The following is a 63,356-nucleotide window of genomic DNA, read 5'->3' on the forward strand; positions in this document are numbered from 1 at the left end:
ATTGAGAAGCCGATAATAATGGAATTAGGGGCTGTTTCACCATCCATTGATTAGTGCTAACTGACGGTTAAATGAGATGCCGTCTCCGTCTATCCGAACAAAACAAATAGAGACGGCATCAGATTTAACCGTCACTTAACACTAATCAATGGATGGTGAAACAGACCCTTAGTCTAATAATTACACTTTAGTTGTAAATGGTGTTAGTTTATCCAGCACTCCTGAGCTTGTGATACAGTGCATAGTTCTATTAGTACCTAGTCCCTTAGCCAGACCAATTGTAGAGTCATCATCATACTTTACTAAACTAACAACCGTTTTAATTGTTCTATACAGTTAAGTACATCTTCTATGTATGTCGGTCAACACTCGATCGCAACGTGTTGTCTCTTAGATAATTAGGTGTGCCTAACTGATAACCTATATGTATGTTTAAGAATTATCAGTATGTTTAGTAAACAAAGAACGGAACTGGACTTCGGATTTTTTTAATTTTTTATAAGATAATCCATACCATAAAAGGTTGTACATATGAGTAGTGAAACGAATGAAATAAATGGCTTGGTCTTGTATGAGATATTTAGAGAGGAGCAATCGGATCGCACGGCTCTAGCTAGGCTTTATTCATTACTTTCTTACTACTATGTATTGCCTTGCTATGAAGTTGTAGTACAGCAATGTATGTAGAGACGCGCCTGTTTCATTCCATAGTCTTTATGAGCGGCCACAGCAATAAAAAGTTATCAGTTTTGTTCGCAACGTATCAAAGACTGCACTGCCCTGTGTGAGAAATAATAAGGATTATATATGTTTTGTGGTGACTAAAAATCATGGCAAAATCCAAAGAGATTAAATCTAAAGTGCAAATGGAGGGTGAATTCATCCCCCCCGACGGTGGCTGGGGGTGGATGATAATTATTGCGGCGGGGTTTTCAAATGTAAGTAAACTTCATATTATGTATTTTGGAAGTTAATGAAATAATACTCATATCGACGCCGTACTATTTAACGATTATTAAACCAAATCGATAATTTATGAATAATGCGAGTTATTTTTAATTTCCGTGTCAATTCCATAAGCACTTTTTTATTTATTCTAACTACATTAATATTATTGTGTGAATAGTACTTATATGAAAAACAAGCCTTGTTTGTTACACCATACGAGTATTTCAAAACTTCTAGCTAAATTCTAATAAGAGACCTATACGATACATTCGTGTTAGGTAAAGTAACCGCACAACATGTTTTAAAGTGATTCATTCCGAATTTGTTTCGCATTTGACGGTGCGAAACTTAATCGCAATTATCGTGTCGTATTTTGTAATTTTCTTAAATTAATTCTTTAATTTCATTGAATAAGGTGTAGAGCTCTTAGTTCCTTCGAGGCAATTTTCATTTGTATTAATTTCTAAAACTACTAAGTATTTTTCCATACTACCAATATCGAAATAGAATTCAGATCTGGCGAAAACATCCGTTCATCTGCCGGGCAACCGTAGTTTCTAAATTAATCGATCTGTAGTGTGTATGTATGTAAGTAGGTACGTAAACCCTTAATTTTATAAAATAAAATAAAAACTAATTTGACAACCGTTGAGATACCTACATGTATGTACAAAACTGAACTTATTCCTTTTTTGGGTATCTGCCAATCAACCATTGAGTGAGTCAGAGGAGCATAATAATAATATGTTTGTTTGTACTCTTTATTGTACTACTATATGTAGGTAGAGCATTGAATTTTATACTTGCCTACTCGTATTTAAAGTCCAGAGGGTCTATTGCGTAACGTTTCTGATATGACACTCGCGATCACAATGCTAAAACTGTCATTTGAATATGATATTATAAGACCAAATTAAATTTTCACCTCAGCAGCTCAAACAGGCAGGTTTTGCTATGAAAAATCAGTGAGCAAAATCGCATTTGTAGCTCACTAGCTGTTGCTCACTGATTTTTCATAGCAAAACCTGCCTGTTTGAGCTGCTGAGGTGAAAATTTAATTTGGTCTTATAATATGATGCATGCAAAATTTAACGGCAATTTTACGACCTCAAAGCGAAATATAAACTCACTTTCCTATTTATAATAATAGTAGGGACAGAAGGATATATATTTTTAATTTCATTTGTTTTGTTTGGGACTTGTGTTCTTGGCAAGATGCAAAGCCTCATTTAACTGAGGTATTTACAGAATTATTATTTTATTTTATCATATTAATTTGTAATTGTAACTCAGCGATTGATCCATTTTCTAAATAACTACATTAAATAGAAAATGGAAAATTACCTACTCAAATTATCAACTTTAAAACTATTTACAATTTGTTTATCACTTTATTGCTTCATAATAATGAACATTACTTAAAAAAGTAAACAGATTATTTTTAACGAATCACCATACCTATTATTATTTAGTACGACGAAGAATTGTGCTCGTTTTGCCGCTCTCGTTCTTTAATATCTACCTCTTGGCGACAATTGAATAAAGTCTATCGAAAAGGGATAAGTACTCGTACCTACCTTCCTAAATTTAAAGTCAGTCTACCGCACAAATTATAATATTTAATCCCAAAAAAGTTATTATTTTGTACAAAACTTGGAATTACTTTACTTATCGCAGTTCGGCACTATATTTATTAAATAGTTTCATTTTATATGTATAAAGAAATGAAATGTCATCAAAAACATAAAAGGTTGCCGAGACTTGGCAACTTCATCTTTCATTGATTTTTATTTCGCGGCTCTAAGAAGTTAAATGATCGGTCTTCAATGCTGTGTCTACTATCCTATACCTAAAAGTTCTGTGAAATAGCAAAGGCATAATTTTTGACCAAAATGTAGTTACGTCCACTTCCAGGCTTTTTAATCTAGATTTAAGTGGTCTTAAGTCCTGTCAGATCCATACAGTAACTGTCAGTTTAAGCCTTAAATCGAGATTGAAATAAAACGTAAACCACCAAATAAGATATATCCCACCAAAAACATTCTGTAACAAGAGCGCGTCCGACACGCCCAAAATAGGGTTCCGTAGCCATTACGAAAAAATACTAATAATTCTCAAGCAAACTTAGCCGTTATAGTTTTGCTTGTAAGTTTGATATACCCACCGGTTTAGATTTTAGAGGGGGGGGACGCCCTATTTTAATGAAAATTTGCACTTTAAAGTTGAATATTTCGCAAACAAATCACTGAATCGAAAAATCATTGTAGCAACCCCCTAATGGTTTTAAATGACCTACCCAACGATACCCCACACTATAGGGTTGGATGAGAAAAAAAAATCAACCCCACTTTACGTCTATGGGAGGTACCCTAAAAAAAATGTTTTTTGATTTTATTAATGTACTATTTTGTCGGCTTAGTTTATATACATATATATTCGTGCAAAATTACAGCTTTTTAGCATTGATAGTCCCTGAGCAAAGCCGCGGAGGGATAGACAGACAGACAGACATGGCGAAACTATAAGGGTTCCATTTTTGCCATTTTGGCTCCGGAACCCTAAAAAGGCTATACACGACGTCCTTACAGGTTTAGAATTGAGCCAGGTTGTTGGTTTATCGCAAGATCATCTGGGCGAACGATTTTACATTAATTGTTTTTGATGAACATTTACAATTCTAAGTTCCACAGTAATATTATTAAATAACTGACACGTGACATGACGGAAATATACAATAATGCGCCTAAGAGATAAGAAAACAAAATGAGAGATTAAGGTAAATAATTATGCGATCGATAAAACGGGTATATACGAGTAAAATGCAAATTGTAATTGCATTTTCAAAAGTAAACTAACATTTTTAAGGCTATTGAGTAGGCCACGCACGGCCACTGTAATGTTGCCGAAACGTCGAGGTAAATATTACTCGTGTGTGTTAGCGTGATAAGTCCTGTGCGTGGTATTTTGACTATGAGTGAAAATCACGAAAGTTTAAGACATTATATTCTTAGTGTGTATGTATGTTACTCTTTCATGCTCCAACGGCTGAATAGATTTGAAGGAAATTTAGCAGATAGGTAGGCAGTTTACAATCTGAATGAATTCTTATCCCGGATATAGTAAAGTATCATGTTTTAGATTGATGATACTTTTTATCCCGGAAAATTGCATAATTTCCGCTACTGTTTACATAAAATAACAGGAGTAGTATACATAATATGCACGGATGTACATACAATAAATATGTTAGCTTCAGAATAATTCACTAACGAGTCTCTAAGATCTTAGCCTACACTAAACTTTTTGTATTGTTATCGTAAAATACTTAAGATAGATAAATAAACAAAGATTTAGCTATGAGGAAATATACAAGCAAATTAGCGACTTATTATTGGTTATATTTACTAAAATTATACCTACAGCTAACGGATATAATTGTCCATCAATTGCTTTGGAAAACTCCAGCCTTCTTATCTACCTATTCTATTTTTATCTATGGTTTGTCCTGACTGATTCATCATCGCCCAGCCGAAACTACTGGAGCCAGAAACTTGAAATTTGGCAGACATATTTCTTGATTTAATAAGAAGGGTTTTTTTTTAAATTTGACCTCTAAAGTGGTTTAACAGGGGTCCAAAGTTTGTATGTAAGTCCGTCATTTTTGAAGATAGAACTTTGAAACTTCTTTTAAACTTTAAAATTTAAAGGGTTTAAATTAGAAATAAAATCTATCTATCTATCCCAGCCTATATACGTCCCACTGCTGGGCACAGGCCTCCTCTCAGAACAAGAGGGCTTGGGCTATAGTTCCCACGCGGAGAAATAAAATAAATACATATAATTCAGTGATTTTAGAAATTCTACCCTTAAAAGGATCAAAAGGGGTTGAAAGTTTGTATGGAACTTTGATCGCTTAAAGCTTAAGACATAAAAATAGTAAATTCGCCTTTTTTTATTCCAACTTTAAAGGGAGAAATAGGGTGAAAGTAAAGTAGGTATCACCCAGCCGAAACTACTGGAGTCAGAAACATGAAATTTTTCACACATATTTCTTGAGGGTCATATAGATCCATTAAAAAGGAATTTTTCGAAATTCGACCTCTAAAGGGGTTTAATAGGGGTTCAAAGTTTGTATGTAAGTCCCTAATTTTTGAAGCTAGAACTTGAAACTTTTTTTTAAGAATCCTACTAATATTATGAATGTGAAAGTTTAGACGTTAGTTACTCAATCACGTCAAAACCGCTGAACCGATTTGGATGAAATTCGGTATACAGATAGTTTGAGTTCTAGGGAAGGACATAGAATAGTTTTTATCCCGGAAAATTGCATAGTCCCCCGGGATATCGATTAACAAATACTACGCGGACGGAGTCGCGGGCGACGATTCCTTACTTTATTCATCCGTACTTTATTGTATTTCATTACATTTTTAATTGCATTATGTACTTTAGTGTATTTTCTGGTAGTCCAAAGATTTCGTAAATTATAATAAATTGTATCTCCTTTGACATTATTAATAATATTTATGAGAAGTGTAAAGATGTTTAATGACTTATAATAATAAAATTAGAATAGAATTGTGTTTTGTGTTTTGTTTTTATTGTGATTCTCTGAATTGAACTAAATTGTATTGCATGGAATTCTTTAAAGCAATAAATGACTGAAACGGCTAGGTATAAATAAAATAAAGACGTAATTCAACGATTTAAGAAATTCTACCCTTCAAAGGGTCAAGAAGGGGTTGAACGTTTGTATGGAACTTTGATCGTTTATGAAGTTGGTGCGTTTCAAAAACATAGGTATTTAAGCTAATTTTAAGAAATATACATCAATCGCTATCCCACGGGAACTATGACATTTTCCGGGATAAAAACTATCCTATATCCTTCCATTCAAACTATCTGTGTGCCGAATTTCATCTAAATTGATTTTGCAGTTTAGACGTGAAAAGGTACTGAACAAACAAAAACAGACTAACAAACTTTCGCATTAATAATATTAGTGGAACGTATTCCATGGCAGCCAAAGAAGTGCACTAAGAAGAGACTTTTCTAAATTCTCACAGAATAAGGAATGGAAGGTAGGTATATAAATATATGCCTGATATATTTAGTGAGAGTCGGCGGCAGATTTTTTCGAAATAAAAATATTTCATTTTTTTGTCTATTTGATCGTTTGTTTTCACGGGTAAAGCTGCATTTCCACCAAGGCGTGTGAAGATACGTTGCAAGGGACGCGTTTGTCGTGAACCCATAGAAACGTTTCATTTACCTACCTAGCCGAGCTGCTTCCACTATAATGTGTAATAATAAGACTGCTTTTATGAAATAAATAGTTTTATTTTGAACCCCAGTATGAATACGGCTTTAGTCTGCAGTTCCACTGATGAGTCACTATTTTCTTAACGTGAATAGACTATAAAGACGAGCTGACGAGCGAGGATAGATAAATGAAGTGTTTTTATTGGTTCGTGACAAACACATTCATCGCAACTCATCTTCGTACATCTCTGGTGGAAACGCAACCTAATCTGCTTGGCTGATTTCGATAAAAAGGAGATACGCTACTTTTATGCTGAAATTATTATTTTATTATTGAGTTTCACGCGAAAATTTAATTCAACGCGGACGAAGTCGCGGGCGGAAAGCTAGTGGTACATAATAAAACTATTTATGCTATAACTAGCACAATATAAAGTAGGTTTTCTTCATAATCATATCTTTCTAAGGGCAGACTGAGAAAATAATTTGGTGGACAGGAAATACCTAAATAAATTGAGGTAGTACGAGTATTAGGAACATAAATAGGTTCTATAACTAAAATAATAGAGTTCAAGAAACTAAAAACATACTTTAATGGTAAACTTGCGTGAGTGCTCCATCATGAGAACCTGGATTTTATTGTTGGTACACCCTCAAGCCCAAACACTTACGCTTACTTAGTCTGTCTTGGAGTTCACTGGAACTCCACACTGCACTGCACTGCGCACTGACACGACTTCCAGCTCCATCACCAGATTAGCTCGATCATACCGTATTTTTGTATTGTCATCATAACTACGCATAAATTCCAATACCACAATATGAAGTGAGTAAAAACCAAGTCAAAGATTTCGTTACATTCATATTTACATACTCGTATTTACAGGTGAAGCTAATAGAAACGTGTCAAAAACATCGCAACCAACTGTTAGCTTAATTATTACAGTAGCCTAAGATAAACGGACCATTTTCAACTGCTATTTCTATCTATAACCACAATAAAAGCAACCTAGAACCGCTGTTCGTTGCACGCATGCACAAGGAAGGCTACTATCAGAGACGAGTGACCACGGATTTTGCGGGATACTTGAAATGAGAACCAGCTGCCTTCTTGCCTAACGCACTTGGAATAAACAATCATTTTCACTGCTTCTTTCTGTCACAGCAGTCACAAGGTATTGGATGAGGATATAAAGAGATAGTGAATGCAATTGTGAGCGCCTGTACGTTAGACAATACGGCCCCAGGACGATCTGACAAAAGTTAAATGAAAAAGAAGAGACTTAGCAACGTGTATAAAAACTAAGATTTCCTCTTCCAGCTGTCCGCCCTGCCGATGCTACAGCAGTTCGGGCTCCTCTTCCGGGACCGGTTCGCCAGCCTCGGCATCACCAGCTCGGAAACTACCACCATCATCAACATGAACTCGGCGCTGACGTCTTGCGTCGGTGCGTGAAGCGCTTCGCATGGTCCCGACCATACTGGCACATTGAGTATTCCATTTTTTTAACTTGCAATTTTTAAGCTGGAACCGCACTTGTGTTAGGTTTCCAGAAGCACTCACTTGGCAGTTAATGTGGCTGGAGATGATGTAAACAAGGAACTAGCCAGATTGTAAAGACTTTACTAGTCTGGTTTCAGCTTTAAGGGGTTCCTACGCGGTTGGGACGACTTCAGAGGTGATCTTAGTTGTAGTTAAGTTAAATTCAAACCATCATGTTCACATCCTGTTAACGTATTTTATAACCAGCCCTAAAATTTTCCTACTTTTTTGGTTATCCGAAGTACCTCTAAAAATAATAATAAAAACATTATGATTCCATCCAATCAAAGGTGACCTGCATGATAGAGTCTACTCCGACTGTATCGAAACCTCTTTAGTTTATAGCTGTGTATGGTCGAAATTTTGACTAAGTATATTTTTAGAGTGAGTAGGTAGGTACATATAAAAAATGTAAACTCTACCTCTTCCTCTAAATTGTAGCTAAGCACGGCTCGAACTAAGTTCGACCTTAGAAACAACCGTTTCATAGATTGGTAGGAAAGAATGAGGTTGGAAACGAAAAGTAAGTATAAATTTGCCGCGCTGGGATGCTACTGGAAGAAAAGCAAAATGCTGGGTCTCTTTAGCCATGGGTGTATATTTTTCCTTAAGTTATTTATTAAAGTGAATTGTGAAATAAGACGAGATACCTACATCCTAATATTTTTAAATCAGTTGTTGTACCTACTCGTAATAAAATCAAAGTTATGTCCTAAAGAGTATATGCTGTCATCACTTTAATACTAAATGTATTGAGGTATATGCGTTGTTCTTGTGGCAAGCCAAGCTATATGTACATACGCACGTGTAGCGAAACACCTTATGGACATAATTTGCGGTTCCAGTAAAGTGTCTACTATTAATCGAATGTTTGAATGAGTAATCAAGAACTAGACACTAGTGCTTGCGCTATGTGAGTGACCTTGAGTCTAGTCTATTATGTATGTGAATTATCACGCAATGTTTTAATTAGGCAATCAACTGAGTAGTGTACGCGTAGGCATAGTGAATAAGTAATAATTGTATTTTTTTATATTTCAGGATTAGCTAACGGTCCAGTGTTTAAAACATTCACCTATCGCCAAGTGTCACTTACCGGAGCGATAGTGGTGTTTATTTCGTTGATGTTTTGTACATTTTCGTACAACTTCGTTACCTACCTCGTGTCGTTTTCGATTCTTTATGGTGAGTTATATAAAATATTTTAAAATATTTGCTTATCAAACATTGTTTTTATAGTCGCTGATAATCATACCTTTATTTATCCTTCTTAAATTAAAAATGCGAAAGTTTGCGTGTGTGTGTGTGTGTGTGTGCTTCACGCTAAAGCGGCTGGACGGATTTGGATGAGATTTGGTATGTATATAGCTGGATATCTGGAACAACATATAGGCTACTTTTTATCCCGATATTCCCACGGGATAGGGTTAAAATCTTGAAATAACAACCGTTGGGCTTAGAGTCACGAAATTTGGCATAGTGGCTTTTCATGCAATGTCAATGAAAACCCACAATGTAATTTTCGGGAATTCCCACGGAAATTTTGTAAAATCCCGGAATTGAAATTTAACTGCTGTATCTAATGATTAACGCGGGCGAAGCCGCGGTTAAACGTAGTCTGTGATATCTGAGAGTTCGAGGGTTAACGATGTTCACGTTTTCCGACAGCTTAATTGATACGTCAAGACACATCTACAAATACAAAAATGTGTATAGGCTAATAAAACACGATACAATATTGAAGTCGTGCGGTCCCTCTGACACTTATACTATTTAATACGAGAGCGAGAGGGACGGTACGATACGAACTTCGAGTTTCAAGTTTCGTAGTAGCACTGCTGACACTACCGTTTAATTAATAGCATTTCGGCCGATCGTCACTACTGCTAATAAAACCAATAAGGCTCTTTCGTCTCGTCTATGCTTGTTTATATGTACGACCGCACCTTATTGTATCATACGTAGGTCGTTACGAACTTATCTGGTCATTTTCTTAATCTATATTCGCGATTAATGAATTAAAAGTAAAGTACCTACTTACACGATATCACTTTGTCACCTACTTAACACTTTAGCTAATTACGTGATACTGGTATATGATTGTCGATTGTTTATGTTTCAGGTGCGGGCTATGGCATTAGTAGTTCTGCTAACGCACTAGCTTTAAATACGTACTGGAAGGACAGAAGGCGTTTAGCAACAAGTTTGTCATGGACAACTACTGGCCTCGGGCCCATGCTGTGGCCACACATCATCACAGGCTTGATATATTTCTTTGGCGAAGATGGATGTATCCTTGTCATAAGTGGATTTTCATTACACGCTATAGCTTGTGCATTACTTCTGCAGCCGGTAGAATGGCATTGTAAGTCTGCCAAGCAAAAAGAGGGTGACGAAAAAAATTTATTGATTTCTGATCAAAATGACAAAAAAGATAAGGAAAGCGGCTATTTCAGTCAATTATCCAAATTTAAGAATCTCAGCGCTTTCTCCAGTCAGTACATTTACAATGAAGATGACGCAGTCAATACAGGTTATGAAATAACCGATCCAGGTGTGCCCATGATGCTTCGCGCCAATGACGGTTACTTCAGCCAGTCTCGGCAGTCCAGAAGCCGACTGTCATCAAGGGATGGATCAGCCAAAAATTCTCGCCTAAATTCCAAAAAACCTTCTATGTCAAATTTGACAGAGAATCGATCTCGAAAATCGTCAACATTATACCTTAACGAATCCAAAAAGAACTCCACCGCGAATCTAGGAGCTCTTGTTCAAGAGCGTGATAATTATAAACCTAAACGAAAAACGTCTATTACTCTCAAAGCACAGATTCCGGAATCTGAAATTGAAGATTGTCCAACGTTGAAAGCTCCTCAAGACTTAAAAGCAGATGAAAAAGTTGTTGTTGAAAATATAGACCCAGTGAAGGCTAAATCAATTGCTGATAAAGCTGAAAAACATTTAGCAAGTGAAAAAAATTTGGCCAGTAAAAGTGTAAAATCCTTTAAAATGGAGGGTCAGTATGGAGCTGCGTATAATAAAAATAATCATAGTAATATATCCCTTAAGAACCTAGATGATAATGACGAAAGAAAATATTTAAAAGATAACGTCAGCAATCAGTCTTATCGTACAAGACATAGAAGAAAATCTAATAATTTTAACTATGAAAGTGAAGTATTAAAACAAGCGTCTTTGAAATTGGAGCAGTACTTAAAAGAAAATGAAGTTAATGATCAAACTGATAAATTTAAACTTTTGATAAATGGTCCTTTAGATGATGATGTATTTGATGAGAAAAAAGAAAATGAATTAGTTGAAGAAGTCGAGGAGCAATTAACGTTTTGCCAGAAAGTTGCCATATTTTTTGATTTAGATTTATTGAAAGATTTTACCTTCATTAATTTGATGTTGGGTATCACACTGGCAAATTTCAACGAGCTAAATTTTTCGATATTGACACCATTTATTCTTGGTGACTACGGAATGAGCAAATCTGAAGTAGCTCTTTTTATGTCGCTATTAGCAGGAGTAGACATTTGTGTGAGATTTTGCATCCCCTTCGTTGCTGGCAAGATAGGATGGGATAACAATTCCTTCTTCTTATTTGGAGTCATGTCCATGGCCATGGGAAGAGTTGGTAAGTCTACAACAGCATAAACAGAAAATATATAGAGGTACCTACTATAAACCACCAATATTTTCAGACATCCATAAATATATTTTCCGAGTTGTTTTCTTTTACTAATGTTGATGTTTTGAAAAATAATTTTATATTGATATTATTGACAATAGACATGATATTTTGACAATTATCGGATGCAGTGGTCCAAGATTACTTTTAATAAGTTCCTGACATTCCGTATTCTGTATACATTCCGTAGCAAATATGTTTAATGTAATTAACCGTGAATCATATAAAATATATTTTCCAAGTAGCTTATCGCTTTAATGAATTCGTGCAACCATTTGTTTACCCAACAGAGATTTCCAGACATAATTCTCTTAGGACAAGTACTTGGTTATCTATGGCTATGTTCCCTGAACCAAACATGATAAACAAGACATTTTCTGAGTAGTTAATTTGAGTCATGCGTACTTATTCGAGATCCAAAATAAACTTAAGACTTGATTGAAAACTTGATTTGACTTGAGACCTGATTGTTTAATTGAAAGCAAGTAGCTCTACATTTTGAAATGATTAATATTGTTTCCATTTGTTATCTAGCTTGTTATTCAGTTCCTGACGATTCTAACGAAATTGATTCTAAACAAGTGGTATTTACAGTCACCAGCACCAATATCTGACACAACAAGGCGTGCATAAATATCTAAGTATTGTTTTTATTGTGTTGACAAATGTCTAGAGCCGGTAGGACGTGCCAGATTGTACCACATGTCTAAAATTATAATTAAATTCTCTGGAAAAAAATGATTTTTATTTAAAATGATGATGTATTACACGTAGTATTTCTTTGCAACTTAAACACACTAAATAAACTGAATTTACTGGACTAATAAGTGCTAAAAAAGTCGTCGAAAATGACAAAAAATAAAAAAATTGTTTTAACTAAACATCCATTAACCAATATTATGACGCACGCAAGATACGCCCAAAATAATTAAATTTTTGACGCCACAAATTGTGGCGTCTCGTGGCCCACAATAGGGAGATCTCTCTTCAGCCAGATGTATGCACATTTATAAACATGCAGATAATAGAAACATTTGTTTCAGTCCTAGCGTACTGCCAGACGTACTCTGTGGTACTTCTAGTCGCTGTTATGATAGGCTTCGGCAAGGGGTTACGGACGGTCTTCATGGCACTGGTGATACCGACACATGTGCCTCTCCGCAAGCTGCCAGGAGCAACGGGGATACAGCTGCTCACTGCTGGCGTCGCTTACCTGACCCTTGGGCCTTTTGTTGGTAAATATTATTACGTAAACTTTTATACGCGGCAACTTTTTACATAGGTACCTCGTGCCCTAGACGGCTAGGACCACGACCACTGGCTGCTATGACATGACCATGAAGCGAAACGGCAAATGCGCGACGTTGATATGGTATTTAGTTAATCAGAGGCCGTATTGTCTAACGTTTCTTTTCGCATACAAAAACTGTCATTTGATTGTGATCGCGAGTATCAGGAACATTAGGCAATACGGCCTCTGGGCATTGTGGCTACAGGTCGTTGTCATTGCCTTCTAGTGCGCGAGGTGCCATAGTTCAATATAATATCGAAATGATGAGGGTAGCTGTAAAATATTCCGAAGTTAATAAAACTTTTACAGCTTGTTTGGGAGTATCCTAAATTTCGACCTCGAGGGCTCTGTGCTAATTCTAGTGTAGTAATTGTAAATAATTATAAGCCGATCAAAGTTAAGAGTTCATACATTTTCTAGTGATATCATATTGTGTGTGCAACGTTAGGGTTTTTGGTGTGAGAAGGTAGAGTTCTTTACAATGTAAACTTTAAACTTAGTCCAACATTAGACTAGGCATATCTCCGTTATAATACTGGCCCTGAAAATTTGGTACACCAATTTGGACGTGTCCTAACCAAAATTATAAAGGCGAAAATAACTATCTATCAGTTTTTCTGTCAGTTTCTGTCTGTCTTCTTCATGCTTAATCCGCTGAATCGATAAGATGAAATTTAATTGCTATAGAGAGAGGCACTAGGAAGAACAAAATTATTTCGTAAAATTGCATAGTTTTCGCCGTATAAAGATAAATGAATAATTTACAGACGGAATCGCGAGCAACTGCTATTATAAAATAAAGAAAAGATTGACACCTATTCGCAGATGTTCGCAAAAAAGCGCAGATGTTCGCAGATGTTTTGATGAAAATAAAAAACCGCATTCAAATCGGTGCAACCCGTTTAAGAGCTATGAGTACGGTGCCAAAGACAGACACACACAGATACACATACCGGTCAAACTTATAACACCCCTCTTTTTGCGTCGGGGGTTAAAAATGGCAGTAAACTCGATAAATTATGTCTAGAATTAAATCAAAGATGATCTACTCGTAACTTTTAACTTTTCTTCGTTTGCTAGACAACAAAGGTTGCAGACGTTCACCCCAAAAGTTCTTCTTATTTTTATTTATATATGATTGTAGATATATACCCGTAATACTTATTGCTGCAATATGTTCAGCCACCGCGTCTCGGTTCCGTATAAAGTTTCAACCCTAACCCTACCAATGACAATCCTTAATATATATTATTATTGTTGGGCCTCCAATATGTAAACTGGAATCCATTATGAAGTTTACTGTGAGAACATTCTACAGTGGGTCAGGAATCGAATCTTTCGATAATACATCGATGTATGACGCAGACGTAACATGTTAATATACTTGTTTACTAATTATTCATTTGCTTTCAGGCTGGATTAAAGACAATGCGTCAACTGCCGTGACATTACACTGTTTGAACATATTCACGTGGCTCACAGCTCTGTCTTGGGGCCTCGAGAAGTACATAAGGGCAAAACAACAGACACAAACCGTAGACGATATTATTCAAGCCTGAATTGGTAATACTTACACCACAAAGGACTATTTTACTTAATTATTTTATTTTATTATTGTTTTTGTAATTCTTTATTTAATAAAGTGTTTAAATGCCAACGTTTAAGTATTCATTTAAAGTCAAAATAAGTAAACTTTGTGTATGAATAAACTAGGTACATCATTGTCAGTTACGAATAACTAAGGACTAATAAGGAGGTTATGCTTGGATTTCAAAAATTGGAAATTTACACGGGTGACGCGGTAATTCCAAATACTACCAAATAAGCCAGTAATTTCATAATTACGAACGGCTGTTTGTAGGTACCGTTGTCTATTGGCCGCGGCCAGCTAATTACGTATAGCAAAACATATTTAAGAGAATATCAAGCAACTACGAGAATAGAAGAGAAATGCGCGTTATATCAAGCTATAGGCAATATTAAATTATTCGTGGCAACTAAACCCCTTCTGAATGCATGTTAAGTAGGATATTCACCTTTGGACAATAACTATAATCAAATTTTGAACTACGATCGCTAACAATTGAGTCAATAAACAATTTTATTGAGTTGGATAACTCACACACAATACCAGAAAGAATTTAAACAGTTTCAGAAAATTATTAATAAATTATGAAATGATGGAGATATCTTACTAATAAATTTATTATTCAATGCAAGAAATAAATATATCGTAACAAGATGACATAATGTTATAATAAGTAGATACATTTGTAGGCCAATGGACGCCGGTTCGCACTGATTCTAGTGGGAAACTTGGAGAGTAAAAAACAGCCATGAGGTGAGCAGTAAAGGAAGTGTATATTGAGTGAAAAGAACGACCGGAAAAAGACCGGAATTTACATACGTAGTACCAACACAATAGCAGTACTCACTTGGTGTTGCCAACAACATTAAGCATAAGTTGCACTAAATTATAATAATAATAATTATAATATTTTTTTATTATTATCTCATAGTTACAATAACAGTTTACATTGCATTATACCTACACGGTGTAACATTAGAACAAAATGAGTGCTAAGATTTTCAAAATTCTTTTTTTAATTCGAAAGGATACAAGAAAAAAGGTTTACCCCCACTTTACGTCTGTGGGAGGTACCCTAAAAAGTGTTTTTTTTTTTCAATATTTTATTTTACCACTTTGTTGGCATAGTAGCGAAATATATCCATGCAAAATTACAGCTTTCTAAAATAAATAGTCTTCATTTTAGTTTTTAATATTTTGTACCAACATTTTAACGTATGTTATTTACTATATAGCAGTCATGACATAGTTTTTGAAATCCTTATGATAAGTTCTTGACTTTGATACCCATATTAGTAGGACTAGAAAAAAAAAATTTGTTGACCCCCAATTATTTGCATCTCACAGCCGCCATGTTTTATTTTTTTAACGTCACCTATCTAAGGACACTTGGGTTGCTGGGACGATTCTAATGATACCTTAATTGTCTAAATCCGTCCAGTGGTTTGAGAGATATGCGGTAATAAAGAATATTACATACTTACATACAAGATACGCGCGAAAAACAATACCTCTCCTTGCAGTCGGGTAAAAACTTTCATAAACAATCGTCAAAAACATCATTAGAAAGAAAATAGCAAACTTTACTTTTTTTAAAGAGTAGGTAGCGTTACCTATTATTTATCTATGTTAGTCAACTCTGATTTCCATAACGCTCGAACGACTGCACTACCTCACACACCATGCCGACCCAAAATTGCGTTAATAGAATTTGTGAATGGCCGCTGCGAGTAAACCGGCACTCTTAATCAATGAAGCCGATTAGTCCCCGCGCGGGCGCAGTGTTAGGGGTCAACCGAGCGCACACGCATCTTTTACACAAACTCTGTTCGCGCGTTGTTATCAAATTAAAAAAAGTGTTTGACACCTCTTTAACATTTTCAGTGTGTCAGTGGTCAAGTGGAGTGTCTTCTTTTGGTGTTTCTAGGTGTTTGTTCATGTGAATATAAAAGAAGTACTGGGTCTTTTTTAGTTCGTCGATATTTTAAGTAATATAACTGAAGTTTTATTGAAATTGTGGACTTTGCCCTAGAAATTTCATAGTTAGTAGATGTTACTAAAACACCAAAACGCAATATTTACAAGTGATACCTTGGTATTTCTATTTTTATAAGTACTAAGATGCAAACTATTTTTAAAACCAAATGGTATTCTCTACAAAATGACGTAGGTAAAGCCTAATTACTTAAATAATTAAAAAGTAATTAAAATGTAGGAGTATAAATCGTCACGCCTGTCTAAACAAAATAGCAAATGTTCCTACGAAAACTAGTGTACATACATTCATGACATAGGTGTAAGGGACATAATTTAGCCACTCTTGCTTTGCGTTTCGGTTGCGTTGGAGATGGTTGGCTAGTTTGACTGAATTCTAATGGTTTATTATTAGAGTTTTCACCCCATACATTTTGAACATCGACCCACGTACATGTATAAGTACCAACAACAAAGAAGAAAATCTGGAAAAAAATCACTAGGGTGCTAAAGTAGGTAACTACCCCAACCATATTCAAAATTCGAAGGACAATGAAAATTATACGAATTTAAGAAAAAACTAAAAATATTTTTTTGGCTAAAAAGGGACCACCAGCAGGCCATCAGGGATCTTTTAGAATATACTTAAATATATATTGTTTTTATTATGTATGAATTTAAAAAAAAATTGGTTTAATATTAGGCAATATTTGTAATTCATGTGCGGAATTACATTTGAAATTTACCACGAGCTTTGCGGTCAAGGAAAACATCGTGAGGAAACCTGCACAAATCTGCGAAGTAATTCAATGGTGTGTGTGAAGTTCCCAATCCGCACTGGGCCCGCGTGGGAACTATGGCCCAAGCCCTTTTGTTTTGAGAGGAGGCCTGTGCCCAGCAGTGGGACGTATATAGGCTGGGATGATGATGATGAATATTTGTATGCCCTGGGGCACCACATAGTGAAACTCAAAAAACATAATTTAAGACCAAATCAATGTTACCTGTGTTGGACAAATGAATAAATGATTATTATAATTATTAAAAAAACGAATTAATCAATGTTTTAATTTCTTACTTTACCTATTGCTCAATAATTTTCCTGCTTTGTTCACAAAAGTAGGTCTCTACAGTTCTTTTTTAATCGTACGTAATTAACAGTGGAACCCTAGAGCAATACCGCCAAATAAATAAACAAAATAGCACAATTAACGATAATAAAAATCGGCCAAGTATGAACAAACAACTACGAATGCAAGTAAAGAATAAATTTGTATTTCATAGTGTTTCTATAAACAAAAAAACGTTCCTTGTAGCGACAGTCTAGTAAAAATGTTATATTGTAAGTGCCTACCTAGTTCCTGTTAGTAAAGTAATTATTCAAGTGTAGGTAGGCACTTATAAAATATAATCTGATATCGATAATCTTTACCGAATCAGTTAATTAAAATTAGCTGATTACTGAGTTTGGCATACAAAACTAAATGACAGGATTCCAGACCGATCCCTATATTTCCATAGATCATAGAATAGATCGTAATTACTCAAGACAAATATCGATATCTGCAACAAAAATATTGAATGAATTGCTCGTAAAATTTTCACTAAAAAATCATTATAATTCGCAAAAACACGTGTTTTTCCAGAGACACACAATAAATAATAACAAGTTAAGCTACGTTACGAGTATTATCTACGAGTAGATCGATTATTTGCCAACATGTGATGTATACTATATATATCTATGTATACTATGTATCTATGTATTTGACGAAATCGCTAGAGCCGTTTCCGAGATTCCCGATATAAACAAATAAAAAAAAATATATATAAAATCTTATTATAATTGCCTAGTTTTGATAATTAAACTAACCATTGATTACAAAAACTACGAAATAAAATATATAATAAAAACTTTATTTGTTAAACTTCTAATGTTGGCTATTCGGCTTCATTGCCTTGGTTTTAGACGAAGGTTTAACTTTACGCACAAGAGCTTAGGAAATCATTTTATGCAGCATAAATACGAACTTTCCGAGCATCAGAAGCAAAACCACCATCCCAGCCTAGCCTATATACGTCCCACTGCTGGGCACAGGCCTCCTCTCAGAACAAGAGGGCTTGGGCCATAGTTTCCACGCGGGCCCAGTGCGGATTGGGAACTTCACACGCACCATTGAATTGCTTCGCAGGTTTGTGCAGGTTTCCTCACGATGTTTTCCTTGACCGCAAAGCTCGTGGTGAATTTCAAATGTAATGACACACACATGACATGACATGCACATGAATTTCGAAAAACTCAGACTTGCGAGCCGGGGTTTGAACTCACGACCCTCTGCTTGAGAGGCGATAGGTCAAACCACTAGGCCACCACGGCTTTTAGGTCCTAGAAGCAAAACTAAATCTTAATTTAATCCAACCACTGTGGCCTTTTTAACCTTGTAAAACGGCTTTATTGAATTTCCTAGTAGGTACCTTCCCACTTGAAAATCAGGTGACTTAATTAGGCTAATTATATTTATCAATACTTATAATTTTTAATGTTGCTTTGATCGACAAACGAGCAACAAATCACGTTTCTTTGGTATTTGTACATTTCGGTTTTGACTTTATTCACAGATTTTTAGAAAAAAATCGTAGAAATATGTACCTACCAAAAGATTTTTGATCATTACATAAGTCTTATGCCGAAATCATATGGACGGACTGCATTTCTTCCTCATAATTAGCGAAAAAGTTTCTATACCTAATCAGTACTGGTGATAATGGGGCTAATACCTTGCGTGACTATTTTATCAAAGATAAATTAAAATTCGTAATAATACTTGCTCGTTAATTGATAATACGTCACAGCACAGCACATAGACTGTCGTTAGTCGCGACCTGATTCCTTATCAAGCGAACACAATGCAATCGATATATAAATACAAATCCGATGTATGGCATCGAACTTTGAAGAGCAAAGTAGAATTAAACTTATAAAATAGACTGTCTTAGGGTTCCGTACTCAAACGGTGACAACCGGATCCTTATAAAAAAGATTAAGGTTCCGCCCGTCTGTCACAGTGCTATGTCTTTTGAATACGGTATTTGACAACTCCTAATTTTGCCATATCTTAATATTATTATGAAAATATAGATATACAGATAGTGTTTAGCGAAGAGTAAATTTAAATCGGTTGAAAATTGGATTTATAGTGATTTTTTGAAAAATCTATATACCTGTCTCTATCTCAAACGCTTTTCTCTATGCAGCAAGTATGGCGGTACTGGCGTGTGACGTCACATGCCAGTATGTCTTTCTCTGTCTAATCTTGAATTTCAAACCTTTATAACTTTGTTATTTGTAAAGGTAGCTTAAATTTTTTTTTCTATTCGATAACAGGCATTGTGTAGTTTTAATTTATAAAACATATACAAAATAGTCAAATACCGTATTGTACGATAAGGTCTTTAATCCATGAGTCGACCATTTTCCTTGTTAATTAATGCGATGTCACTATGCCGTTTACTGTGATTAGTCCCATGGTAGCTCATGAATTAAAGTCCTTGACCTTGACCGTACCTAGCAGATTTAAACATTTCTAATTTGTACAGAGTAGGTCATCTAGGTAATGTGTGCCCGCTGTAGTCATAGCACATAGCAAAAAGAAATAAAATAAAGTCAGACATTGAGTAGTTTTTTGGTAGTTTAGATTTTTTTGACATTCATAAATCCTTGTTATAGCTTAAATTGAATAAAGATATTTTGACTTTTGACTTTGACTTTGAATCTTAGTAATGTCATTTTGTACGGCTTTCAATGCAAGTCCGGCTCTAACTTGACTCGTTTTTTAACAGTTTAACAAAATATTTATTAACTTTATTAATGACTTTAGCAGTTGTGGCTATTAAATGACTCAAATACAAAGTATAGGTGCATTAAATAATTATGTAGTTCGTTTCCGAAGACGATAATGTGTAATCAATCATTATCGTTGCTAAGTGATGATGTAATCAAAAATTTAAGGTTCCGTAATAATTCTTAATAGCTTAACACCCAATAAGTAGGTACCTACACGATTTTTAAATTGTCTTTTATTCTAAATAAAATAATGATCATCATCATCATCATCATCATGTCAGCCGAAAGACGTCCACTGCTGGACATAGGCCTCCGCCAAAAAAAAAAATATTAATGATGCGTTAATTGAATTCATACACATTATTAATAGACAAAACAAATTGACACCTGGCAATCAAACAAAACTTTACGAAAAAAAAATATATAAAATAAATGTTTACATTGAAACATGACAATTTTTACTGGTGGTTTATCAAATCGTATGGGGATTATTGATATGATTCCACCTCAAACACGTAATCGATGACATTTTTATCAAAAAACTTTCTTGTGGAATATTTAAATCAAGCTGACACTTTGCACTTCCATTTCGATTAAGGTCACCACCCGCATCTATTACAAAGCCACCTAAAAATTCTATCAATCTAATTAAAATATTTTAAAGCAGTAGGTGAAGACTAACAGTAACAAATACACAAAACTTCATTCTTGATAACGAACCATATAAAGTCAAACCGATAACAAGTGTCTACAAATATCTCGTCATTTATTAACATTTGCGCGCGGAAAGCAGTGCTGGCTCTATTTATACGTGAAGTAAATAATCTGTAGAGTAAAAGAAGAAGATAGCGAGCAAAGAAGAGCCACAAGTCAATAAGGACAATGAGAACATGAGTGATATAAGTGATTTGGCCTTAGTTCGGGGAAGACATTGCCCGATAAGCTTATTTCATTAGGAAAATTAATTGAACTGTGCCAACGTAGAGAAATGTAAAACACAATAAACACGAACAAAGTTACTATGTCGAGGCCCAAAGTGAACAAAGTGCCGCCCGACGGTGGTTACGGCTGGATTGTCACATTCGCTTACGCGTTGAACAATGTAAGTTATTACTTATTGTACTATCACCCAGTTTTTCATTCTTAAGTGCAAGACTCATAATTACTTTGGTTCCTCAAACACACACAATATTAAATTACTGTAAACGCCAGGAAATGTGTTTTGCGGTGTCCTTTTTGTTAAAAGATGAATATTTGATTAAATTTTTGTGGTATTTTTTCATTATTGTTCTCAACGTAGTTTTATTTACTTACCAAGAGTTTCCTTAGACTTGACACACGTGTATCTGCAGTCCATGACTTAAAGAGAAAGCCTTTGTTCGAATGTTTTGTTAAAAGGCTACCGACATCTGTTTTTTATGATATTTTCATAAAATACCTAATTGTTAACTTCAATTTATATAGTGATTACTAAATCTTATACTGATGAACTTAAGTAATAGACTCTCTCCCTTCATGAAGTTTTTGTGTATTTTAATGGCTGCTAAGAGGAATCACAACATTATTTTGTTAATATGATTAGAATCAAATATGTGTGTCTTAATCTTGCATTTTCGAATAATGACTCCGTTTTCAGGAAAAAGATAATAAATTAATAGCTTTACAGTAAACAAACTGTCCTATATCATAATAGATGATTCAAAGTTATTATTACAGGGTGAAATCAAGGTGAAATCATATTGATAATGATCTAATTATTGTAAAAAAAATGGCATTGGTAACTCTAATAGCTACACCTACTCTGTCACTACTTCAGCTAAATACACTTTTGTCCTAGGTCGTTGTTCTTCCCCTCATAGCAGGGTTTGGATTGGTATTCCAAGAAGCATTCGACGAGGTCAACTTACCAGCAACTCAAGGGACTCTCATAATCACCCTGAACCATGGTTTTGGGATGCTACTGTCTTTCTTCAGCGGCCCGGTGCTACGTCGCTTCGGGTACAGGAAGGTGGCCGTCACTGGAGCCCTGCTGATCTCCGGTGGACTCATGTTGACGGCCAATGCATCCGGTTTCTGGCTCTTTCTACTGTCCTACAGTATTATAAACTGTGAGTTTTTAAACTACGTTTAAAGTAGAAATTACATTCGACAAAATCTTATTGTACCTATCTACATAAATATTAATAGGCATCAATAGATCGACTATTAATGTTTGGAAATTACCAACACAAAGCAAATTCCACGTAGAATAGTCATTGAAGTCTAAGTGCAGACGATTCCCCTAACATATGTTTCCATTGTCTATTAAGTTTGCAGGTGGTAGGGCCTTGTGCAAGGTCCGCCCGGATTGCTACCACCATCTTGCTCGCTAATCCTGCCGTGAAGCAGCAGTGCTTGCAATGTTGTTTCGGCGTGGAGAGTAAGACAGCCGGTGAAATTACTGGCACTTGAGGTATCCCATCTTAGGCCTCTAGGTTGGCAACGCATCTGCAATACCCCTGGCGTTGCAGATGTTTATGGGCAGTGGTAATCTCTTACCATCAGGAGATCCACTTGCACGTTTGCCATCCAGTCGAATAAAATAAAAAAAAGTTAGTGGAAGTGGATACGTACATTAGGGAACTAACACTCATGAATTTAATTTCGTTTCATTCCAGCAATGGGCATAGCGGCAGTTATGGCAGCGTTCTCGCTGGCAATCAATTCATATTTCAAAGAGAAAAGAGGTAGAGCTATTGGCGTCGGGATGTCTATCACTGGTCTTGGCGCTATCTACATGCCACTAGTCATGAGTGCACTGATGTACGCCTACGGCTGGAGGTACGCAGTGCTCACTCTGGGCGCACTATGCCTGCATTCTCTCGTAGGAGCTTGTTTACTCAGACCAGTGAAGTGGTACATGGTTACACCTCCGCAAGAAATGGAGCTGTTAAACAAAGATGAACCCGCAGAGCTTATTAACGGCGGACTGCCACATAATGGTAAGGACTGTTGTTATTGCTACTTTCAATAAGTTAATTAGTATTATTAGGCATGATCTAAATTTTGACAACAAATTTTATTTCAGGTACCGTGCCGTCATTACCACGTCTTGCAAATTCTGAAGAAAATGGCACTGTGCCAGTCAAAAGTTTGTCTATGAGATCCCTTACGAATAGTGTTAATCTGGAAGCAAGAAATGCCATTTCTCATCCCGATATTCGTAAAAAGTCTCCCGAAACGCTGCCGTCCTCAGATTCTAGATATAAATGGTGGGAATCTCAAGAAATAAATTTGGGTAGTTCAATAAACATATTTCATGAACACGAGTTTCATAAAAAACGTGAACCAGAAAAAGAAGCATTCATTGAAAATAAAGAAGAAGCCAAAGCTAACAAAACACTATTTCAAAAGTTTGTTGATTTTTTTGATCTGACACTTCTGAAAGATCCAATATTCCTGAACATAATGTTTGGATTATCCATGGCTGCCTGCGTTGAGACGAATTTCTCGCTTCTTCTTCCAATCATTCTCAAAGATATGTTAGCCTTTGAAACTGCAGATATTGCGAAATTAATGGCCGTTATTGGATTTTCAGACACTCTGTTTCGACTAGTGTCCCCTTTCATAGGAGAATGGTGCAATAAGTCGCCTAGAGTGATGTATTTAGTCAGTTTGCTAATGATCATCTTCATAAGAACAAGTATGTAAATTTGAATAGATCAAATTAAATTTCGATAGTCAAAGTCTTTACGATTAATAATACTAACTTATTGTTTTTCAGTTATGCTCTTCACAACATCGTTCATAGGCATGATGTTTGTAGCCTTGGCAATGGGAGTGACTAAAGGAGTGAGGACTGTGTACATGAACATTGTCATACCTAGCTATGTGCCCATTGAGCGACTACCCTTCGCTTCCGGTATACAAATGTTCTTTAACGGAATTATTATAATTACATTGGGTACCGTATTAGGTAAGATACTTTGAAAAATTAGAATTACATTAATTTAATTATCACGATGCACGTTGCTGATTGTATTTTCCCTAACAAAAACCTAGTTAAGTTAAGATCTACAAGATAAATCGTGTAAGCTGCAGCGAATGAGTTTCAATCGGTCAGTTGAGTTGAGTTGAGGTACCTACCTAATGCAATAAGCTCGACTTTTCTTGCATATTTATCTAAACTGGGATTAATATTAGGTAGAAATTTAAATAGGTACAGTATGGTGCTTTTGCACAGTTTTATACTTTCATCAAGCAGAAATCGTCTCTTTGCCACCTTGTTTATGTAAAAATGTATATTAGGCATAGGTCGATTCACAAAAGCTGGCACGAATGAATTTAATGTCACTGCGAGTGCCGTTCTTGTACATCGGCCAAATATGTGTTCTACCACCCTAAAGTTGATATAATCCTTTGCATGTCATAAAACGATAATGCCAATAGACGTGTCTGTCAACTTGATATTTCGACTTTAGCGACATATTAATTTGATGGGAACTTGTTTAAAAATTGATAGACCACTTATTTGGCTGATGGTACCATAGGGGTCTTATTATATTTTGCCAACAAGTATATAATACTTCTTATAAAACAATTAAATATCACTAATTGAATGAACCTTTATTTAATCATTTTGCAATGCACACATAGGCATTATCATACACCATTTAATTAATTCATGACAGCTCTTGTGATCGACCTGTACTTATCTTTTTAAAAATGCTTCCTTATGCAATGATTATACATGTATTTTACACTTTCAGGAAGGATACGCGAGTCATCTGGAACTTACAGAATACCCATAATACTCCTAAACTGTGTAACTATGATATCTGTGATCCTGTGGAGTGCGGAATTCCTTTATTTCAAGATCAAAAGCAAGAGTAATCAGGGGCAAGAAACTCCATCAAGTTAAATATACATATTATTGAGTTAAATATATTAAATTGGGAAAATATTTCAAGTGACAAAGATCGGACTTTACTTTATTATTACAAGTAGCTTGTTTTATTTTCAATTTATTTATTTATTATTATACCCATGTGTGAAAAATTCATAGGAATAAAAGCAGATCGAAATAGATCGGAATCACTCGAATGCAATACAAATATGTACAATAACGAGCTCAACAGAGATAAGTAATGGAAAGACTCAAATCACAAAATATTGGGTCCAATGGGTGTAATTTATCCCAAGATAGATATTATTTCTTATCGTTTATATATATTTTGCTAGTAATTAATAATGGAAAAAATTGCATAAACGGTTCAAAGAACTTTTTTCGGGCTATTTTATTAATAGAGAGAAAAGGCAAAACCTACCTACCTTCCTAAGGTAAGTACAGTAAATTTTAAAAATTTGCAGTGTTATGAGCTTATAAAATAGAATAAGCCGTAAACCACGTTAAAGTTTTCGCGTACAAATTTACCCAGGATCAAAGCAAAAAAGAGGAGGGGAAACAGGTCCATCTTTGAACGTTGCAACACGGCAGAAACGTTGATGATGTGTAATTATTATATTAATTAACAAACTATGTTGTAGTTTGAATTGGTAATACATTTATACGCTGACGGACTTACTTACTGTTAATCTTAAAACATGATACTCTTGGAGAGTAATAATTTTCGCTTAAACTACTGGCGCATACCTACACGGTTTCTCACTTAGGTACCTACTTGGTTTTAGAGATAAAACGGAAGGAGGATTTTGTATATATAAAAATCGGACAGTCCTGATAACTCAATCATCAACTATTTTGTCAATTTTCTCTTGGTTTTAGGAATAGATGAAATACCATCAAATCCTGACTCGGTGGCAATGGCCTCTTATACTCTTTCGGCTAAAAATATGTTTTGTCAATACAAATGACATAAAAATCAGTGAACGCGCATAAAAAAACCGGCCAAGAACGTATCGGACACGCCCAGGATAGGGTAAAAATCAAATAATATTTTTCTAAGGATTTCGTATTGTGTACGGAATCTTCCAAGTTTAGGTATATTTTATACCTTAGGCTGCTATTTACTCTTAAACTACTAATAATTCTCAAGCAATCTTAGCCGCTATAAGTTTCCTTGTAAATTTGATATATTTATCCTCAATTTTTTTAAATTTTAGAGGGGGGGACGCTCGATTTTAATGAAAATTTGCACTTTAAAGTTGAATATTTCACAAACAGATCACGGAATAGAAAAATTGTCTTAGCAACCCCCCAATGGTTTTAAAAGACCTATCCAACGATTCCACACTATAGGGTTAGTCGAGAAAAAAATATCACCCCCACTTTAAGTCTATGGGAAGTACCCTAACATTTTTTTTTTACTTTTTTTTATTGTACCACTTTGTCGGCGTGACTGATATGTATATTCATGCCAAATTACAGCTTTTTAGTACTAACGGTCTCTGAGCTTACCCGCGGGCAGACAGACAGACGGTTATGGTTTATGTCTATCCAATTAATAAGAAGTGTAAACTAACTAATTTCATCAAAATCTTTGTATAGCACCTACTGCATCGAGTCAATAACACATTTATCTATAATTCGTGTCTTTTAACTAGACGTCTAATCACTTTTTCACCAAAATTCACTCGATTTCAATATTTAATTTTCATTTGAAAAATCTTCGTCAAAATCTGACGTTATTTTCTTGAATGAAACTTGGGTATAATCTATAGTAGCATAGACTAGCGTAGAGATGGTGGAAAATTTGACATTTTAAAAATCGATTAATGCTCGATTTAATAAGCTATTTTTATTTACTTACCTTAAAATTAAAAATAGTTACTACCTTTATAATTAAACTAGCTTTTGCCCGCGGCTTCGCTCGCGTTAAATTTTGGGGTAACAATTAGCATACATTTACTTTCTGCGATCCTTTTTTTCGTGTTTTGATTGATTTTTTGGAGGATTACATGGAAATATAAATACAGTAAGACGTTGTTTTAGACAGATGGTGCACATTTTGGAATTCAAAAATCAACCGACATACGTAATTAATCATTCATAATTCGTACCAACTCCGAAACCCTGTTTCGCTGAAACGTTAAAGACGTTAAAGTACTACGCGTTTCTTTTGCCAGCGACTTCCTACACGATATAGGATATAGGATTGTATCTCGAGAAATTGTAAAGTCTATTTCTGATCTATTTTAATATTCTTAATTGTCGATGAGAGACATATTGTAGCTTTCTATTATTGAAAGAATTTTGAAAATCTGCCCCGAAATTGAATTCACTTATTTTTATTCTGCGGAAATTTTGCATTTAAAAAAAGAAGTCTGTCCATCAGGGATATTTTAGTTTTCTATTGGTAATAGAATTATTTAAATCAGCTCAGTAGTTCAGAGATTACCCCCAACAAACAAAGAAACAAACAAAGTTGAGATATTTTCCTATTCCGTGGGATTTTCTAAAAATCTTTGCCAAGTGCACCTCTCTATTACTTTAGGTCCATCTATGCCAATTTCAAGTCTCTAGCACCAGTAGTTTTGGCTATGCGTTGTCTGTCAGTCAGCCAGTCATGGTACTGTTCAGGTAGAGTTAGGTATAGCATTATAAATAAATCAACCCTGAAGTTGAATTCACTTTTTGCTATCCCACGGGAATTTTGCGTTTTCCCGGAGAAAAGTAACGTATCCCAATCAGGGATAATGTAGCTCCCAATTGGTAAAATATCTTTTTAAATCAACCCCAATGATGAATTGACTTAAGTATTTCGATCCTGCGGGAATTTTGCATTCTTCTGTAGAAAAGCAGCCTATGTCAATCAGAGATACTGCAGATTACTATTAGTGATTTTTTTTTTTAAATCAGCTCCGAATTTGAATTGTCTTACTTACTTCTATGTACCTATCCTGCGGGAATTTTGCATTTTCCCAAAGAAGAGTAATCTATACCAATCAGCAATAGTGTAGCTTTATATAAGCGAAAGAACTTTTAAAATCAGCTCTGAAGTTGAATTTAGTTTTTTCTATCCCATGGGAATTTTGGATTTTCCGAAAAAAAGTGACCTATGTCAATCGAGGTTATTATTTAAAATTTTTAAAATCAGACCCGAAGTTGAATTCACTTATTTCTATCCCGCGGGATTTTTGCATTTTCCCGAAGAAGAGTAGTCTATACTAATAAGGAATAATGTAGCTTTCTATTGATGAAAGAATTTTTAAAATCATCCCCGAAGTTGCATTCAGTTTTTTCTATCCCATGGGAATTTTGTAATTTCCCGAAGAAAAAGTAGCCTTTGTCATTTGGGGATAGTCATATCACATAATATGTAAGTATTTTTTAAATCAGCTCTGAAATTGAATTAATTTATTTCTATCCCGCGGGAATTTTGCATTATCCCGGATAAAAAGTAACCTATGTCAATCAAGGATAGTGTAGCTTACTAACGGTGAAAGAATTTTTAAAATCGGCTCAATAGTTTCAGAGATTCGACTACAAACAAAGAAGCGAAAAAAGTTTAGATATTTCCCTATCCCGTGGGAATTTCGAAAAATCCTTTCTTAGTGCGCGTCTAGATCTATTAAGGAACATATATCCCAAATTTCAAGTTTCTAGCCCCAGTGGTTTGGGCTGTGCGTTGATCTATAAGTCAGTCAGTCAGTCAGTTTCTTCTTTTATATATATAGATTAAATAAACAGTCTTTGGAATTAAATCAAGTATTGTAAATAATAAAATAGACAAAAATACTTTGATCAATTACAATTAATAAATTAATCAATTTACTGAACAGATTAATTATTTTGCAATAGGTTCTAGGTTTTCACATCATTGAATGTCTGTGGTCGGATAAATGGCGTCTTTATTTACACTTTTCCACACTTTTCATAAATTGGATCGAATTACAATATAAAAGGGTTCCTAGTTGACTACGGAAACCTAAAAAAAAAGAAGACTCAGTCGAACACACAGTATTTTTTAAAGCGGGAAATAAGATCAAATAAATTATTTTAAAGAATTTTTGGATTAAAACAATTAAAGGAAACACCAAATATCAGATTTTATTTTTTATTAACAATCATAGCAGATTGCTGAATTGATTTATTTTTGATGATCTACTTTACATCTTCGTGAGATTACATTAGACGTAAGCATGGGTATTATTATATTTCTTACTTCAACTATGTACAAAGGGTATTTTCAAACACATAACAATTTGTTATTTACAAAGTCATGAGTAATTGCTACCATATCGATTAAATTAAATGGTAAAAAAAATTAAACATCCGCAAAGTTGGAATATTCAAACTGTTATAATAAAGTCGAACACATGATATCAATATAAAATTATATCTTTGATATAAACTACTGTGGGATATAATTAACAAAATTAACTCCACGGCCCACGGGTCAATAGGAGAGTGACCTGCGTATTTGAGTATACATACAGTGGTGGCCACGTAATTAAGAACGATTTGAAGTTCCAGATTATTTTTAACTAAATCATGTCATGTGTAGTCGTGGGTCCTTCTTAGAAGTAACTAGTTACGTTATGAAATAGCCACATGAATAGAGCAAACGGGATTTAGAATAAAGAATAAAATTACTGTCATTTTTTTACAAATTTTGTTTTTATTCTCTTTAGTAACAAATTCAAATAGTAATGAAGCTGGACAAATAATTAAGAACGATTTATTGAACGGTTCGAAAGTTTTTTTATTTGAAACTTAGATTAACTAAATCACACTAACGTGAAGTTTGTACAGAAAAAAAAGCAATGTAATACATTTTAACTAAAATTAATAGTTAGTAGCATGTCCACGGCTTTTTATGACTGCCTTACACCGGCGAGGCATTGAATCTATCAATTTTTGACATTTCGCAAGAGAGAGAGTTCCATTCTTCTAAGAATACGTCATACAGTTCTCTTAAATTGCCACACTGTCGATTTGAAACTTTTTTCTTGACTTCGCACCAAAGATGCTCTATTGGGTTAAGATCGGGGCTGTTGGCTGGCCAATCTAAGACAGAAACTGATTGCGATGTGAGGAATTCCTTAACGGTACGTGCAGTATGCTTGGGATCATTGTCGTGCTGGAATGTCCAAATAACCGTAAGCACGCCTTCAGCATATGGTAACATTGTTTCTTCCAGTATGTTTTTGTATTGAAATTGATCCATGTTTCCTTCTATCAGCCTAACAGGTCCAACACCATGTCCAGAAAAACATCCCCAAATTTTTACATTTCCCCCGCCATGCTTTAAAGTTACTTTTGTGTACTTTGGGTCGGATGCTTTATTTGGAGGCCGTTTTACATATCGTTTGCCATCAGAACATACCCTATTTATTTTTGTCTCGTCAGAAAAAAGAACGTTTTTCCACTGTCTGACTGTCCAGTTTTCATATCTTCTTGCAAATGCAAGCCGGGCTTGCCTATGACACCGTTTCAACATAGGCACCTTCCTTGCTATCCTTCCGTGCAACTTTTCTTCCACCAAACGCATTCGAATACTGCGTGCCGAGATTGCTGAAGGGTTGTTTTCGCCAAAATATTCTTTTCTCAACTCATTAGACCCTTTAAAAGAATTTTGTTTTGCCAAACGAACGATATTTCGATCATCTCGACGAGATGACTTTCTTTGTCTAGGTACACGCGGAACATTTGAAGTAGTTTGATACGTAGCAAAATGCTTTATGGCGTGGAAAACCATAGTTTTTGAACATTACAGATGATCGGCTATGTGTTTATACGACCAATTCTTGTCGCGAAGTTTTAGTATTACTTTTCTTGTAGATTTATCACAACTTTTATTTTTCCCCGTTTTTTTTTATATGAAGCAATCGCCTTTAAGACTTTTACGGCACTAAATGGCGCCAAAATTATTCAAATAATAACCTAAAACCACAAAGCGGCGGTCCGTTCTCTATTTAAATTTGAATAAAAAAAAAACTATTCAGCGTTCTTAATTATATGACCAGCCAGTAAGTAGTAATACTAGGTTTAGATGTAATATATAAAGTTTATCTATTTATTTTTTAGGCAATTATATGTATAAATGAATTTACCGCTAGTACGGAAAAGTTTTACGATACCGAGAAAAGTACAAAAATATACATACAGTTAGTAACACTTCTCAGTTTGAAAAAATCTTCTCTATAAAAAATCGTTCTTAATTATATGACCACAACTGTATATGTATAAGTGTACTCTACCTTATATTCGTACAAATATGTACATTTGGAGGTCACTATATCGTAATCAGATTGCAATAGTATTTTTCAAACTTTTTCATGTCGCAGCCCTCCTCCACTTACAGTTACTTTTATTATCTTACGTTGATAATACAAACATTGATTAATCATACACAATAACGGTGAGAGTATTTTAATAAAGATACTGCGACCCCCTGGGGGTTGCGTCGCACAGATTGAAAAACACTGGTTTACAAAATGCCGTCCTAAAATATCTACAAAAATACTAATTCTATTAATGCATAAAATATAAAACTAAGATATAGAAATGGCAATATTATTATGTAGCAATGAACAGTATTTAAATTTTTGTTACAAAAGATATACTTAAATAGAGAAATAATTCCCAAGTAATTAAATAAAATTTAATACCCTCTTAAAGTCAAACCAAAAAGAATACAATTATTTTTCGGTATTCTTCTTAATTTGATTACTTTGTTTTGTTTTACTTACATTTATTTATTATTATTTAAGTTCATAGCATAGTCATCTCACTTGAGCACATTTCTCGTAAGTAATTATTATTTTATTAGTCTTTGCTTTTGCATTCACTTAGTTTTGTACACTTTTTTGCGTAATCACTTCTAGTTCAATTTCATGTTTCTACACTAGTTCACACTACGGCATCTTCAAGAGGTTCTGCAGTCACTGTAATGTGGTGTGTATCCTGAAATATCGTATCATCCATTAAACAATTGCGAAAACTAAATGGAGAATTGATCTAATTATTAAATCTAGAATAGTTCTGTATTCTTGTTCTGTGTTCGTAATTATTAAATCTAGAATCGTTCTACATACTAAGGTACATACAGTTTCGCTTTAGTATTTTGTAGGTAAGTATATCATAAAAAGGTTTGTTAAGTGCAGTCAAAGAACGTGCAAATAAATTAATTAGTGGTGCATAAATAGATACGGTACAGTGTTGTATGTGATTGATCGAAGTCATCGTTCGAGCTAAAACCAAATTATATTTCACTATTCTTTATGGCGAATAATACACAAGAGAGTGATCATACGAAAAAGGGAGCAAAATCGACAGAATATCGCTTGACTTTTATATTTTGAAAAATCTTGTGTGCCCGGGAGCATTATTTAGACGAAAATTATAAGAATATAGTTAATGATCGATAAGTAAGTACTGTAAGTGGGATGTGACATAATTTATTGAAAATTAGTAAATCAGGGGTTAAACCTCTTCCTTGTTAGTGGATTTGTGCTGAGAACCTTCTGGTAATGATGTACTGTTATTCTGCTTCAAATTCTCCAATTCATTAACTGAAAACACAAATTACTATGTTACTATACAGTTTTTACAGAATAGATGTTTAATTTGGAAATCAAAGAAAAAAGATCTAAAAAGAAAATAAGAATATCATCATCTCTGGCATATACTCATCCATCTCACTTCTAGATATTAAAAGTGCTTAGGCCAGGACTCCCCAATCAAGAGGCCACGCCCCCCTAGGAGGGCGTGGAATAATGGTGGGGGGGCGTAATAGGTACGTTTGCATTTCCGAAAAAAAATACTAGGTAGGTAGTAAGTAGCGTAGGTAAATTAACTGTTCCGAACATAAAATATTATTTTTAGTTCCGATAGGCTCGGCAAAACAAAGGTTGGGAAACCGTGGCTTAGGCTGCACACACACAAACATCACGCCTGCCTGTATTCCCAAATGGGGTAGGTAGAGCACACAAAACGTTACCGCTTCGCTTTCGCTTTGTTTAGGCTGTAATACCCACAAAAGCGTAGCGTGGATTGATAACTAGAAATAGGCCATGGGTGACAAGTTTCCTCACGATTTTTCTATCAACGAATAAGTTATGGTGAATTTAAACTTTAATTACGCACATAAATTTCGAAAACTCAAGTTATAAATCCTAGTTCGAGCCCATGATCCTCAGCTTAAGAGGCTAAGTCAAACCAAAATACGCTACCAAAGCTCTTTTAAGAACATTATCTTTTGACATTTTTAATTTTTTATCTTTTAATTATCTGTAGTAACTTACTTCTTTGATGCCAATTTCTTGAAAATCCAAAAGATGATTCTGAAGTAGCTGCTTCTATTTTGCCACCAGTGGTAAAGCTTGGACGATTTGAAAACCTAGGGGAGTGGAACGGGAGACTATCTGAGAAAGCAACATCGTTATCTTTGTCCGTTTTCTTAGATTCGAATGACTCTACATCATGTTCCCAATTATTAGTCACATTTTCTGTGTTCATCCAAGGTTTAGAGGTAACTACGTACACCTTTTCTTTAGTTAATGGAGATATAGAAGTTTCAATTTTGCCCCAAGGTGCCGGGGTAGTAGATGTACTTCGAAAAGATGACGCTGCTGTGTAAATGTGAAGTTTTTGCAATTCTTCGGGATCATCACTTTCGCGATCTTTTTTCTTTTTCTTAGTTCTGTCAATATTGTTATACTCTCTGTAAGACTTACTGCTGTCGTCATCTGTAACAGAATGACGAACGCTGCTTGACCCTTCGTGATCGTAAAATTCATAAGTACTCGGAGTTAAATACTGCGTAACAGGACTATTGGTTGTAAAATATTCATCTGGTATTTGTTTTGCGTATTTTCCGTTCGTCCGACTGCGTTGTGATTGTGTTTTAAAACGCTTTGAAAATTCTTGCTCCGTCCAGTCATCAATATTATGTTGAAGTTTTATAATGTCGAAAGGGGGTTCCTTAACATCGTATAAGTCATTAAGGATTGCTGGTGTATTTAGCTTTCCGGACTCGTAATTTTCTTTGTCTGTGTTAGCCGGTTCTTCAGTTGTCGTACTGATAGTTGTATAACTCTCCGTGCCGGAGTCATAATTTAGGTAACTTTCAGTTACAGTAGGTACTTTTCTAGCTTGATAATCATCCTCTGGGGTAGATATCCACTCTTCAGGGTTTTGATCAAATTGATTTGTTTGTTCCTTTTCCTGTTTAGTTGTATAGGGTATAATAATTTGAACTATCTTCGGTTTATTAGCATCTTCTTGTGCTGCAGTTGGTTCAGCAAATGCATCACTGTAATCTGTTCTGCTCTCATCCCAAGCACTGGTAAATAATGATTGTTTTGGTGCTGCTGTTGTTGTTGTTGGAATATCATCGTATAGCTCATAATCATTCAAATTTGTTCGAACCGTAGTTGATATGATAAAATTTGTATATTCTTTGTGAGGTGCCCCCGGTTTCAAATATAGCAGTGGTGAATCTATATTCTGTAAATTACTTTCAGTGCGATATTTATCTACATCTTCGTCTTTAATACCTCGTAAATCAGCAAAGTCATTCTTATGATTTAAAAGAGCGTTACCAGAACTAAACTTTAGATCAGTCGGTATACCTGGTTCATATAAATCATTACCCACATCAGCACCAGTACTTTCAAAACTAGAATCTTGATTTGATTTGGTTGCTGAAAGATGATCTTCCGAAGCCTGGGATGAGATATCTCGTATGCTATCTACAATAAAACTGTTAGGAATATTTCGGTACGCTTTTGATTGGTTAGATATTTTAGGAACATCTACGTCAATTATAGGTGACTGAACAAATGATGTTGGATATTCAACGGAATGTGTATATTCTGCAATAGGTACACTTTGTTCAATGTTGACATTGTTTGCATTCTGCTGCATGTGATTTATTCCAAGAGCATGATTTGGAGGAAATTTAAGTGGAGATAGTGGTCGGAACGGTCGTGCATTAAATATTGGAGGCAGTGGATTTACACTTAGATTAGGCAAAGCCACTGGTTGTAATGTGTGTATGTTTCGGCCTCTATTTAATGTAAATGGTGCTGGGTTAGCCAGCGCTAATGAACCATTTACTTGTAAATTTTTCGTTCCGTCACTGGGTAAAACTTCTGTCCGAATCTTAGTTGATTCTGCTGCAGTAGCTGAAACGGGGTAGGGAGCATCTCCAGCATAATTGTTAAATATGGGTTCTCCATACGAATTTCGGAATCCCTGTGGAGGTGAAGCTTTAGGCAACTCCAATCCGTCTGCAGGTTGCGAATTTTTGATAATCTCAGCCTGATTTACCTGCGGTAGTTCGTTATTTAAAGCTTCTGGCTGGTAACTAGTAGTGGCTGGCAAATAAGTAGACGATAAAGGATGGGGGGTGTAGAATGACGGTGCCGGTGTTGTGGAAGTAGGAGTGCCGTATGTTGAACTAGATATTCCGTAAGAGGAACTCGGTGACCCATATGTTGAGCTCGCTAATTCATAAGTTGAACTAGGTGCACCGTATGTAGAGCTAGGTACGCCGTATAAGGAGCTAGGTTGCTTATATGTTGAGCTTGGCACCCCGTATGAAGTACTAACAGAGTTGTAAGAAGAGCTTACTTGTCCTAATGATGTACTAGAGAATCCAAATGACGAGCTTTGGATCGGAAAAGATGGACTAGGTATGAAAGTAGAACTAGTCGGAATAGCTATCGTATGTGTTGGGCTTGGTGGACCATAAGTAGAACTGGCAAAGCCTGTATTAGACGATACAGGCGGACCGTAGCTCGCATGAGGTACACCACCTGACACCTGTGGCAATTCTTGATTTTGTGAATAAAATGGCCTGGGTCTAAATTGTACCACATTCTGAGCAGTCGGACTCGGTGGCCCATACGTTGGTATCAAACTTTGCTTTATATTCTTAGCCCTAAATCGTATCTTATTACTGGTATCCAAGGCACTAAATTGCAAGGATTGCAATCTTGTTTTAAAGGCGCTATGTTGTTGTTATTAAATGTTGATCCTGACTCGGATCCTGTGTCATGTGAAGGAAAAAGCCAACTTGAGACTTTTTGGAACATTGACGACGCTGGGGTAGTAAAGGGTTGAGGAGGTGGCACGAAATTAAAATTATACTTTTTATAGAAGGGTGCTGGGAATTTGAAATCAGATGTGGGAAGGGCTGGAGGAGGTGGAGGTGGCGGAGGCGGCTGATAATGGTATCCAGTGTCTACATTCTGCCGCTGTGACCTACTGGCTCCTCCATGGAACGGCACAGGTTGTAAGTGAGACAACGGTAGCGGCGGCGGCTTTAATAATTCCCCAAATGACGCCGCTCCATTTCCATTGTTGAATTTGTACCCATTTGAGGACTCGCATTTGACGTATGCGAAAGCAACCAGGAGGATGAAGATTATCTGAAAAGAAGAAAAAAACCTTATTAATAGATATTCTCAACAGCAATAGTTTCAATAGCTACAATAGAACAGGCGGTGTGAGTTCGGAAAGTAACCTCTTTATCATCGATTGGAAAGAACAACTTTTAGAAAATACAGTGAAACACCAGGCGTGACATTATCAGAGGCATTGTACAGTCGCGGCTCCCACGAGCTGCCATTCTTTGCACTTTTCTCTTTTCTCATAATATGCCGCCGATGGACGCAATCGGAAGGCGCCGCGTTTTTGAATCCAATTATGAACTAGATTAAAGTGACTACCTATTAACTAATATTTACAGCACTTTCTTCTGTCAAGGTACGAAGATCCATAGAGATGGAAATTAAATCTTACAATTATATCTAACTAGCTTTCGCCCGCAATTTCATTTGTGCCTATTGAATTCGGTCACCTCTTTTGTTTGGGAATGATAAAATTTCTCGTTCCCGGAAAAAATTGTTTTAATATTGGTTTTGCCTTTTTCCTAACGCGTCCTATTTAGTTAGCCATAATAATTTTGCTTCTATTGAATAAATAAGTAAACTGTAACATGATTTGAGTTATGAAAAGTTAACTTACTGCCAAGTTTCTAGCAACACATTTATTTTGTCAATAAATACAAATTGTTTTAGACAAGAATGGCACGGGAAAATGCAGAAGACGGCAGCAACGTCTTGTGCATGTAGTATCAGCGCAACACTGCGATCCGCAAGCCGCCAGCCAAGCGTCGGGATTACGGCAAACCCTCCTCCCCCATAATGTGCTGTGGCGAATAGATAGTGATTCACTGTCCCACTCCCCCCTACAAAGAGCATTGACTCTCTTGAACAATATCCTGGACAGTGACACCAGTCTGGATTTGTTTTTTACTTCCGAGTCGAGATTTCTTGCATCGGCCAACCGGCATTTGGAGTCAACAGTGACACCGACCTCAATATATGCTTAACGTAAATATTTAGTTTATATATTCTATTATGCACTTCTCTTATAATATAATTAGCATGTGTGGCTTGACTGTAAGTGTTAATTATGAGATTAAATAAATAAATTCATTGTGGCGTTCTAGAGGGGAGGCTTTTGTTCACAGTAGGCATTTTCCAGCTGATAATGATGAAGATGATGCATCCGGTGCAGGCATATTCCATTTTGATAATACTTCTGTATGTAAAAGAAGTAACAGTTACTACACGACGACCAAAATGATCGCATAGGGTCTTGAAAACAGCCATTATGCCCAAACACATGATCCATGCCAGGCGCGTCTGCGCCCGTGTTTCGAAACTCGGGTGTCTGGCCACGTACCAACTTACATTTGGGTGAATCATTTAAATAAATACGTGCAGGAAAGTGAAATTGTCTTTTGCGTATGCTTGTTTAACTGGCTAAATGAAGTCGACAAAAATGTCTCTACATGATTGCATAATTTCTTTCTAGTTAGTAGGCAATTTTGTTGTTTTGATGGACTCATCATCTACTTACATACCCGCTAATGCGTAATTGTTGTTTGAATTTTGACAAGAAAACCTGAACTAGTAGATATTATTGGTGAGTAGTTTTATTAAATTTTATTTTAATTTGACCTAGGTAATTAAGTATACATTTTTAACCTACTTGGAAAAAAATTGAAAAAATTACAAAATTACTTAACCTAAAATAAATAAATAATAATAAATAATAAATAAATAAATAATAAATATCACGGGACAATTCACACCAATTGACCTAGTCGCAAAGTAAGCTTAGCAAAGCTTGTGTTATGGGTACTAAGCAACGGATAAATATAATTAAATAGATAGATACATACTTAAATACATATTAAACACCCAAGACCCGAGAACAAACATTCGTATTTTTCATACAAATATCTGCCCCGACACGGGAATCGAACCCGGGACCTCAAGCTTCGTCGTCAGGTTCTCTAACCACTAGGCCATCTGGTCGTCAAAATGAATGCTGATTTTTATGGGTATTAAAAAGCTCAACGATAAACATTACTTAAGTTTAGATACATAGTAGCGTTGCTCGTATGCGTCGAAAAACAAATACATTAAGTTATAATATCAAAAGATTCCGTCCGGTCGTTGCTCGCAAAAGGTCATCCATTCGCACTAAGCATTAGGCTCCCTCAGTTCACACGATCTTAAACTAGAGAACTTTTACTTAATTGCCCGACAAAACGCAATGCTTTCATAACATAAGGTGCCTTTTCTCATGACGAAGACACGAAAGTGAAAACTAGGTTAAACTTGGCATTGATTTGGCAATTTTGGCAGATAAGCATTGATAAGATAGGAATAGTTGCAGAATCCGTAGATACGGTCACCGGCAATGATATTTGATAGGACGAGGTACTTAAAAATATCTAACTTAATTTCATTCGTTTATACGATTGGCTGTAATAGAACCATTTAGAACGTATTATAGATGTTTTTGATTGCTTTGTCCTATATAATACTATTGCAGCTGATTGTACAGATCTGTAGGATATCGAAGATGCTAAGAGAAAAATGATTATTTACTTCCATCATCATTATCATATCAACCTTAGAACGTCCACTCTTGGATTTACTTTGATGATCAAATATAAATCAATCTCGAAGATTCCTTTCGGTGTATTTGTTAGTACCTGATTTTTTAAATAATTAGTAAATTTGGTACGCAAAATACTAGTTAGGTCCTCCACATTATCATGAAAGCTTAAACGTCTAGGCTTCTTTCTTGTTGTAAAAATATTTGCGTACAATATTGTATTGGATTACTTAAAATAATAACTCTTCGAGTCATCGGAAATAATTTACTACTTATTATTGGAGAAGGCTAAACGAAAGTTTTACTTGGACTACAATCCGAAAGAAATTGCCGTCAATTAAATAAAAATCAACTTTCCTTGCTCAAACAACGGCTGAAAACGATGTTCTGTTCTTGTGCTTAACGGTCTTTCTTTGACTATCACTGAATAACAATCAAGTTAAATAGCTCTGTTTTCTTTATAAAGCATTCAGCCAATCGTGACTACAATCTCGACACTGGACAGTCGTCGTGATCGTAACAAACGTATTGACGTTACATGATTGCTTTTGTTTTAACTTCTTTCAAATATGTACTTTAGATGTTTACAGTGCGTTTAGCTATTTCTTTGCTAAACATGCGGCTCTGCTACCACCAGCAATATAGGCGCTTCGTATAACATTCTCGCGTTACTAATATAGGTATGTATAACAACGATCGTACTAATTTTATGAATTAATGAATGAATGAATTAATTATTCGTTTATTCACAGAAACATATGGTTATTTCCCTAAAGCACTAGAGCTAAAGAGAGGCTTAATGGGGAATGTCTGAAAAATTTAGAAACGCTTGAAACTTTTCATATCAATAGGAATAACCTTTCTAATTAACAGAAAAAAATATCTGATTTTTAAGTAGCAGCAATTCATTTTAAAAATGAAAGAGTTTTCTTTACCGCCAAATTACGACAGTCGGGTCGGTTACGGGTTGTTCCATAGTCCAGAATAAAAAACATTAAAAAAATAAGGTATGTGTCTTTGACTGGATCGTTTTGACAGATGACACTCTTAACCGGGCCGAATAATACTGACATAGAAATACCGACCCTGTTTATCATGTACACGCCCATAGAAACTGACATGAGCTTCTGAACATGAACAATGCGCATAATTGCTAATTTCCATCATGATCGCTCATAGATAAATACACCTCGCATGAACCGTAGAAACAATGTTAAACGTTACATAGGTCATTTACGAAGAGAAAGCCTAAGAATTTGATCATTGAATTTGTTTCGCTGACCACTGATTTGTGGAGTGTGCAAATTAACTTTTGACGTAACCGATATTTAAGGAAATGATGCGCCTAATTTAAATGAATGTGAATTTGCAGCATGCATGCATATTCAAAAGCGAAACTAATAAATAATCATTTTATGTCAATACTAAACAAACAACACAGGAATTTTGTCACTAGTAGGGGAAGCTGTTGTACCGTGTACCTCGGATATTGTTCCTTTTTAGTTTTTAGAAAAATAACTAATTATGTAAGAAACGTCAGATATTAACATATCTAAAGATAAATCATTAACATTATGGGATATAAAACTAGGCGATTCGTTTATTGATTTTGATACGGTAGGCTTTAAGTACTTCTTTATACTCCCCGCCGACGGTTAAAATGGCAGGGTCATGATATTAAAATAGTACGGGAATGGACACTGAAATAAGTATACAGAGTGTCCGAGGTAAAACTATGGCCAAGATAAAAGAGTTTCCCATATTGTATAATAAAAGAATAACGCGACCGACTGACTGACCGACAACGCTCAGCCACGAAAAGCACTGGAGCTAGAATTTTGAACTTTGGCAAACTTATGCCCTGAATATCATAAATAAAATAAAATAATAAAAACGTTGACGATTATTCTTGTATAATTATGCGATGGTCAAGTCATTTATATGTATTAAAAAGTGTCATAAACCACATGTTCAAATTTAATGTTATTCATAATATATCTAAGTCCCATTAGGCCCTACAGGTAACTGAAAATTCAGGGTTCTAGCTTTAGCCATAACAAAATTACAGTAGGTTGAAAATAGCCTGAATGGCTTCGAGAAAGTATGGTACGGCCGTGTCTTTGTTTTGTTTTACACTACCGTCCCTCAAAGGCCCAGATGCTTTGAGCATTGCAGTGTCAAAATCCGTAGCAATCAGTCCAAGACTGAGTATCATTAAAAACAGTATGAAATGTGTTTAAGCTAATACCACATGTAGCATTGAAGCAAATTGGCTCTTTGAAAGCGAAAAGTTTGTCGAGCTCTGTGCTAGTCATTTCTATAAAAAAATAATCAAGATACTCGTAGAGGACAACCTTCGTCCTTAAATCTTAAATCCGAGAACGTCATCCGTCAAAAATCAACGTTTGAACTTATGGCTCCGCTGGTCGTAGGTATTAAAGGTCAACGACACCATAAAACGACGGACTGAGAGAAGATAGGATAGTTGCCTAGAAAGGGCAGAGATCAAGACATGAAGCGCATCGCGTCCTATTACCTCCCTACCTTAGAGCTGGAGGAGCTACTTTGAAATTCGAAAATCGAAGTTCGTATCATACCGTCCCTCTCACTCTCGTATTAAATAATACTAGCGTCAGCGAGACGACCACATACGAAGTTCGAATTTTGCACTATAACGTAGTATATGGCCTGAGCTTGAAGTCACACAAGTATACTTGACTTGTCTAAGTACTAAATAACTAAGTACTACTTATACCTGGGTAAATATACAGCGTAAACCTTTGCGGCGTTTTTTTGCGGAATTACCATTTCGGCAAATATTTTTAAAAGAGATGCTCAGGGTTAATTTTTTATGAAAACTAAAGACAAAACGAATACCTACTAAATCTAACATGATTTAAATTCTTGCGACTCGTCTTTCCGTTGTAGTAATAAGCGCGGGATGGTATTGAAATAACGTTTTATTGTCCGGTGAAAACGCTCGAATATTTATTTATTTTATGTTGGGAGGGAGGCAAACGAGCAAGCGGCTCATCTGATGGAAAATGATCACCGCTGCCCACGAATACCAAAATACCTACCAATAGATTTAAAGTTCACTAATTCAGCATGTGTTTTGAATCTGGTGCTTCATACTTATTTTAACACGAAAATATTTTATTGATATTAAAATTAATAGAAGCTGTCAATTGGGTGCATTATGGATATATTGATAGTAATTACCATTTTTTTTTTCAATTATAACATTGGCTGTTGCCCGTGACTTTGTCTGCGAAGAATTCGTTTATCGCGCGCTCGCGGGAACTATACAATATTCGGAGATAACAACTATCCTTCACAGGGTCTCAAACTATCTCCACGCCAAATTTCATCATGATCGGATAAGTAATTTAGGCGTGAAAGAATAACGAACAAAGAAACATACTCACATTCGCATCACGATTTGCTGGCAAAAAAAAAATAAGATTCAAATTGTGATTTCTACTTAAATAGAATTTAATATTCTTAAGAAAATAAATATAATTTGCAACAAATCCTGATGCTTTAATAATTATTTAATTTAGGTACCTATTACGTAACATTTCCCTTTCGGACTCTTACATCTTACGCCAAAAAAATATCCCATCACGACACTGAAACCAACAAAGGATGACAAAGAAAGCGATTGAGCTCATGACAAGATTATTACGTCCTTTAGTGGGCGATATTGAAGCGTTAGTAAACAATAGAAGCTCATCTCTTCGGCTGACGACAAATGGGGTGAGAACCATTGGAGAAAGCATCATCGTGACTAAAACAGCTAGCACCGTGCACCGACTAAAATGTCGCCTATTAATCTTTGCATACGTTGCTTGCTCATTATCAGGAATTAGCATTAGAGAGATTATTTACACATACGATACACATAGATGGAGAGAACTAGAACCCAGTCATGGCTTGTGTTACCTAGTGCTAACTTGGTTGTTACCCTACTAATAATTTTTCACTTGTCATGCTCGTAAAGTTCGTGTTTATGCTGGATCTAGGCGATATCAAATTAATTTATATGCGCTAGTGCGTAAAGTAAAATCGTTGTTTAAGACCAAGTTAATTAGGTGTCAACAGACACAAACAAAAAAACTTTCAATATTTTTTTTAATATTTTTTATTTTACGTAAAACTAAAAATCAATAAAGTCAATCAAAATAACTCAATAAAACTAAAAAAATCTAAAAAGCAATGCATGAAAAATAAAAGGTACCTAGTAAGTGAACCTCTCCAAAAAACTTTACTTAGCCAATTTGGCTAAGTAAAGTTTTTTGGAGAGGCGCTAATTATATTTTTCTTCGATAGTCGACGTCTTAATAATCGAGGAACTGCAGCTCTTTTATTTTTATTTCCTCTTATTAATTAGAAAAAAAATTTTATGTGGTCGATATGACGTTTGTGAGATTGAAATGGCAGAACCGTTGAGGGCTCAGTACTTAGTAGAAACAGTAAAAAAAAAACGAAGTCAACTGTCACTGCTGTCACTGTCAAGTAGAATCTAACCTAAAACCATTTTATTTGCTTTGCGATTTGGTGCGATCAGTGTTTTTTTTGGTTGGATAATTTTTTACGACCTCAGCCCAAACTCTGGACTTTTGAATTTGCCACATCTCTCCACGACCTTTGCACGATAATTTGACCATGATTGGATATTTTCGACGACTATTTTGGCTCTGTTTCTTAGACAACGTTATTTCATTTCCTCTCAATCGAAGTGAAAAGCAGTGTAAAACTTGGCGCAGGTTGCCATATGAACGTCTCGGGTAAAATGGCTCGTTTTATGCACTTGTTGTACACTCTACTATTATATAGAAGGACTTGTTTTACTTATATTTTTTAGTGCCGTTTGAGACAAGCAAGATCTATCAATACGATTGAAAACCATTACTTATTCACTAGATCTGTAGACGATTTTAGCGAAGAAACAAAGTAAGTTCATGTAGTTTATTGACACAAACCTCTGCAAAAAGACGCCCGACTTAATCAACTATAATAATATGTCATAAACTTTTAATGCGTGTAGAGAAGTTTGCAAATAATAATTTATTTATTGAGGCACAAGATACTAGAGAATAAGGTACCAATTACTTATCGAGTGTGAGTTTAATAATCACACATAAGTACATAAGTTTTTTCTATTGTTTTCGCGGTAAATTCTATTCGAGAAAGTCAATACACCCCGATTCACTGGTTTCAATTTACGCGCGTGTCAAAGCAGGAAAGTGGCGTGGCATTTGAATTGAAATTCTAAGATTTTACAAAAATTCCCCGTGGGAATTCTCAAAAAAGCCATTACTCAATCGCAAATGCCAGCAGGGCAGTAATGAAATTCCATATAATATTACTACCGATTTTCGAGAAGGTTTAAATGAATGATTTTTCAAGCCTTTTATTAGAGTAGTAATTGATTCACGTCTTACCTACTGTGCAAGATTGCATTTTTTTAGTCTTTTAGTTTTAATATTTTTTTACTCGTTAGTTTTTTTGATATTTGACTTTTTGTTATACTTTTGTTTTTACCACGAAACCAGTGCCTTCTTATTTAATCCAAAATACTTACTAAGTAAGCGCATTTAAATAAAAAATATACAATATCAGTGACTTCTTCGTCTCTCATCTTCTCCCGTCGTAAGTCTTTGGTTTTCACTAAGCCAATAATTTATTTTCATATTTCAGATCCATTTGTCGTTTGAAAGCTAAGACGTGCTTTTAAACTCAATGCAGACAGCAAAAATATATTATTATCTAAGAGCATTAAATTCAAGAATCGCATCATTGCTACCGTATAGCAAGAATCCTAAACGTCTTAAGCAATATACGTTCGGTAGTAAAATAAGTTTTACTCTAAGTATTTCATTTGCCCAAGTACCTAAGTATAGTTTTAATAACGTCTACGCTTGATAAAAAAACACTTATGATATAATAAATTATAAATAGTTAGTTTCCAGATAGAGTCATATTTGAATTAATGGAGGTTAGGGCCTTTAATTCAAAATTATTGATTACATTAAAATCAAAACGTTTATTCTATAAGTAGGCCGCTGTCTTTTACTGTGTTAGTCACTTTTAGGATTCCGTACCTCAGTTGGCAAAAAGAAGTGTATCTCCATCTAAAATTACCCCACACAGCGTAAACTTTGGTTAGGAGAGGGGCTCTACTGACACTGATTACCTATAAACTTGTACGGAGCCCTCGAAGCACGAGTCTGACACGCACTTGACCGGTATATTTATTCTATCAGCACTTTCGGCACGACTATCGTTGTCAAAAATAATGCGTCTCAAGAAACAAGATATACCTTTCAGAAAAACATTGTTCGAAACAAAAATAATAAGAAGTCATTTATGTACCTAATGATAATAGCAAATCAAAGTAAATTAAACATATAAAAAATTTAAAATTGATATGTATAAGAAACATATTCCGTTATCATACCTAATAAATATTTAGCTTTTTACAGAGATATTAAGAGTCCCTTAGTTAATTGCCAATCTTACGACAACACTAATCGATAATTTGAAGTTCACTGCTCAATATTCCGTTTCTGAACATCAAAAGCAAATACAAATCATGTGCCCGGAATTTTAGTCCGAATGAACACGTTTTATAAATAAGTTCAGACTTATAAGCCCACACATAATACCTATCCTCCCTAAATGCCGCCAAACATTGTCTTTGAAGTAGGTTCCCAGCTAACTCCTAACTGCCGTTTTGGCAATCTGCATTTATGTATTACCTATTACAATTACAATCATCTTTTTTAACAAAAGACGAGCTATGTGGAATTCACATGTTGAAATATATTCGAAACATCTGGTTTGACCAAGTGGCCTAACGAATAATTTGTTTTCTATTTGCTCAGCAATAACTGAATGCATTGTTGAGTAAAATTTGCATTTACTTTTGGGCTGAACTAGAATTACTTATTTTGAATTACGTAAAACTAAAAAGCAGTTTATGTTTTCACTAAAGTCACCTAAATTTTACTACGCTTACCGAGAAGAAGATTAATCCAATAGATACAAACTAAAATTTTCTTAACACACATGTGTGATAATGATAAAAAATTATAAGAAAAATAGACACAATTTAAGCAATTATTATAAAATTAACAGTTCCATCTTCCTTAATATCGTGGAGTTCATTTAGAAAACATAACTTATTCATAACTTCAACGAGGTTCCAACCAATCGTGACGTTTATTATTTTGAGGCACGTTTCATAAAGAAACATTGCTATTTAAGGTTCCGTAGCACCCGATCTTATGGATAACCTTTTAGGGAACTAACTTGAGCCCTTTATAGACCATCTCTCATCACACCTATGTGGTCTCCTATAACAGTACCTAATATTTTAAGGTGCCTCCTATATTTGGTCGCAAAAAATACCAGGCCGGTATAAATATTATAATATCGTATACTCGTATTATGCGTCGAAAGCATTGGGTAACAGTCATAATCTAACCTCGAAAATTTCACACTTGACCAATATCCATCCATAGATGAGATAATAGCGATATAATATATCCAAAGTTGATTGCAGTGTTGTAAGCAACGCCGAAGGAGATTGAAAGTGAATTCCACACTTGTTCCTCGCTGTGGGCGTCTTTTGTGAGAAGGTTTTTATACGTGTAAACCAGTTGTTTCTAATCAATGCATCGGATTTGTTTACCGTCTGACATTTGGCTTGTTGATATCAAGTGAATGAATGCTAACAGACTTAAACACTGTGATTCAATACCGTGAAAGTTTATGCGGATTAAATTTTACATTCCAAATTGAGAGTTTTTACGTATGCACATAAAGTTCTCGTGAACTTTTGAAGCATCATTAAATTAGTCGATTTCCTTAATGACTCGTAGTTGATGAGTGAGGAAACTTATGTGTTCATGGCTTCGAAAGTAAATGGGAAGGCATTAGAACCGTGCATGGGAGATTTTCTAATTATATCAAACGATCAGGGTGAAAGGTCCACGACAGCGACAAATATTACGGGCGCCTAACATCATGCCGTGTTACGAGAATCGCGGTAATTCATTCACAGCGTAAAACTGAAACTAAAAGTTGTAACTAAATATCCGAATGTTATGCAATCGTGACCATAAAAAAAACACGTAGCCGACAAATTGGTTTTGTTTTTAAATGTTGCTTTCAATCCAATTAGCGAATCAATTTGAGGATATATTCATGTGGAAGTGGAAGCACCGTTTAACGATTCAAATTATTTTTATAAAAAATTGCTTGTAGTCAAAATACCATCACTTCATTAGAAGCCATATTTTTTCATCACTTCATTAAAATTAAGAGGAGATCGTGAGAAAGGTTGCAAAAATCCGAAAACTTCCTTCAGGGAATATTTACATCAGTTTTAGGGATTCGGTAGTCCTACAAAGAGCCTTTATTGTTTCACTATGTCCTATAGTTTAGGGACTGTTAGTGCTAGAAAACTGTAATTTTGCGTAAGGTTTATTATTAACCACGGGGATATATTTTTATACTGCGGGATATTGCTGGATAGTTTAGTTAGGTTTGCTAAGACTATTTTCAGTTAATGGATCCGTTAGCATAACTTAAGATTTTAAACTGATAATTTTGTCTTGTATATTTTTTTCATTCATTCATTTAATAGATCAAACAGTTTATTTGTCGCATATTAGTAAGGAAACCTATTTATATTGAGGGCCCGATATATATAAATAAAGTGTTAACCTATGCGCCATGAATAACTGAGGAGTCATTATTTTCCATTTGTTACTTTTACCAGCAGGTTGGTGGATGTTGGCAATCTAATTAAAACGATTACCGAACTTTGTCGGTTATTTTAGCAAGTAAGTATTTAATACAATATATACTTGCCAAATGACCTCAAAACTTTGAGCATGCCAGAATTTAAGAATAAATTGTTTAAATGGTGCTTAGATAAAATGCATTATACTGTCAATGAACATTTTGAACCTACTACTAATACATCAGGAATTGTTTACTGGTAATTTTGTACTTTCTTAAGCCTATATATTCATTCATTCATTTCATACTTTTCATATTTTTATACTTTTGCGTTCTCTATGGCGTATTATTTTGAATTGGACAAGTGATATTGCATCTACACATTCATAGAATAACCTTATATCTCTGTATTTTCTGATATGATTATTGTTGTGTTGTAATTGTGGTATTATCTGCTACTTGTTTGTTTAGTATAGTACTATTAACATTGCATCCGCACGTTCAGTAAGTACATGACATTGACATTTTGTATTAGTATTGTTAGTTTTATTATTATTCTAAATCTTGATTATTATTTATTATTTTTCTTTTCTTTTAATGATTCAATTACATATAATGAGCGTATTAGCGTATCTGCCGAATATTGTGCGCCATACACTGGCTGATTGTGACGAACTCCAATGTAATTGTTACCATTTATGTAATCACTCAATTTCTGACAATAAATAATTGATTGATTGATTGGTTATAGCTGTATAATAATACTATACAGCTAACAAATTTTCTATAAAAATATTTATGTAAAGACAGATAATTTCAACGTACAATTATTTTAAGGAAGACTGAATAAATATATCCTCCTATCGCTCAGAGTCCTTTATAAAGGACTAATTGTAATTTTTAATTAAACTCTATCGTAAATGATATAAAATTTGATGTTCATAAATCATCAATTTGACTTGGGCGTTAGGAGGATATTTTTTAAATAATTAATGACATCGTTCAACTTTAACAATACGATAACATAAAGTGATAAGACGTGTAATTTGTTATTTCCGTATCCAATATGCAATAAAAACATAATTAAAATAAATATATTTTCTTTTGTCAAGCTGAAATTATTTGCTAAGCCTAGCATGTACATATATGTCACGGCAGTCGGTCGCGGCTCGGTAATTGTATAACGTACATTACAGCCATTAGTCGGTTGTTGGCCGCGTGCATGCTAGATCAAGATGCAGTTCCGGACTTTGTTTATGTTTTCATATTACACCGCGTTATGTAAAGGTATCTTTGTAATCAGGGAAGCTAAGTGATTTATAAAACTTGTGACGCACCAATACGTGCAGTATGAAAAAGCACGAAAGTAAAGTGAACAAGGAGGCCATAAATACGTCTACGTGGTTCAGCAGACCGTATAACATTAGGTACGGGGTGTGAAATTACAGGTGAAGCTTATGTTATGTATAATGGACTGAGTGACCCGGAAATACTCGTATGTAGAGCGTAAGGATAACATTTCTCACTGAATTCATAATTAATTAAAATTATTCACGTAATAGCCAAAATTTCCGACACTTAAGAATTAAAACTACTCATCTTAACCATGCGCATAAAGATGTAGTAATAATTACTTTAATTATCAGTTGCGCTATGACCTAACGTTTTTACAACAATCGAGAGACGCATGTTGTTCGTGGGAAAACAGTATTTTTTAAATAGTTTACCATTAAGTAGTTCTCTACTACGTTACAAGTTGTTGAGAAAACGCGCTTTCACGAGGCTGCTGAGGTTCCCAGCCAACAATGGGGAACAATGATCCGAGCGAGCACTAACTGACCTCAGCGGAATGTGACGCGCGATATGGATAATTTGCCCATCGCATTATTGAGCATGGAGATTCTATCTGAGACATGATACGGGAATTGTCACTGACAACGCAATTTGCTTTTAAAAATTAATGTGTTCTTCGCGTTCATTGAAGAGGAAGATGTAGACGTGTGTGTTGATAGAATTTGGAACGGAGAGAGGCACAGGCGTGTAAATAAAGCACTATGATTCTTGCATCACATGATATTGTATTTCGAACAGTTCTAAAGAGACTATTAAAACACCCGGACCCGACCCGGCCATGGACGGACGATAGTTTATACTTTATCAAGTTACTATATGGCCGGGTCGTTTCGTAGAAGAAGGAGTGACAAGCGAAGAGTAGCCACACGTCAAAAACTAGTGTTGCTATCAAACAAATATGTCACATTACTTAAGGCAGACCTTCACTGTTCAACATGTGTCAAGTTTATGGCAACATAATATGTATTATATTATTTGTAATACTCTCGTGAGGAAGATTCTCCAAGACAGTTTTTTTTAAAGAAAATATAACTTTTTTCAGATAACTACGATCCATAATTTGTGTGCTAAATCTTCATCAACAATAACATAAAATAACGACGTAATCATTAAAAATAAACTCAATTAAAATTAAGACCAAAATTTAAAAGTTAAATCAAAGTTAGATATAAAGGTAATTAAAATTTATAGTAATTTATAATTTTTGCAGCTGTAATGTATAGTCATAAGAACTGATTCGTGTACCAGGGTGAAAGAGTTACGTACGCTGCAAATGTCATATGAACATGATTCCAGATATCTTCCAAAAAAATCAGCTCAAAATTTATTGATGAAAGTGTCTGATAATACGCAATTCAGTTTCAGATCAAACGCACATTGGTATTATCATGTATTATGTTATATTATTATGTTCTTTCAGATGCAACAAGTTTTTACCATAAATGTGTAGCGTAGGTAGCGGTAAACGTTATTTTTCAACACACGTTGTTATTGTTTCCGTCCATTGTGTCCAACTTTTCGGCACCTTCGTGTGGTGCAAATTGCAACCATGTAATTTTGTTAGGGTTCTGGTGTGAAAACGCCGGAACCGAGAATGTATTGGCACAGAATAAGTAATTGTACAAGTACAGAAGGTTCTCTCTTTTGATGTTGACGAAAATGTATTAGTAAGGAATTTATTGAACCATGTCTAGTTTAAACTACTGATAATCGATTTTAATTGCGTACCTACTAAAATTGTATAACACAGTTAATTGTTTACTTTCATATACTTAAATCGATCGATTCACTTATTTATTACGTGATATTTTCTTCATTTCCGTAAAATATTTTTTTTGTACTGTGCAATGTTTATTTTACAAAATTTTATAGAATTTGCAATATTCGTATTTATAACGCAAGCCAAACCTTGTGTCCGCTTTTTCATCATACTAACACGTGTTAAAGTGAGACTACTCGAGGGTCCTCAAAGTACTCCTTATAAATAGGTAGTAGGTAGTAACTAATAAGTTACGTAGGTAGGTCCGTATGGTATGTCCCATGCGGATATCGTAGACAAACACTTTTCAATTTCACTAATCCTACTAATATTATAAATGTGAAAGTTTGTGAGTAGTGAGTGAGTTTGTGAGTGAGTGAGTATGTTTGTTACTTCTTCACGCTGAAACGGCTCGACGTATTTGGATGAAATTTGATAGGATACTTTTTATTATATATATTCGATATTCCCACGGGATAGGGATAAAATCTCTAAATAACAGCCGCTGGGTTTAGAGTCATGAAATTTGGTATGCAGGCAGTTGGGAATCTGGAATAACACATAGGCTACTTTTTATCCCGATATTCCCACGGGATAGGTATAAAATCTCGAAATAACAACCGCTGGATTTAGTCATGAAATTTGGCATGGTTGTTTTAATTTAACGTCAATGAAAACCACGATGTAATTTTAGAGAATTACTACGAGAATTTAATAAAATCCCGGAATTTCAATTCAACTGCTATTAAGTATATCTAATGATTTACGCGTGCGAAGCCGCGTGTGAACGCTAGTATTATAAAATCAATACGAAAGTTTGTAAGTCTATTTGTTTGCTTGTTGGGATTTTTGTATGTTTGTTACCGCTTCACGTCTAAACGGCTGAACCGATTTAGATTAAATTCGTTATACAGTTAGTTTGAGTCCCGGAAATCACTTAGGATAGTTTTACAGTTTTATCACTGAAAATTGTATAGTTCCCGCGGGATAGCGATAAACGAATTCTACGCAAATGGAGTAGCGGGCAATAGGCTACTAATCATATCATATAAAGCCCGGAACCCTTCATTAATAACAGCGCTATGATAACCGAGCAAACGCGAAACGTATCGAAATGGAAAGTGTGTACGCGCATGCGTGCTGTGTCCGACTGCGAGTGTAATGTCGTGTTACACTTCAATTACACCACATGTAAAAAAAACAACTTGTCTTTTTCAGAGGAATGCTAGTTCGCTGAAGGAAATAGTATGTCAAAAAGCAATATGAATGAATTTTAATTGATTAGCTGGCCTAGTTATTCTCTTGTTCAGCCCATAGCCACCCAATGCTAAGTGTAGGCATCCTGCATTGCTCGCCACTCATCTCGGTCCAGTGCTCTCCTCATCCAGCACCTTCCCGCCACTTTGACCAGGTCGTCGGTCCACCTCATCTCTTGTCTACCAACGTTAAGCCTAATTCACCTGTCTGTTATTTTTCGGTGGGTATTTTTTATGTACCTATATATTGTTATTGTTACTGTCTTTTTGAATAATTATAAACTATAAAATGTTTTTTTTTTGCTAAAACCACCAAAGCGTCCACAAGTCAACTAAGCACGGACCGGAACATAACGTACAGATCCGATCAATCATGTGTTTTTTTTTCCATGTGAACATTTTTACAAGAAGAGTGAGGCGAAACGTGAATTTTAACGTTTCACTTCACTCTTCTTGTAAAAATGTTCCAATGTAACCAGGATTTCAACTAATGTGATAACATAATAAGGGTTTTCTAACAAATAAAATATCGCTAGATCCTCCTCTTCCAGATAAAATAATAACAACCGATGTCCAATACCAAAAATAGCAACACAGTAATTGTATTTAAGTGTTTGCGTGAATACACTGAGTATGCACCGCTTCTATGGAAAGGCACCTTAAATCCGACTTTTTTTTTAAATTATCATCTAAAAACAAATCTCGACTATGAAAATATTTTGAGCACAAAAAAGCCGAGTCTCAAGCACGCTTGCCCCATCCGATGTTTGCTCGGGAGCGGACAGTCGCGCCGGAAAGCAGATAGGAATGTTTACTCTCACTTTCCTTGCCTGTCCTGTTTTTTGAGGGTCTAAGAATTTCGGCTGTCAAGAGTATTATGCATGGAAACATAATGGTGTATCTTTTACTTCGCTATTAGAAATAATACTAAAAAGTAAATGTGATAAGTGATGGATGTGGTGTAAAGTTTTAGTATTTTAACTTAACACACACCTACATTTGTTCATTAATGGTTTTATATTTTTATGGACAATAGGAGGTAAGTTACTTAGTAAATTCTGTATAAATAATTACATTAAATACCGATCATCAAAGTGATATTTTTTGTTGCACAATGTTTATCAATGAAACAGCATTTTGTGAAGACGCTGTTAGCACTTTCTTACACCATGGCACTTGAACTGTCGTGATCTTAACTTGTCTAAAACCAACGTTTTCTTAAATTTCACTTGATGTCAAAATGCGAGCAGTTATAAAACTTGAATCACATTAAATCTCCACAACTAAAGTCTAGACTAAATATTATAGTGATAGAACAAAGAGGTGAGCTTTGTTTGTTTATTTGTGTGTATTAAAATAGAACTGATTCTAATATAAGTTTTTAAAAAAACATTTATAATACAAACTTTTTTGTTTATTTTACATGCATGTTACGTTATTTACTTACGAGTAGAAGTAGGTGCAATTCGACTTAGAAGATTTGACCAGCACAAATAATATGCAAATTAAATAAAATTGACATTAAAATAAAAGCTTGTAAACAATCGCCAATTGACTTTATTATATTCTTGAGTAGCATAGCCTAATTTTCATTCTGAAGCAGATTAAATTTTCTGTGGAACTCAGACGAATTTGCAGGCAAAAGATGGAGTTTTTTAATTGAATTGTTCCCAAAACTACTATTACATCATTAATTTCATTATTACCGAACAACATTTGAACGCATTTTTAAAGAGTGGCAGCACAGTTATCAAGCTTTTATTGCCTAGGCGATTCACATTAACATTCTAAACCATTAAGTTTTAGTACAACATTAACTTTATCAGGCTTTTAAAAACTCCTGACGCCTCAAAGTGACAAAAAAGGGTAGAAAATGTGTACATTAGGATGTGACTCGTTAGATCGTCGTGAGCCTTTCTAAGTAAATAAGTACAGTTGGATACAAAAACATTACCATAGTAAACTTTTAAGTAAATATTTTGTACTCCTTAAAAATATTTTTTGAGGCACCTATTTTCTTTTGTCAAAGAAGAATGGGAAGATAAACATCAACTTAATCAGGAACATTATTTAACTACCTAGTATGTATGTAGTTAGTTTTTTTTTCATTTATTTATGCTATGTTTTGGACATTAAACATACCACTATAATATGTTATAAAACTCCGTTAGAAGATGCTCAACACAACAAGAAGAATAAAATTTACTTATATCATTTAAACACAAAAAAATAATACCAACTACATTATATCTTATAATGTTGCTTTCACAAACTTTTTTTTTTAGGAACAACCGATGGATGATTTTAATTTTTACCTAACATCAAATAATTAACCTTCTGCGGACTAGAAAGGTTCCAGAAAAATCAGGAAAGCGCTTCTTTTGACTGAATTTCTCTTTCCACTTGTTGGAAGTATTACAGATTCATTCCAATTATAAGTAGTATTCAAAAGTTTATTAGGGCCTAAAATCATTGTATTTTAATCTCCGACTAACAATTTTTTCCGAGTTTTTTCTATGTAGTACCCATTTTGGGTTTGTTTTTACCCGACTGACCGAAGGAGGGTTATGTTTTTCGAGCGTATGTATGTAGGTATGTATGTCCATTTCTTTGGTCTTCGCTGCAGCCTAATCAGCTGGACGGCTTTTGACATATAAGGTATCATTGGATTCGTCATAACTATCGGAGTGATTTAAGCTATATAATATTTCAATATGGCGCCTGCGAAAAAAAATATGGCGGAGGAATGAAAAAAAAAAATAACAATATCGGTATCAAATGAAAGCTAATAATTAGCCCATTCTAAATATATAACAATATACTTTTAATCTAGCATTTTTACAGAAATATCAAAAAAGTATAAAATAAAATATTAAATTTAAAAAATCAAATACTCATCTGCCTTAAAAACTAAAAGAAAGAAAATAAGTCTATTGGTCTAGAAGTAGGTTTAATGTTCAACAGTCAGGACCCATTACTAAGAACTTCTATACCACTAGACTTATTTTCTTCCTTTTAGTTTTTAAGGCAGTCGGGTTTTTGGTTTTTGTATATAAAGGCAAATATTTTTTTTACTAACAAACTACGTAACCATATACAATGTGATAGCCAGGATTAAATGGCCCTAAAATACGTAAAACAAAAAGCTACCGGAGGAGATTACGAGTAGATAATCCTCGAGCTTCTTCGTCATTCGTCAGCTTGACGAAATAAAGAAGTTGACGATGTAAAGAAGCTTTAAATTATATTCATGAGACGTAAGTTGCCAGATCCATATGAGTAACGTACAGGAACATTCTCATTAACCTAAATACTTCATATTGACAAGACTACTTTATGAAATCAATTTATACTGTATTTTATCTTCAAAGTCCCTCAATTTTAATCTAGTAAAATGCTTAACATAGTTTTTGAATTAAGTCTGCTACGAAGTTCAATACAAGGTGGGCCCTTAACATACATACATACATAACATCACGCCTCTTTCCCAACGGGGTAGGCAGAGACTACATCCTTCCACTTGCTACGATTCTGGCATACAACTCTCGCTTCCTCTACATTCATCAATCTTTTCATCTTTTCGCTGTGGTGTAAATGAAAATATAGTCACACGGATTGAGAAAGGGATGCTAGGAAGGTTTGGGCATGTTGAGAGAATGAATGAAAACAGATTGACTAAGCAGATCTATAAGACGAGCGTCAAATCGGGGAGACGTTCTGAAGAAAGGTCGGGTCAGGAGTACTCTAAACCGACGTGCATGCCCTGTAACAGAGCAAAAAATTAAACTACAGCTTCCACTCTTCATCTTGAGCTAATTTAGTTCTATATACAACTTTTGAAAATAACTTGTATTATGATTTTTATTTTAGTTTAAAGTTTAATTGAACAAGCAATGTATTGCGAAATCCGTCATTTTATGTGTCATTGTCATTTAGGCCGTACATACATTTAGGCTATGGGATGCCGTACATTGAAAATTTGTTTGGAATAAACATAATGATAAAATTATTTAATTTCTGAAAGTTGCAGAACTAAAGTATTGAGTAGCAGAACCTAGGCTGGGTTTTAATTTTTTGCTCCTGTTACAGGGCCCACCCGGTATATTAATGTAGGTATCGAGTTTAAAAATCTTGATTCCTTTTTATTTCGATTAAAGATTGTCGGCGGTAATTACATTATTTATACTCCCTTAATTAAAAATCTACCCTCATAAATATCTCAACTTCCATAGAAATATATCCAATTGTCTTGATACGGAATGCTGTAGCTGGGAAAACTTATTATTCTAGTTTGCTTTCATTAGTACCTAAACATATTAATTAAACTTTTTATGTCTCTATAAAATACAATTCAGTCTCATAATCTTTCTTTTATATGAAGCGCTCGATCTGCTGTAATAAAATATGTAATTAAAAGGGTAATTTATCTCAAATTTTAATCAGACTTTATTATAATATTTAGATCTAGTATATTATCATTTATTTTATTTTATTATTGAGTTATAACACATAAACAAAATTAAAAAAAAATACAACTACTTTCTAATCTACTTACTTAAGGGTAATTTAAATATGGATCAATATCCACATTACAAACAATTTAAACCGAAATTACTCCATATCAATTTACGTTGACACTAACTTTAGTGATACAATTACTCACATCATTAAAAGCTTATAAACAGCTATTAAGTTGAAAGAGAATCATAACTCACCGCCGGCGCGATGGCCATGGTATCCGCTTATCGGATAGCTAGGATCCCGATCACTTTATCTATTTTATTATCAGTCATCACTCAACTTTCACTAGGAAACCGAAGTCATCACTTCAATTTAGTCATTTTTAATTTTCATCACCATTCCTATCACAAGTGCACTCGTAAAGTCATTACGTGTTGTCGATCGTACGGCGGCTGGGGTATAGCGGGTAAAGCACAAAAGAGTAAATGGTTCCCACGTGAGAGAAATGCTCGTTCACTGACAATGATGGAGGCTGCGGCCTGCGCGTGAGTCGAAAGGTGGGCAAAAAGCGAATGAGTGTGGCACGAAGCGCGCGCGCGCCGCTGGGGCGGGGGCGGCCGGCGTACCTGCTGACCCATTTTAACCACATCATAATTGGAATTCTACCCATCGATCGCCGTCTCCATCCCCTATCGGTAATAGCATTAACTATTTTACATTGACCGTGACAGTTTTTTTTATGAATTTATAACTGAGTAGCGATAACTCTTTCCCACCTGATGGTAAGTGCCACTGGTTCAGTAATCTAACTTTGAATCTAATTGTATTCACATATGTGTACCTATATTTTTTATACGTGATTGTATAAGCGAAAGAAATAATCGTCCTGAATAAACTTTGTATTCGGCAATCTGTCATTGACCGTTAATGAACGGTTATTTAATCAGTAGGTATACCTATAATGGGAAGCAATTATTTGAACCTCGGAGATGTTCTGTGCCTTTAGGTTTAGTAAGAAAACTTACGCAAGACTTACGTTAAGATTTTACCGATGGTATGCTAATAAGTCCTCGTGTAAGCAAGCGAACAATCAAAATAATTAGTTATCATAAATTAAGTGTACTCGTTGAAAAATTAACAATTTGAATTTCAATTCTAACTTGATATTTAAGCCTCACTGATGTCTAATACCTACATACCTACACTCCAATTTATTCTGCTTATAAAAAAAGAATAGTATTAATATGTACAACAGAACATAGCCTATGTATTAGGGTAAAGCAACCCCGTGGTAATGATAATCTTATTATGGCCTTACTTTTACAATAGCTTAATGGAATACAAGAATGTACGATTTACTCCTTTCCACGAAATGACCATTAAAGTTTTACTTTTATTTCCATATCGGCGTGGTCCTTAGATGACGTTTTTATTCGGTAACGGGCTCGAAGAATGCATCTATTTATGACGCAAGCTCGAAAGTGGTTTTGACGTCAAGGACCCAATCGATTATTATATCATAGAGTCCGGCTGTATATTGTATTTATACAGGCAATCCTTACCTATCCACTTTTAAGGAGTGTTTTATATCGAATTGATTTAAAAGTTAAGTTTATTGAAGGGGAATTAAATATTTTTGTAAATATATTTTAGACTTCCTGTCAGGAAATATCTAGAAATAAATATTTATCTCATCACATTACTATTAATTTGGTTACAGATAATATTTTATTATAAAAAAAGTCATAAAATGTGATAAATTATAAAATTGTTTGCCAAAAATTCGTACAATACCTTTGCGTTTTTACGTTTCAATTACTTAGGTAATTTACGAAAAAATTAGATGCCTATTGTTTTACGATAAGAATATTTTATGCTGACAACAACGGGTGTGCTACATTATTATCCTATCTAAATAAAAGAGTCACATTTCAAGTGAAATCGACAACAAAATGTTTTTGAAAATCTATTTACGATTTGACCACAACCAACTACAAGTCTACTAGGTACACAAATAGCTTGTTAAAAGAAACTAACGCATTATTTGTTTTTATCAACAGTACTTAAGTGTTGTTCAAAAAATCTAAGATGAATTAAATGAGAAAAATAATTTTCGTGTGCACCGGATGAGATAAATGAAAAAGTTCTAACAAAAGCTAGCAAGAATATTATATCGTACAGATGTACCTAAGGTGTACCTAGCCATTCCATCACAATCGCGCTCAGTACCTAGGTACTTCACCCATGCACAAGTAAGCCATAAAATACTAATTTTGCAAATAAAAAAGGTTTTTTTTACGTATGCATGACATATATTCATTAAATTACATTTCCAGAAATATTCCAATGTGCATTTATCGTAAATCGGTACTGTCATTCATTTCAGTAATTTATGTAAGTACTGCGCCGGGGCTTCCTCAATTCGCGGAAGCCGGCGCATGCGGCGTTCGAGTCGAAACGACCGCATGCGATGTTCGTAAAGTTAATCTGTGGATTTGCGCATGCTCGTACTTTTAGATCCTTAAAGAAATAGTAAATTGAACAACGCGGTGAACAAACGCGTTAAATACGGTATTTGAAAACTCCTGATTTTGCCATATTTTAATACTATAAAAATATAGATATACACAGATAGTGTTTAGCGAAGAGAAAATTTAAATCGGTTGAAAATTGGACTTATAGTGATTTTTTGAAAAATCTTTATACCTTTCTCTTTCTCAAACGCTTTTCTCTATGCAGCAAGTATGGCGGTACTGGCGTGTGACGTCACATGCCAGTATGTCTTTCTCTGTCTAATCTTGAATTTCAAACCTTTATAACTTTGTTATTTGTAAAGGTAGCTTAATTTTTTTTTCTATTCGATAACAGGCATTGTGTAGTTTTAATTTATAAAACGTATACAAAATAGTCAAATACCGTATTACCCGCCATTTTATTAACTCTTGCTACAGGCGAGGGTGGATAGTTAAACCGAGAGCAAAATTGAATTAATGAACGAGTTTACTCTGATTTACACTTCGATTACGAGGAAATTAAACAGCAACATTGCAAACACTTTGATCTAAAAGCAATGATAATGAGTAAGTATAAAAATAATTGTAAATGTTCAAAAAGTTTACGTACGTCGTTAATAATCGACGACACTAATTTCTCAACGTAGTCTCGTAATAAGCCTGCACATTAGTCCATCTTTTTTTTTCTATATTATAGCATGGGACGTATATAGGCTGGGATGATGATAATGATGCATTACTGAATTCCTTATTTTTTTTTGTTTTCTTGACTCGTCAAAAATCTATAGATCTACAGCGGCCCTTACCTCGTTAACATTCGAAAGTTTCTTGCATCTAAGATCATCCTTCAGTCGTGGAAAGTTGCTGAGGGCTAGGCCTGGCGGGCGAATACGGGTGGGTGTTCCTGTATTTCGAAAGTTACATCGTGAATAATCCTTTACTGACCTTGTTGTATGAACGGGTGCGTTTTCATGATGAAACAGGACACTTGACATTAGTAATAGTAATAAGTAACTCCTTTCTTCAGATATTCAATTAATATGACTCCCTCGGTGCCAGCCTAGTGCACACGAATGACATAACTTTTCCCGCCGAGCTTACGACGACTTTGAATTTCTTCGGCGTCGAGGAGGATCACTTCCGAGTCATGGACTGCCGTTTGTTCTCAAGATTCAAAATGATGAAATAGGAATTAGAAACGTTTATTGATTAAAACCGTGTACAAATTATGTTAATATTAATTTGCATTGAGAAGTTTCAACAGTTTGCCCTTTCGGACGTGTGTACAATTAATTACTTAATTGGATGGATGGATGGATGGACCCAATACTCGATGAAACCTCACACTATATTACCTTTTATTCAGCGGTTAACGTTCTGGTGGGTGTCCTATGAGCAGATAATGTTTCATGCGCAGTTCATCCATTAAGATCTTTTGAGCACTTTTAAAGAGCCCCGTGAGCTTAATAACGCCTGATGGTCACCCTTCCATCTGTCAACACAAAATTATGAATTTATTGGCGTTATTTTCAACGGATACGATAGATAAGCAGCCTCCACGATGATCTAGACATGTTAAACGCCTTCTACCAGTGCCTCAGTGGACAAACATTTCTTGTCTATTTTCGCACAATTATTCCGACCGCACATTAATAACTAACTGTAACTCTCTGACAGATCTAAGGTTTTTAGGAGTCTTTTTAATATTGCTATGGAGTGTATATATGGTCAGCAACTCAACCTCTTTTATTTAATTTAGGTAACAAATATTTTGTTTTACGCATTTGAGCAAAAAAAATTAAATATTTATAGCTACGTTCAGCATAATTACAAGCTTTATTCTTTCAATTAGACCATTATCAATAACCTACAATGTATTAATAAATAATATCATTTAACCCCCTACAATTTTGTTTGTAGGGTTTAGTTCAACTTCTGCTGTAATTTTATCTCGATACGTCATAATATTCTGTGAGTTTACTCGGATACTACAGCCTATATACTAATTGTGCAATAAGGAAGCAAATTCCGCTTAACATAAAAGCCGTATTCACTCGTTTCTACTCAAATCAAAGCCTTGCGTCACCAGCTTGTGAAAATCAATGGTTAGTATTCTACACAACGTCCTGTTATTCAGAGAAATTGTTAAATTTCGAACAGGAGACGCGTGTCTGTTGCTAAACAGCTGACTTTCGCAATCTAGCTCAATTTATCTTTCACTAGGTAGGTAAACTAAAGTATTTGCTATGGAGAAACAGTCGCATTGTTGCACTGCACTTTCAGTAAGCGCGTCTGACTACATTACTCTGTTTTATAATGAAAATAATGCGTCGTAAATTATGTGTTCGGTTGAAGCAGTTTAAATAAATAATTGAATTTGCCTATTTCGGACGTCTTATAGGCTTTCTTAAATCTCGATTTAAGGATTAAACTGACAGTTCTTGTATGGATCTGACAGGACTTAAGACCACTTAATATTAGCTGCTGTATTCAAAGCTGACAGTATTTTTTTTAACTACATTAATGCCTAGGCAGCCACTGTTCTGGCCCAGCCATAGAGGTAGAGCTTTTCTCAAAAATTTAAAACGCAACGAACAGACAACAATAAATGGAATGTTTTGACTTAAAAAAAATTGAGTATTAAAAAATTTGACAACTCTTTATATCAACGACATTTGAAGAGTATATTTTTCTAGCCAAAATACCTGAACCTATTGCAGATACAGATAAAAACACTGTCATAGTTAATGGTTTTTTTTTACTTGGTGTTGGATTACAGTGTGTTACTGGCAGTCAGACTTTTTTTAAGGAAGGTTAAAGTAACTTTTTTTCTGTAACTTAGCCATGACATTAATTTAATTAATAAACTAAAATTCAGACTTTGTTAACTTTCCAACAAAAGTATAATTTCCAGCAATGTACAGCAAAGTAAATTGACAAGTAAAGTGTTCAATGACAGCGGACAGATACTTTGATTATTACCTACGTGTCTATTTACTTTGCTGTGCATTGCTGGCAATAATAATTTCCAATCGCAATATTAACATTTCCCTGAGGAACCGTCTTATTTAATGTTACATCTGGCCTATTGCTCTATAGGTACGGATGCGAGGCTTGGACTATAAAGGAAGACCTAAGGAAACGTTTAGAGGCTTTTGAAATGTGGCTATACCGGCGCATGCTTTCAATTAGCTGGCCTCAGAAAGTCACTAATGTCGAAGTCTTAAGGCGAGTAGGCCAGGACCTCATGCAGACCATCACACACAGGAAGGTGACCTACCTCGGACAAGTTTTCCGTCACGAGAAATATGACTTACTGCAACTTATTATGATGGGCAAAGTTGCTGGTAAGCGCGGTGTTGGCCGAAGAAAAATGTCTGCTGAGCTGTTCCACCTCGCGAAGAACAAGAAGAAATATTCTGAGTTGATGGCCAACCTTCAGTAATTGGAGAGGCACCACAAGAAGAAGAAGATGATTTAGTTAGAAAGTTAACAAAGTCTAGTTAAAAGCTCAGACCTGGTCTTTGACTGAGGACCAGAAGTCCAAATTCAAGGTTTACCAACGGGCTATGGAGCGCAGTATCCTAGGTGTTCAAAGAGCCGATAGAAAAAGAAACACTGAACTGCGCTCAAAACCCGAATTGTTGATGTGGGGACAAAAACCGTCAAACTCAAGTGGGACTGGGCCAAAATCACCACTGATTGGGTTCCAAACGACGGGCACCGGAGCAGAGGTAGGCCTACAAGAAGGTGGCGGGACGATTTGGAGCGATTCCAGCCGGACTGGCAACATTTTGTCAAAGCCAGAGACGAGTGGAAGGAGAAAGGGGAGGCCTTTGCCCAGCAGTGGGACACTATATATAGGCTATTAAAGAAAAAAGTTAATATACAGAAATACGTTACTTTAACCTCCCTTAAAAAGCGAGCTCGTAGCCATTACGAAAAAATTAAGTAATATTTTTCTAAGGATTTCGTATTTTATACGGAATCTTCCAAGTTTAGGTATAATTTATACCTACCTTAGGCTGCTATTTAAGGGGATTTCCTTGAAAGTTTGATACACTTACTACCACCCTGATTTTTTTCAAATTTTTCCACCCACCGGTTTAGATTTGAGGGGGGGACGCTCGATTTTAATGAAAATTTGCACTTTAAAGTTGAATATTTCGCAAAAAAATTAATAAATCGAAAAATCGTCTTAGCAAACCCCTAATAGTTTTAAAAGACCTATCCAAGGATACCCTACAG

At 35.0% G+C, this 63,356-nt stretch overlaps 2 protein-coding genes across 2 annotated transcripts; one reads left to right on the forward strand and one right to left on the reverse strand.

Annotated features, from left to right (window-relative positions):
* Positions 1-608: 608 nt before the first annotated feature.
* LOC141445517 (uncharacterized) lies at positions 609-25,146 on the forward strand. The gene is made up of 12 exons (XM_074111352.1): positions 609-938; positions 7,532-7,658; positions 8,795-8,938; positions 9,876-11,393; positions 12,491-12,682; positions 14,152-14,291; positions 21,145-21,246; positions 21,982-22,252; positions 22,802-23,125; positions 23,212-23,826; positions 23,908-24,099; positions 24,893-25,146. The coding sequence occupies exons 1-12, from the start codon at positions 831-833 to the stop codon at positions 25,042-25,044; spliced, it is 3,885 nt and encodes a 1,294-aa protein (XP_073967453.1). The 5' UTR covers positions 609-830; the 3' UTR covers positions 25,045-25,146.
* Positions 25,147-29,126: 3,980 nt separating this feature from the next.
* LOC141444678 (uncharacterized) lies at positions 29,127-57,151 on the reverse strand. Its single transcript, XM_074110265.1, is given in 5 exon segments — positions 29,127-31,992; positions 32,518-32,600; positions 33,333-35,972; positions 35,975-36,464; positions 56,850-57,151. Coding segments are annotated over 5 exon segments (3,285 nt in total). The 5' UTR covers positions 56,868-57,151; the 3' UTR covers positions 29,127-31,938.
* Between the last annotated feature and the right edge of the window lie 6,205 nt (positions 57,152-63,356).

This window comes from Choristoneura fumiferana, chromosome 2 (assembly GCF_025370935.1).
Source record: "Choristoneura fumiferana chromosome 2, NRCan_CFum_1, whole genome shotgun sequence".
Lineage (NCBI taxonomy): Eukaryota > Metazoa > Arthropoda > Insecta > Lepidoptera > Tortricidae > Choristoneura > Choristoneura fumiferana.

Bases quoted from the DNA above. Each gene is read 5' to 3' on its own strand.
- LOC141445517 (XM_074111352.1), top strand. From the start codon at position 831: ATGGCAAAATCCAAAGAGATTAAATCTAAAGTGCAAATGGAGGGTGAA. The intron at 23,126-23,211 runs GTAAGGACTGTT...ATTTTATTTCAG, and splicing joins CGGCGGACTGCCACATAATG to GTACCGTGCCGTCATTACCA. The intron at 24,100-24,892 runs GTAAGATACTTT...TTACACTTTCAG, and splicing joins TACATTGGGTACCGTATTAG to GAAGGATACGCGAGTCATCT.